Source organism: Thalassophryne amazonica, chromosome 6, assembly GCF_902500255.1.
Source record: "Thalassophryne amazonica chromosome 6, fThaAma1.1, whole genome shotgun sequence".
In the NCBI taxonomy this organism is placed as follows: Eukaryota; Metazoa; Chordata; class Actinopteri; order Batrachoidiformes; family Batrachoididae; genus Thalassophryne; species Thalassophryne amazonica.
This window is the reverse complement of record NC_047108.1, coordinates 101,313,613-101,385,701: the sequence shown is the minus strand read 5'-3', so window position 1 is coordinate 101,385,701 and position 72,089 is coordinate 101,313,613. Positions and strand designations below refer to the sequence as shown.

General features: G+C 40.2%; 2 protein-coding genes and 1 long non-coding RNA gene across 9 annotated transcripts; 2 read left to right on the top strand and 1 right to left on the bottom strand.

The window, feature by feature from the left end:
• Window positions 1–2,375: 2,375 nt before the first annotated feature.
• LOC117512763 (protein-serine O-palmitoleoyltransferase porcupine-like) lies at window positions 2,376–18,694 on the top strand. 5 transcript variants are annotated; one of them, XM_034172976.1, is made up of 15 exons: window positions 2,376–2,380; window positions 13,420–13,562; window positions 13,668–13,860; window positions 13,952–13,995; window positions 14,120–14,301; window positions 15,444–15,574; window positions 15,676–15,696; window positions 15,979–15,993; window positions 16,092–16,217; window positions 16,302–16,402; window positions 16,484–16,560; window positions 16,654–16,717; window positions 16,944–17,029; window positions 17,859–17,969; window positions 18,160–18,694. In XM_034172976.1, exons 2-15 carry the CDS (start codon window positions 13,427–13,429, stop codon window positions 18,259–18,261), a joined length of 1,389 nt encoding a protein of 462 aa, XP_034028867.1. In that variant the 5' UTR covers window positions 2,376–2,380; window positions 13,420–13,426; the 3' UTR covers window positions 18,262–18,694. The 5 variants fall into 5 exon arrangements, with proteins under 5 accessions (XP_034028867.1, XP_034028868.1, XP_034028866.1 ...); XM_034172977.1 differs by lacking the exon at window positions 2,376–2,380 and adding an exon at window positions 3,547–3,670 and having other exon boundaries at window positions 15,679–15,696; XM_034172975.1 differs by lacking the exon at window positions 2,376–2,380 and adding an exon at window positions 3,547–3,670.
• A 12,910-nt stretch (window positions 18,695–31,604) lies between these two features.
• LOC117512762 lies at window positions 31,605–34,649 on the bottom strand. The gene is made up of 4 exons (XR_004561375.1): window positions 34,511–34,649; window positions 34,345–34,376; window positions 34,187–34,253; window positions 31,605–31,703 (listed from the first exon to the last, which is right to left on the bottom strand). It is a non-coding gene; the product is annotated as an uncharacterized LOC117512762 (long non-coding RNA).
• Window positions 34,650–43,197: 8,548 nt separating this feature from the next.
• Window positions 43,198–69,042, top strand: wdr13 (WD repeat domain 13). Of its 3 annotated transcripts, none has more exons than XM_034172971.1 (10): window positions 43,198–43,305; window positions 44,704–44,775; window positions 44,889–45,120; window positions 45,326–45,435; window positions 49,797–49,927; window positions 52,180–52,487; window positions 60,452–60,632; window positions 60,738–60,879; window positions 61,016–61,134; window positions 68,221–69,042. In XM_034172971.1, exons 2-10 carry the CDS (start codon window positions 44,735–44,737, stop codon window positions 68,403–68,405), a joined length of 1,449 nt encoding a protein of 482 aa, XP_034028862.1. In that variant the 5' UTR covers window positions 43,198–43,305; window positions 44,704–44,734; the 3' UTR covers window positions 68,406–69,042. The 3 variants fall into 3 exon arrangements, with proteins under 3 accessions (XP_034028862.1, XP_034028864.1, XP_034028863.1); XM_034172973.1 differs by having other exon boundaries at window positions 43,258–43,305; window positions 44,723–44,775; XM_034172972.1 differs by having other exon boundaries at window positions 43,258–43,305; window positions 44,707–44,775.
• Window positions 69,043–72,089: the final 3,047 nt, after the last annotated feature.

Genomic DNA, 72,089 nt, shown 5'->3' with positions numbered 1-72,089 from the left:
GTAAAAAGATCGAGACTCAAGCTTTTTTCTCTCTCCTGCACGCACTGCTGCGCACACAGATTCATCAAAGTCTACTCTCTGTAAGAGCAGCGTACAAGGAGCACCGCACCCTTGTATTGTGGTTTGTCAGCCCTCTACCTCAGGAGATTTTAAGTTGTGATGAGTGATATTTTTTAAGCAAAAATGTTGATTGTGATAATAAAGTATTTTGTTGTCACGTACAGTGTTTGGCAAAATTCTATCCTAGGTGTTTTGGATCCTTTGGATCTGTGAAGCTTAAATATGAAAAAGTATCTATCGGTATTGATGTCAGCGATACTGGGCCTGTATTTGCTTAGTATCGGATCAATACCGAAATTCCCGGTATCGCCCACTTCCACTGAGTGGAGCTCCTGAGACATGCCGGAACATGCAGGAGGGATTTTCCCTCCCATCAGGTCTGGGCGAAGACGACGAAGAAGAGGAGGAAAACGTTGCCACGAACAGCGGGAGAAGAAGAAAACTAGAAGGGTGGAAATGAAAGTGGGGACTTTGAATATTGGTAGTATGACTGGTAAAGGGAGAGAGCTGGCTGATATGATGGAGAGGAGAAAGGTAGACATATTGTGTGTGCAAGAGACCAAGTGGAAGGGAAGTAAGAGCAGGAGCATTGGCGGTGGGTACAAGTTGTTGTACCATGGTGAGGACAGGAAGAGAAATGGTGTTGGGGTCATTTTAAAGGAAGAGTATGTTAAAAGTGTTGACAGGGTGATGAGTGTGAAGTTGGAAATTGAAGGGGTGATGATGAATATCATCAGTGCATATGCCCCACAGGTAGGTTGTGAGATGAAGGGGAAAGAAGATTTCTGGAGTGTGTTAGATGAGGTGGTGGTGAGTGCCCAAGCATGAAAGAGTGGTGATAGGAGCAGACTTCAATGGGCATGTTGGTGAAGGGAACAGAGGTGATGAAGTAATGGGTAGATATGGTATCAAGGATAGGAATGGGGAAGGACAGATGGTAGTTGATTTTGCAAAAAGGATGGAAATGGCTGTGGTGAATACCTACTTTAAGAAAAGGGAGGCGCACAGGGTAACAAGCGTGGAGGAAGGTGCACACAGGTGGACTACATTCTTTATAGGAGATGCAAGCTAAAAGAAATCAGACTGTAAGGTGGTAGCAGGGGAGAGTGTTACTAGACAGCATAGGATGGCTGTTTGTAGGATGACTTTAGAGGTGAAGAAGAGAGTGAGAGCTCAACAAAGGATCAGATGTGGAAGCTGAAGGAGGAAGACTGTTGTGTGAAATTTAGCGAGCAGGTGAGAGAAGCACTAGTTGGAGGGGAAGCGATTTTGGACAACTGGAAAAGTACTGCAGATGTGGTGAGGGAGACAGGGCAGTACTGGGTATGACATCTGGACAGTGGAAGGAAGACAAGGAGACTTGGTGGAATGAAGAGGTCCAGGAAAGCATAAGGAGAAAGGTTGGCGAAAAGGTTTTGGGATAGTCGGAGAGATGAAGAAAGTAGGAGTACAAGGAGATGCGGCGTAAAGCGAGAAGTGGCAAAGGAAAAGGCATATTGCGAGCTGTACAAGAAGTTGAATAGTAAGGAAGGAGTAAAGGACTTGTACCGATTGGCCAGACAAAGGGACAGCTGGAAAGGATGTGCAGCAGGTTAGGGTGGTAAAAGATGCACATGGTAATGTGCTGACAAGTGAGGAGTGTGTGCTGAGAAGGTGGAGGGAATATTTTGAAGAGTTGATGAATAAAGAAAATGAGTGAGAGAAAAGGCTGGATTATGTGAGAGTAAATCAGGAAGTAAAAGAGATTAGCAAGGACGAAGTGAGGGCTGCTATGAAGAGGATGAAGGGTGGAAAGGCAGTTGGTCCAGATGACATTCCAATGGAGGCATGGAAATGTCTAGGAGAGATGGCAGTAGAGTTTCTAACCAGATTGTTTAATAAAATCTTGGAAAGTGAGAGAATGCCTGAGGAGTGGAGACGTGTGCTGGTTCCTATTTTCAAGAACAAGGGTGATGTGCAAAGCTGCAGTAACTACAGAGGCATAAAGCTGATCAGCCACAGCATGAAGTTATGGGAAAGAGTAGTAGAAGCTAGGCTTAGAATACAGGTGAAGATCTGTGAGCAGCAATATGGTTTCATGCCAAGAAAGAGCACTACGATGCAATATTTGCTCTGAGAAAAGTACAGAGGAGGACAGAAAGCGTTACATTGTGTGTTTGTGGACTTAGAAAAAGCTTATGATAGGGTGCCAAGAGAAGAGTTGTGGCATTGTATGAGGAAGCCTGGAGTGGCAGAGAAGTACGTTAGGGTAGTACAGGACATGTACAAGAATAGTGTGACAGCGGTGAGATGTGCAGTTGGAATGACAGACTCATTCAAGGTGGAGGTGGGATTACACCAAGGATCAGCTCTGAGTCCTTTCTTGTTTGCAGTGGTGATGGACAGGTTGACAGATGAGATCAGACAGGAGTCCCCATGGACTGTGATGTTTGCAGATGACATTGTGATCTGTAGTGAGAGTAGAGAGCAAGTTGAGTCTAGTCTGGAGAAGTGGAGATATGCTTTGGAGAGAAGGGGAATGAAAGTAGAAGCAAGACAGTACGTGTGTGAATGAGAGGGAGCCCAGCGGAATAGTGCAGTTACAAGGAGTAGAAGTGGTGAAAGTAGATGAGTTTAAATATTTGGGGTCAACTGTTCAAAGTAATGGAGAGTGTGGTAAAGAGGTGAAGAAGAGAGTGCAGGCAGGGTGGAGTGGGTGGAGAAAGGTGGCAGGAGTGATTTGTGACCGAAGAATATCAGCAAGAGTGAAGGGGAAAGCTGGAGGTGGCAGAGCTGAAGATGTTGACATTCTCTTTGGGAGTGACAAGATTAGGAATGAACATATCAGAGGGACAGCTCAGGTGGGACGGTTTGGAGACAAAGTCAGAGAGACGAGATTGAGATGGTTTGGACATGTGCAGAGGAGGGACCCAGGGTATATAGGGAGAAGGATGCTGAGGATGGAGCCACCAGGCAGGAGGAGAAGAGGGAGACCAAAGAGGAGGTTCATGGATGTGCTGAGAGAGGACATGCAGGTGGTTGGTGTGACAGAGGTAGATACAGAGGACAGGGTGAGATGGAAACGATTGATCTGCTGTGGCGACCCCTAACGGGAACAGCCGAAAGACAAAGAAGATCAGGTCTGGGAACACTTTGGGATTCTAAAGATTTGGCCTAGAACTAGATAAGATGTGCAAAGTAAAGCCAGTGTTAGTGTTGCGAGGATTGAGGAGTATTTTGTTGTTTTAAATTACTTCCTCAGCTCCCGATCTTAAGTGCAGCAAAACGGTTGAAAACCATCAAAATAATTTTCCTTTCCCAAGTGAAGATACCACTGATTTGTTTGCACGCTGTCCGCGTTCTATTGGTGCGAGGGCGGCTGGAGGAGCTTACGATTGGCTGCTTCGACTGTCACTTCAGTCTTGCGACGTCAGTGATTGGCTGAGGTCTCCGGGCCCACGCAGCGGATTGGTTGATGGGTTTTCGCGTGGCTGTGCAGATGGACTGATAAGCGGTGCTGATGCTGTGCCAATGGGGGATATCCAGATAAGCATCATCTGTACGGAGTGAGGGGGGACAACACGCTGGAAAGAGACGGCAGAGCTAGAAGAAGCTGCTGGCGTGATTAAGGGTGAGTTTTAACCTTCAGAAGAGCAAACAGGCGCGCGTGAAGCGAACACTCTGCTGTTTGTGACGTAAGGGCGGGAAACGGCAAGGAGGACGGAAAATCCCAGCTGGCGAGATTTAGCAAGATTTGTATCGCCTTTTCCTTGTCATGTTTATTTGAGGCGCTTTGTTTTCTGTCAGTTCCACTGTTCGTGTTCAGGCTGTTACAGCTGTGTCCGGTATCTGCTCGACTGCGCTTCAGGCTCATATATATATATGTGTCAAATACTCTTCATAAATGTATCAACAAAGGCCCTAAATTAGCATGTAACCACCGTCAAGCTTGACATCATTAAGAGATGGAAATATAACTAGGTGTAAAAATGCATAATACTCTCGGTATTTTTATTTGTCGTCAGCTGCTTTGCATGTGGGATTTGAAGTTTTACGCAATCATCCAACCGATGATTGCGTGGCGGGAATGAATGAAGAAGTGAGCGTGTAGCAGCCGAGAATCAAGTGTAAATGTACAGTGTGGAAAGAAGTGGCTGTTCCCACCAGCCCTAGAGGCAGCAGCACCAAAGGCTATTGCAATTCTTGGATTTAGTGAAAATGAAGTCTGTATGCTGATGAACGTAGCAAATTTCTGATACTCTTGAGGAAGAGTTACTTTGGCTGGCTGCTGCTGTTGCAGCGATCCTGCTGCAGAAGGGAAGGAAAAAAGCGGAAGAAAGGAAGAAGAAAAGGTACTCTGTTTGGGTCAGAGAGTGTTTGCAAACCAAAAATAACTTTAGCAGCACATATTACAACTATTTACAAGTGCTCAAAACTGTTTTACCAACATTTGGCACAATATTGTGTATACGAGGGCTATTAGACAATAAACCGACCCTTTTATTTTTTTTTAAAACTACATGGATTTGAATGACATGCGATTCCACCAATCATGCTTGAACCCTCGTGCATGCGTGAGTGTTTTCACGCGTGTCGGTGACGTCATTTCCCTGTGGGCAGGCCTTGCATGAGATGTGGTCCCGCCCTCTCGACTGAATTCCTTTGTTTCACACCGTGCTGGAGACGGCGCGCGTTGCTTTATCAAAATTTTTTCTGGACCTGTGAGGAATATCCGAGTGGACACTATTCGAGAAATTAAGCTGGTTTTCAGGGAAAAGTTTAACGGCTGATGAGAAATTATGGGGTGTTTCTGTCGGTGTAAGGACTTTCCACAGAGCAGGACGTCCTGCAGCGCTTCCAGGCGCCGTCGTCAGCCTGTTTCGACATGAAAACATACTAATTTAAGGCTTAATTCACCCAGGACGTCGTGAGAGAACAGAGAAGATTCAGAAGAGGCCGGCATGAGGACTTTATGCGGACATTCCACTGTTTAAGGACATTTTGTAATGAAAGACGTGCGCGCAAATTCGCCGAGTCGTTTCCGTGACGACTTGGCGAATCTGTATGCGCCGCGACAGGAAAAACACCTCCGTGTTGAAAACCATTTGTAAAATTCAGGCGGCTTTTGATGGCTTTCAACAAGTGAGTAACTGAGAAATTGTTTAACAGCTTGGGCATGTTCCAACTTGCCCGTTAAGGTTTCCAACGGAGGTGTTTTTCCTGTCGCGACCCCCTGCGGTTGGGTCCCGTCCGACATGCGACTCTGCCCGCACGTTCTTTCATTACAAAATGTCCGTTAACAATGGAATGTCCGAATAAACTCCTCATGCCGACTTCTTCTGAAAGTTCTCTGTTCTCTGACGACTTCCTGGGTCAACAGAGCCTGAAATGTGGAAGTTTTCAACTTGACACGGCGAGACGCTGCCGCCTCGAAGCGCAGATCGCCGTCAGACGCCGTGGGCCGTCCTTACAGCAACACTACCAGACCAAAATCTCTCATCAGCCGTTAAAATTTTTACCGAAAACCAGCTGAATTTATCGAATGGTGTCCACTCAGTTGTGCCTTACAGTTTTGAAAAAATTTTTATCAAACAAAGCAGCAGTCTCTGAGGCATTCCTAAACAATGAAAAAAATCAACGAGAGGGTGGGCGACTCCTCACTCAAAGACTGCCCACAGACGAATGACGTAACCGACAGGTGTGAAAAAACTCTCGCATGCCCACGAGGGTTCAAGCATGTCTGATGTAATCACACGTGATTCGAATCATATGGTTTTTGAAAAAAATAATAAGGTCGGATACTTTTCTAATAGACCTCGTATGTTGTTATGTATATGAGTGAAATTTTGTTGCATGGGTGTCTAAAAAATTCAATTTGCAACTGTTTACTATGACGGCGTTTTAGGGCCACATTGAGTTTTGTTGTTTTGGGTTTTTTTAGAGTTTGAGAATGAAGTCGTAATATTACAAGAATAAAGTTGTAAATTACGAGAAAAACCTTTGTAATTGGATAGAAAATTTCTTAAGTGACGGAACAGAGAGTTTGTATGAATGGTGTGATGTCCTCTTGGATGAAGGTCACCTGTGGTGTCCCTCAGCGATCGGTCATAGGGCCAATATTGTTCTTGCTTTTTATTAATAAGCAATAATAATTAATAAGCACATTTGCCATGTGCAATAAAGTCAAATTGTAAAATCTTCACCAATGACATGAAGGTGTATCACCCCATCCTTTCTTTAGCTGATGGGGAAGACCTCCAGTCAGACATAGACAGTCTCATGGCTTGGTCTGAAGAATGGTTACTTGGGTTTAATGAAGGAAAATGTAAAGTTCTCCATATTGGTAGAAAAAAATCCATGTTACGATTATTTTATGAATGAAAAACAATTAGAAGCAGTTTCAGAAGAAAGAGACCTAGGAGTGTTGATTTCTAAGGACTTATCCTTTTCCCGCCACATTGCTCTTTCGGCAGCTAAGGCCAGTAGAATTCTTGGGATGATAAAAAGGGCCTTTTTGTTTATTGACAAAGACTCCTTTCTTCTTTTATACAAAACGTTTGTTCGTCCTCACCTTGAATATTGTGTGCAGGCATGGTCACCATATTTGCAGAAAGACAAAAATATTTCAGAGAAAGTACAGAGAAGGGCCACTAAGTTGGTTCCAGAATTTAAAAATTTGTCTTATGAGGATAGGCTCTTGCAACTGGGTCTCACAAGTCTTGAAGACAGACGAACCAGAGGTGATTTGATTAATATTACAAGTTTTTTCTCATATTACAAGTTTTTTTTTTTCTCATAATATTACGACTAGGGATGGGTATTGATAAGGTTTTATCTATCGATGCCATTATCGATTCTGCTTATCGATCCGATCCCTTATCGATACCTCGTGAATTTTGTACTAAAAGTAGGCTTTACAGGTTTTCTGTGTATTTCCTTGAGTCTTAAAGTAAATAAATATCAAATTAGTCACTGTATCCTTGATCTCTGCACATAAATAAACAAAACTGTGTTTCGCTTTGAAGTTATTAATTCAGACTGGACTCTATCGTTCTATCTTGACTTGTCAGAGAGCCGCGCAACGTTTGGAGCTGTGTGAACAGAACGGAGGATGATTCTCGTTTCTTTCTCGCAACAAGACAGGAGTCCCAGTTAGTAACTTTAATCCGCACAAAAGTGAATCACAACTCATATTCAGGGATGAAAGTGGTGAAAAACAAAAAAAGCTGAAACCCAAAATTACCCCCCAACACCACCTGCACGAAAATGTTTGAATTCTAGAAGCTCTGAAATGCAATCTGGGACTATTCCAGACAATAAACTGGAGTGAGTGCTGAATCCATTTAGGTGAGAAAAAAAAATACAGCTTTCCTTATTCAAATTCATTCCAGTAGTATTCTGCTCTTACTAGGATGCAGCAGTTTTCTAGCTTGGCAGATAGTTCTGGAGGAAATCACTGAAGAAATTAACAAACTGAAAATATGATTTGACCGAAACAAACTGTCATTAAACTTAAATAAGACAGGGATGAAATGGAGGTGTGAGAGTCACTAGGTGTTCACAGGAAACATTTATTTCTGTATGTATTTATTTATTTAGTTAGTTGCTATTATATATTTTCTGTTGTTTCTATTCAGGTTCTTTTTGTCTCTTTCTCTAAAATTGTATATAATAATCATTAGATTATTAATATATAAGCAAAAATAAATTTAAGGAATATTACAATTTGAAAACAAATGCACCCGAACGTGATGACGGCTGCAATTGCTAAATGCTAACTTTTAACATTGAAAATGCCGTAGACGTGCTAACGCGTTAGCATCGCTCCCATTTTTAAGTTAGAAAATACATCTATCAACTGTTTCAGAAGACCATAACAGGTCGGTTTAACACAGAAAAGGTAAATAATACTCAGACATATGCTCTTTAGGGTTTTAGCGGGGGAAAATTAAGCGAAAGAAAGAAATAAACGAAGCAATCGATCGAAGCATTGCTTCAATCTGCGAACCACGCTTCGATTGGTTCAAGGTTCAAAGCAAAGCCGCGCTGCAGAAAAGTTGATTAAGGACCTGCTGCAGGGTCTGTAATCAATGTAGAGAAATTATCATTTTCCTGACAAACACCCACCAATACAACGGCCACTCTGAAGGACCGATAACAGAATCGTTAAGCACAAAGCTTATTGATGTCGGTGGATCGAATCATTTCTTAACGATACCCGAAAGGAACCGGTTCTTAGTGACGTTAAGCTTGAGTCAGGCTGCTTGACACAGCATCGAGCTTTGTGAACTAGAAGTGTCGGTGAACAGCGTTTCGAGCACGCCCCCATCACATGACCACTGCGAGCGAGGCCTCGTTACGTCACACCACGTGTCGAGCTTCGCGGGAAAGTCGAATAATCTGGGCGTGTCAATACGACCCGCCAAGTATTTAAATGAGATCTGAATCGCGGCACAAACTGGGGGTTTGTGAGAGGAGGAGACTGCTAGCGACAGTGTTATTGCCAATTACTACGTGACAGGGACAGCATTAGTTTATATTTAGGTCTAGTTTAGAGTTCATTTAGTATAGTTGGCTACATACACATAGGACCTAACCACACACAACAGGCATCCATTCATATACAACATTTATCCACACAGTACATCAACACAAGTTATAGGTTAGACTATATATTCATAGGTAGATCAGAGACTGAGCTGAGTGACTGAAGAGCTGTGATTTTGGCGAGCGGGTCTTCTCCAAAGCTGGAGAGGTGGTGAGGCAGAAGAGGAGCCGATTAAAGCCCAGCACTGTTGAAATGATTCTTTTTTTGAATAAAAATTGTTGATAGTTGCACAATCACCGTCTCCTATCCCCTCTATTCTAATTTACAAATTACAGTATCATAAGCACAAGTTGCAGAAACACATGCCTTTCTCACTTTTCCCGTCACATTCCATCCTAATATTGTTTGAGGACTGATGAATCTACATATAGTCTACAATAAAGACTTTCATAACCAGTATGTGTGCATCTGTAGGGACTATTTATTACATTAAGAAAGACACAATAATGAAGATGACATTTTTTATTAGTATTTTTAAAGGACAAACCACATCAGTCATGAATTACTGCAAACATTTGTCACAGCACTCGCTCAGGGTAATTCTCAAAACAATCCAGCAGATGTCACCCTTCAAACTGTATCAAACGCCTCGAAGCAGTGTGTCGATTTTCAGCCAGTTGTGTTGAAGTGGCTCATTGGTTCATGAGACCTCGAAATTGCCATCACTACCGGTTCTCGATACCCATCCCTAATTACGACTTTATTCTCATATTATGACTTTATACTTGAAATAAATAAATGCAGCAACGCTGTGATGAAGCCTCACAGGACATGTTGGGGCATGTCCAGCTCATGCACAATTTCTCAGATAGTCACACGACTGAAAAGCCGTCTGAAAGCCGTCCTGAGACCAACACGGAGGTGGTTTTGTGCCGCGCCATGAGCGGCATGGTGGCACATCCCTTCGCTACTCTTTCCATGAAAAAAATTCCTGTAACAGTGGAATGTGCCGAAAAAGTACTGATGTCCACGTCTTCTGCCATTGTTGTGTAAGTCAGACGACGTCCCGGATCAACAAAGCCTTCACGTTGGAAATGATCTGGTTGTTTCAGCCTGTCGATCGGCGCTAGGAGTGCACCACGCTCTCAGATGCTGTGGGCAGTCTTTAAACCGGCCGGAGCACTCCTTAATCTGTGTAATCCCCATAAAATTGTCCCTGAAAGCCATATGAATTTTCCGAATGGTGTCCACCTGGAGGTCTCTCACAGTTTCTGGAAAAATTTGTTGCAGCAAAGCTCCAAATCGTTCAGACATTTATTCGCAATAAAAATGAGACGAGAGGGGTGGCCCACACCTCACACAAAGCCTGCTCACAGGCGAATGACGCAACCGACAGGCGTGAAAAAACTCACGCATGCGCACGAAGGTTCAAGCTTGGCTGATGCAATCACATGTGATTCAAATCCATATGGTTTTTGAAAAAAATTAAAAGGTTGGATACTTTTCTAACAGACCTCGTATATAAACCCCAATTCCACTGAGGTTGGTATGTTGTGTGAAATGTAAATAAAAACAGAATACAGTGATTTGCAAATCCTCTTCAACCTATATTCAATTGAATACACCACAAAGACAAGATATTTAATGTTCAAATTGATAGTTTTTTGTTTTTGTGCAACTATTTGCTCATTTTGAACTGGATGCCTGCAACACGTTTCAAAAAAGCTGGGACAGTGGTATTTTTACCACTGTGTTACATCACCTTTCCTTCTAACAACACTCAGTAAGCATTTGGGAACTGAGGACACTAATTGTAAGTGTAAGATTGGGTATGTTCACAAGCAAAGATGGGGTGAGGATCACCACTTTGTGAACAACTGTGTGAAAAAATTGTCCATTGTTTAAGAACAATGTTTCCCAATGTTCAGTTGCAAGGAATTTAGGGATTCCATCATCTACAGTCCATAATATAATCAAAAGATTCAGAGACTCTGGAGAACTTTATGCACATAAGCGGCAAGGCTGAAAGCCAACATTGAATGCCCGTGACGTTCGATCCCTCAAGCAGCACTGTATTAAAAACTGACATCACTGTGTAAAGGACCGCGTGGGCTCAGGAACACTTCAGAAAACCATTGTCAGTTAACACAGTTCGTTGCTACATCTACAAGTGCAAGTTAAAACTCTACCATGCAAAGCGAAAGCCATATTACAACAACATCCAGAAACGCCACCTTCTCTGAGCCCGAGCTCATTTGAAATGGACAGACGCAAAGTGGAAAAGTGTGCTGTGGTCTGAGTCCACATTTCAAATTGTTTTTGGAAATCATGGACGTCGTGTCCTCCGGACAAAAGAGGAAAAAGACCATCCAGATTGTTACCTTCGCAAAGTTCAAAAGCCAGCATCTGTGATGGTGTGGGGGTGTGTTAGTGCAGTGACGAAATGAGTCAAATTTTCGTGACAGGGCTTTTTTTAAACTCACTATAACTAACCCTACTCCCACCCCTAACCTTAACCATAGCCTACCCTAACCACAACACCCACCCCCCCAGCTTCACTTTTAATTTCGTGCAGCCATCACAGAATGAATGAGAATGAATTTGTGCTACCGTGATGAAAATGAGGCGCTTATCGTCACAATATCACGAACCAACAGATTAATGTATATTTTGTGCTGCTGAATCACGACTTGCCGTGAGACTGGGTTGGTTAGTGCCCATGGCATGGGCAACTTACACATCTGTGATGGCACCATCAATGCTGAAAGGTACATCCAGGTTTTGGAGCAACACATGCTGCCGTCCAAGCAATGTCTTTTTCAGGGACGTCCCTGCATTATTTCAGCAACAATGCCAAGTCACATTCTGCACGTGTTACAACAGCGTGGCTTCGTAGTAAAAGAGTCCGGGTACTAGACTGTCCTGCCTGCAGTCCAGACCTGTCGCCCATTGAAAATGTGTGGTGCATTATGAAGCACAAAATATGACAACGAAGACCCCGAACTGTTGAACAACTGAAGTCGTACATCAAGCAAGAATGAAAAAGAATTCCATCTACAAAGCTTCAACAATTAGTGTCCTCAGTTCCCAAAGCTTATTGAGTGTTGTTAGAAGGAAAGGTGATGTAACACAGTGGTAAACATAGCACTGTCCCAGCTTTTTTGAAACGTGTTGCAGGCATCCATTTCAAAATGAGCAAATATTTGCACAAAACAATAAAGTTTAACAGTTTGAACATTAAATATCTTGTATTTGTGGTGTAGTCAATTGAATATACGTCTCGTAGGTTAAAGAGAATTTGAAAATCATTGTATTCTGTTTTATATATATATATATATATATATATATATATATATATATACGAGGGCTGTCCGTAAAGTATAGGTCCTTTTTATTTTTTTCAAAAACTATATGGATTTCATTCATATGTTTTTACGTCAGACATGCTTGAACCCTCGTGCGCATGCGTGAGTTTTTCCACGCCTGTCGGTGACGTCATTCGCCTGTGAGCACTCCTTGTGGGAGGAGTCGTCCAGCCCCTCGTCGGAATTCCTTTGTCTGAGAAGTTGCTGAGAGACTGGCGCGTTGTTTGATCAAAATTTTTTCTAAACCTGTGAGACACATCGAAGTGGACATGGTTCGAAAAATTAAGCTGGTTTTCAGTGAAAATTTTAACAGCTGGTGAGAGATTTTGAGGTGATTCTGTCACTTTAAGGACTTTTCACGGTGCGAGACGTCGCGCAGCGCTCTCAGGCAGCATCATCAGCCTGTTTCAAGCTTAAAACCTCCACATTTCAGGCTCTATTGATCCAGGACGTCGTGAGAGAACAGAGACGTTTCAGAAGAAGTCGGTTTCAGCATTTTATCCGGATATTCCACTGTTAAAGGAGATTTTTTTTAATGAAAGACGTGCGGACGGGTCCGCGCGTCGGGACGCAGCCGACGCGGCGCGGCGGCACAGGAAAAACACCTCCATGTTGATAACCATTTGTAAAATCCAGTTGGCTTTTGATGGCTTTCAGTGGAGTGAGTATATGAGAAATTGTTTATCAGCTGGAGATGTTCCAACTTGTCCTCAAGGCTTCCAACAGAGGTGTTTTTCCTGTGGCGGAGCGTCGCGGCGGCTGCGAGCCGACGCGCGGACCCGTCCGCACGTCTTTCATTAAAAAAATCTCCTTTAACAGTGGAATATCCGGATAAAATGCTGAAACCGACTTCTTCTGAAACTTCTCTGTTCTCTCACGACGTCCTTGATCAATAGAGCCTGAAATGTGGAGGTTTTAAGCTTGAAACAGGCTGATGACGCCGCCTGAGAGCGCTGCGCGACGTCTCGCACTGTGAAAAGTCCTTAAAGCGACAGAATCACCTCAAAATCTCTCACCAGCTGTTAAAATTTTCACTGAAAACCAGCTTAATTTTTCGAACCATGTCCACTTCGATGTGTCTCACAGGTTTAGAAAAAATTTTGATCAAACAAAGCGCCAGTCTCTCAGCAACTTCTCAGACAAAGGAATTCCGACGAGGGGCTGGACGACTCCTCCCACAAGGAGTGCTCACAGGCGAAATGACGTCACCGACAGGCATGGAAAAACTCACGCATGCGCACGAGGGTTCAAGCATGTCTGACGTAAAAACATATGAATGAAATCCATATAGTTTTTGAAAAAAATAAAAAGGACCTATACTTTACGGACAGCCCTCGTGTGTGTATATATATATATAAATTATTTTTTTTTTAATGCACTCTGCCTGTGGTAATTTGTATTCCGTTCCTGTAATTGTGCTTCTGTTGGCTCCTCTGCTTTTATTTATTATTTTTGTTTTTTTTATAGTGTGGTCATGGGAGCATTCAGCCGACAGAAGTTTTTCCAGGAGCTTGCTCATGGCTGCCTGCTGCCCACAGCTCAGCAGGGTTTGGAGCAAGTGTGGCAGCTGCTGGTCATCTGCCTGCTGTGTCGTCTTTTGTGGATGTTGGGTACGAATCCACCGTCTTCCGGGTCTGTTACTTCTACAGTTTCATACCTTGTGTCTGATCACAGTGGAATTTACGATCTGTTATTTCTGCACTCTGGTGTGGCAGGACTCCCCTCTTTTGTGAAACACTTGTGCACAGTGGCAGGAGGTTTCTACACTCTCTACCTGTTTTTTGAGCTCCATATGATCTGGGTGGTGCTCCTCAGCCTTCTCTGCTACCTCTTCCTCTTCCTCTGCCGTCACTCTACCATGCGAGGCACCTTCCTTTCCATAACTGTGCTCATTTACCTGCTTTTGGGGTAAGACAGTCCTCTGTAACTCCCCACAGCTCACTTTTAAGTCCAGAACTACAGAGAAACAAGATTTTTCTTCTTTTTTTTTTTTAATTAGAGAGCTGCACATGATGGACACCACCAACTGGCACAAGATGAGAGGTAACTGGTTTGGGAATGTTCTCTGCAGCTGTGTAACTTTACTGGGTAAAAGCGTGGCTGTTATTGCTTTTGATATATATTCAGCATCGTTAGCGGCTGGTGTGAAATTGCTGCTGCTGTCCAGGTTCACAGATGGTGGTTGCCATGAAAGCCATCTCCCTGGCCTTTGATTTGGACAGAGGAGTTGTGACCAGTGTACCCTCTCCCATTGAGTTTATGGGCTATATTTACTTTGTGGGCACAGTCATCTTCGGTCCCTGGATCAGCTTCAGCAGCTACAGAGAAACTTTGCAAGGACGTAAGCTGGTGAGTTTGAATCTTCAGTGCCTGGAAACAACTGCCGGTGACCGTGTGTTACATGAACAACCCAAAAAAAAATTTAGACCATCTCAGTTTTTTAATGAAATGGTATGGAACACACTGTCTCCTTATTAACTGGAAATTCTGTGGTAATGTTCTGGCATTTCTGTCAAAGTGGCAGCTTTGGGAGTGTGAGAAGATACAAATGTTCCTTTGCAATGTCAGAATTGGTTCCATTTGGGAAGTGTGTCAATTCCGATATTGTGCAGAAGACAGAGCTATTGCTAGCCTCAATGGATTTTTCCAGCATTTTATTTATTTATTTTTTTACATGATACTGTTCTACAGTCCCCCGCAACCCTTAATTGGACTAAGCAGTTGAAGATGTGTGTGTGTGTGTGTGTGTGTTCTACAGTCTGGACTTGGAATTGTTCTCTTATTATTTATTTATTGTTTATTGTGGCTCTTTGCAACCTGTGCAGCATTGTGTTCTGATATAAACAAACAAGCCAAAAAAAAAAGCCCCTACCTGCAGTTTATTGATACATGCGTGCTCTCCACGACAATTTGTGGTTTGTTCTGTTTGTCTTTGTTGCAGCACAAACTTCATGATGTGCGTTATTTAATCAGTTGGTTCGGTTTAGATTTTCAGTCAAATTGAAGAGTTCGGATGCAAAACCCAGTAAGTCCTTTTTATTTTTTATTTTTTATTTTTTTTCCTCAAATGGACAAAAAAGCAGTTGGAAATGGAGATTTAAAGGAAACCTTGTTCGGAAATGCACAGACTTTCATCAGTAACATGAAAACAGTTTGTTCAAATTCTTTCATATTTTGCACACTGATGGTCCCCTTGACAGCCAAGTACATGTTGGCCTCAACTAAACATTTATGGTTTTGGAGATACTGGGTTTTGCATCTGAACTCTTCAATTGAACCGAGGAACAGGCTGCACCAGAGTTTAAATTCACTTTGTTTTACTGGATTTTTGGATCAGCTACCCTGTTGACTACATTCATTCCTCCTAAAACTAATTTTTCTGAAAGGTCAAAGCTTCATCATCAGAGTAGCACACAGAGGCTTGAATGTTAAAAGTGTTTTAAATACGACTGGAGTTATAAACCTGTGAACATTTAGTTGTTCTTCCTCAGAGCTTTTCATGGCTTTTGAAAGTGTCCGTTAGCTGGGTGAAGAGTCAGATCTGCCTTGTTATTTCCAACTGTGTTGCACCGTACCTATTCCCCTATTTTGTACCCATCTATGGAGACAAGCTACTGCGAAGGTGAGCATAACACGGACATAGACGCAACTCAGAATGACAGTTATAAATCCTCATGCCTTCCCTATGGTTTTCTTTCTTTCTTTCCAATGCTTTGTTGACAGCAAAAAGCGGAGGAAGATCAGGTATTGAATTGTCTTCCTCTTTCAGTCGATAAGAACACTGTGTGCTGTCCACGTGTACTTACAGCATGCTTATTTTCTGTTGCATCCTGCACCTGTGAGTCCACATCACTGCCCCTCTCTGTGCACACACGTGCACTGGGACACACATGTCACGCCCGCATTCACCGCAACCACCTTGAAAACTGTGAAACATAGATCATCACATGGCAAGTCATAAATCATTTCTGTGAAGTATTGCTGTATTAACAGCTCCATCTTTTCTCTTTATCCTTTGCGTCTCAGAGACACGGCAGCAAAGTATGTCTCAAAATGTTGTGTAATAAAAATTAAGTTGTATTTTACCAAAAAAAATGAAATGCAGGTTTTTTTTTTCTTCCTGAATCATTTTGTTTTAGGTGGTTGCTGGCTTACGAGAACACAATGTCTTTCCACTTCAGCAATTATTTTGTGTGTTATTTGAGTGAGACGACTGCCACTCTAGCTGGAGCCGGTTTCACCGAGGAGAAAGAAAACCTCAAATGGTCAGAATTGTACCTCACATCATTAACATTTCTTTTTATTCACAAAGCTTAACAGCTGCCTTACTGTCTGCCTTCATTTTGCAGGGACATGACGGCCGTAAAACCACTGAATATAGAATTTCCGAGATCTATGGTGGAGGTGGTCACATCATGGAATCTGCCGATGTCTCGCTTTCTGAGCACCTGTGAGCAAAAAGTGTCAGCACTCACTGCCTCGATGAGTGGCATAATAATGCCTCAATTAATCAAACGCTCTCATTTCACAGATGTTTTCAAGAGCTCTCTCAAATTTGGAACGTTTTCTGCAATCATGGTGACATATACAGCCAGTACCCTACTGCACGTGAGTACTACGTAGACGCCGTTCATACAGCAGTTATGCCGTCTGCTTTGTGTCGTTGTGGATTGTTTTGATCGACACGCTTCCTGTTGCCAGGGTTTAAGTTTTCACCTGGGTGCAGTGCTAATGTCGCTCGGATTCATCACGTACATTGAACACGGTAAGAGTCTGCTTAATGTTGTCTCTTTTCCTATTGTCAGCCTTTCCATTTGTAGAAGGTGCTTAGCTTTGCAGTTTTGGTTAATTGCAGTGTGTGTGTGTGTGTGTGTGTGTGTGTGTGTGTGTGTGTGTGTGTGTTGACTGTGGAGCTTGTCATTTACCTCTTCCACATTTGAAGGGATTGTTCTTTTGCCTTAATGCTTTGGTTGTGTTTTTTTGTCTATCAGTGTTGCGGAAAAGGCTTGCAGACATTTGTAATGCCTGTATACTGTCAAGAAAATGTCAGCCACAATGCAGTCACAAGAACAAAAAGGTAATCTTAAGGAGAAAAAAAAAAAATCGTAAGGGAAAAAAAAAAGTCAACTTTCACTGTTCTTATACTAAAACCAGCTAATAATATTTACCTTTTAATATAAAATAAATATAAGCCCGGAAGTGCATCCGGCGTAAAACCTGTGCCAATTCAACATGCAGATCCACCTTGGATTTGCTGTGGCGACCACGAGTGCAAACAAGGGAGCAGCCGAAGGGACTTACTATTGATTTAACTGCGTCCGAGTGGTTAGTGCACTTGGCTTAGGTGCGTAAGGTTCCCGATTCAAACTTCTCCCGCCACATTTCTCCATGTAATGTGGCGTTATCAGGAAGGGCATCTGGCATAAAACTTGGGCCAAATCAACATGCAGATCCTCCTCGGGTTTGCTGTGGCGACCCCGAGTGCAAAACAAGGGAGCAGTCGAAGGGACTTTACTTTATTGATTTAACTGCGTAGCAAAGCCTGTTAAATAGTAATCGTGTGGTGAACTGCGTGGAAGAATAAAGACCAAACTAGAGCTTTTGTCTTGTCTGCACTCTGCCACAAGGAGGTGCTATTAGTTATACAAACAACAACACAGAGGCAACGGAAGTCATCAAACACACTACACATTATGCTTATGGTGCTGAACTCCCATAATGCACATCTTCCATTTCTTGGCACAAGAAAGTGGAAGATATTTCTTGCATGGATTCTGCAGCAGAAAACAGGTTTTTCTGCCTATGGACAAAAAAAAAAAAAACTATACAATGATTAACATTATGGATGGCGATATCTTATGTAAGAGATGAGAAAGCTGATTAACAAATTGTCTTCACCTCTGCAGGAATTGTGGGTGTATACGATTAACATAGCGTTCAGTGCTTTGGCTGTCCTCCACCTGACATACCTCGGCTCCGTCTTCAGCTCCAGTGTGGACGACATGGAGGAGGACGAGGTGGGTCAGAACTCATCTGGAATATAATAGGCTATTTTATTTATGCGGCATTTACTCAAATTCTCTTCCTGACATCCATATTATGATGTTAGTGGTTCAAATTAAGGTACGGATGAAAGCTAATTACTGGAGATATATGCTTTATGAGCACAGGTTAGTCACCTTACCTAGTATGTACTGCCCCCTACAGGATGATGTGACCCATCATACCATTCAGAAATGGTCAGAGTTGAGCTGGACAAGCCACTGGGTCACATTTGGATGCTGGATATTATACCGCCTCATCCTCTAATAGAGAGACACAGACAACGAGAGAGCAAAGGAAGCAATAATGAGAAATGTAAGACTGCTTCTTGCACTTCTGCACTGTCACGTTACCACAGACTGATGAGAACAGAATTAACCTGCTTACAGTAAACCAACAGGCAGCACTGCCAGATCAGGGCGTGCTGGATCCATTATTGGAACCTGCCGAGGACTTGTTTTGATATCGGCGATTGCCCGCTCCCTCCCCTCCTTTTCTCCACACCACATCCTTTTAATCTGAGCCGCAGTTGTCGAGCCTTCAAGTTGTGACGGCAGTTACCAACGTCTCACTGAGACTCACAGTCGATACCTATCAGCGCGGCAGAGATCCGCTCCGCTGTCTCAGCAGGAGAGTCGACTGCAGCAGATGTCTTTCAGTCATGTTTCCCCTGAAGTGTTTGAATTGAATATTTATTTTTCAAAAGATTATATGGTCTTGAGCATGTGTAAAGAAATACTTCTGAATGAAAAGAGCACAGGCAAAAATTATGGAATCACCGGCCTCGGAGGATGTTCATTCAGTTGTTTAATTTTGTAGAAAAAAAGCAGATCACAGACATGACACAAAACTAAAGTCATTTCAAATGGCAACTTTCTGGCTTTAATAAACACTATAAGAAATCAGGAAAAAAATTGTGGCAGTCAGTAATGGTTACTTTTTAGACCAAGCAGAGGGGAAAAAAATATGGACTCACTCAATTCTGAGGAAAAAATTATGGAATCATGAAAAACAAAAGAACGCTCCAACACATCACTAGTATTTTGTTGCACCACCTCTGGCTTTTATTGCTTGCTTGCCTCTACTGGTGGTTGGCTCTCACTGCGGTATTGTATCACTTCCTGTTCCGGAGCACAGCGGTGTTTTGCTGTATCTGTTAGCTGTTTAATCTGCGCAGTTAGATTGATCTAGTTACCTGGATAACAATTTGTTTCACAGTGTAATCTTCACATGCTTAACTAAAGCACTCTCTCTGCTGAATCACCTCTAAATTATTTACACATTATTCACTTTGTGTGTTTTTAGGAATCCGCTAGCTTAGCGCAGCTACTAGCTCTTAGCCGGTTTAGCATGGCGGCTTCTCCTGTCTCTCCCGCACTTTTCTGCTCTGGGTGTGAAATGTTTAGTTATTCCTCAGCCTCCTTTAGCAGTAATGGTACTTGTAATAAGTGTAGCTTATTCGTAGCTTTGGAGGCCAGGCTGGGCGAATTGGAGACTCGGCTCCGCACCGTGGAAAATTCTACAGCTAGCCAGGCCCCTGTAGTCAGTGCAGACCAAGGTAGCTTAGCCGCCGTTAGTTTCCCTCTGGCAGATCCCGAGCAGCCGGGAAAGCAGGCCGACTGGGTGACTGTGAGGAGGAAGCGTAGCCCTAAACAGAAGCCCCGTGTACACCGCCAACCCGTTCACATTTCTAACCGTTTTTCCCCACCCGGCGACACACCCGCCGAGGATCAAATTCTGGTTATTGGCGACTCTGTTTTGAGAAATGTGAAGTTAGCGACACCAGCAACCATAGTCAGTTGTCTTCCGGGGGCCAGAGCAGGCGACATTGAAGGAAATTTGAAACTGCTGGCTAAGGCTAAGCGTAAATTTGGTAAGATTGTAATTCACGTCGGCAGTAATGACACCCGGTTACGCCAATCGGAGGTCACTAAAATTAACATTGAATCGGTGTGTAACTTTGCACAAACAATGTCGGACTCTGTAGTTTTCTCTGGGCCCCTCCCCAATCGGACCGGGAGTGACATGTTTAGCCGCATGTTCTCCTTGAATTGCTGTCTGTCTGAGTGGTGTCCAAAAAATGAGGTGGGCTTCATAGATAATTGGCAAAGCTTCTGGGGAAAACCTGGTCTTGTTAGGAGAGATGGCATCCATCCCACTTTGGAGCAGTCTTAGACACCTCTCTGCAGCTTCTCTCCCCCTGCCATCCCCTCATTACCCCATCCCCGTAGAGACGGTGCCTGCTCCCAGACCACCAATAATCAGCAAAAATCTATTTAAGCATAAAAATTCAAAAAGAAAAAATAATATAGCACCTTCAACTGCACCACAGACTAAAACAGTTAAACGTGGTCTATTAAACATTAGGTCTCTCTCTTCTAAGTCCCTGTTAGTAAATGATATAATAATTGATCAACATATTGATTTATTCTGCCTTACAGAAACCTGGTTACAGCAGGATGAATATGTTAGTTTCAATGAGTCAACACCCCCGAGTCACACTAACTGCCAGAATTACTGTGAGTTTCTCTGTGAATTTTCAGAACTTTTGTCTGACTTAGTGCTTAGCTCAGATAAGATAATTATAGTGGGCGATTTTAACATCCACACAGATGCTGAGAATGACAGCCTCAACACTGCATTTAATCTATTATTAGACTCAATTGGCTTTGCTCAAAATGTAAATGAGTCCACCCACCACTTTAATCATATCTTAGATCTTGTTCTGACTTATGGTATGGAAATTGAAGACTTAACAGTATTCCCTGAAAACTCCCTTCTGTCTGATCATTTCTTAATAACATTTACTCTGATGGACTACCCAGCAGTGGGGAATAAGTTTCATTACACTAGAAGTCTTTCAGAAAGCGCTGTAACTAGGTTTAAGGATATGATTCCTTCTTTATGTTCTCTAATGCCATATACCAACACAGTGCAGAGTAGCTACCTAAACTCTGTAAGTGAGTTAGAGTATCTCGTCAATAGTTTTACATCCTCATTGAAGACAACTTTGGATGCTGTAGCTCCTCTGAAAAAGAGAGCTTTAAATCAGAAGTGCCTGACTCCGTGGTATAACTCACACACTCGCAGCTTAAAGCAGATAACCCGTAAGTTGGAGAAGAAATGGCGTCTCACTAATTTAGAAGATCTTCACTTAGCTTGGAAAAAGAGTCTGTTGCTCTATAAAAAAGCCCTCTGTAAAGCTAGGACATCTTACTACTCATCACTAATTGAAGAAAATAAGAACAACCCCAGGTTTCTTTTCAGCACTGTAGCCAGGCTGACAAAGAGTCAGAGCTCTATTGAGCCGAGTATTCCTTTAACTTTAACTAGTAATGACTTCATGACTTTCTTTGCTAATAAAATTTTAACTATTAGAGAAAAAATTACTCATAACCATCCCAATGACGTATCGTTATCTTTGGCTGCTTTCAGTGATGCCGGTATTTGGTTAGACTCTTTCTCTGATTGTTCTGAGTTATTTTCATTAGTTACTTCATCCAATCCATCAACATGTCTATTAGACCCCATTCCTACCAGGCTGCTCAAGGAAGCCCTACCATTATTTAATGCTTCGATCTTAAATATGATCAATCTATCTTTATTAGTTGGCTATGTACCACAGGCTTTTAAGGTGGCAGTAATTAAACCATTACTTAAAAAGCCATCACTTGACCCAGCTAGCTTAGCTAATTATAGGCCAATCTCCAACCTTCCTTTTCTCTCAGAAATTCTTGAAAGGGTAGTTGTAAAACAGCTAACTGATCATCTGCAGAGGAATGGTCTATTTGAAGAGTTTCAGTCAGGTTTTAAAATTCATATAGTACAGAAACAGCATTAGTGAAGGTTACAAATGATCTTCTTATGGCCTCTGACAATGGACTCATCTCTGTGCTTGTTCTGTTAGACCTCAGTGCTGCTTTTGATACTGTTGACCATAAAATTTTATTACAGAGATTAGAGCATGCCATAGGTATTAAAGGCACTGCTCTACGGTGGTTTGAATCATATTTATCTAATAGATTACAATTTGTTCATGTAAATGGGGACTCTTCTTCACAGACTAAGGTTAATTATGGAGTTCCACAAGGTTCTGTGCTAGGACCAATTTTATTCACTTTATACATGCTTCCCTTAGACGGCATTACTTAAATTTTCATTGTTACGCAGATGATACCCAGCTTTATCTATCCATGAAGCCAGAGGACACACACCAATTACCTAAACTGCAGGATTGTCTTACAGACATAAAGACATGGATGACCTCTAATTTCCTGCTTTTAAACTCAGATAAAACTGAAGTTATTGTACTTGGCCCCACAAATCTTAGAAACATGGTGTCTAACCAGATCCTTACTGTGGATGGCATTACCCTGACCTCTAGTAATACTGTGAGAAATCTTGGAGTCATTTTTGATCAGGATATGTCATTCAAAGCGCATATTAAACAGATATGTAAGACTGCTTTTTTGCATTTACGCAATATCTCTAAAATTAGAAAGGTCTTGTCTCAGAGTGATGCTGAAAAACTAATTCATGCATTTATTTCCTCTAGGCTGGACTATTGTAATTCATTATTATCAGGTTGTCCTAAAAGTTCCCTGAAAAGCCTTCAGTTAATTCAAAATGCTGTAGCTAGAGTACTGACGGGGACTAGAAGGAGAGAGCATATCTCACCCATATTGGCCTCTCTTCATTGGCTTCCTGTTAATTCTAGAATAGAATTTAAAATTCTTCTTCTTACTTATAAAGTTTTGAATAATCAGGTCCCATCTTATCTTAGGGACCTCATAGTACCATATCACCCCAATAGAGCACTTCGCTCTCAGACTGCAGGCTTACTTGTAGTTCCTAGGGTTTGTAAGAGTAGAATGGGAGGCAGAGCCTTCAGCTTTCAGGCTCCTCTCCTGTGGAACCATCTCCCAATTCGGATCAGGGAGACAGACACCCTCTCTACTTTTAAGATTAGGCTTAAAACTTTCCTTTTTGCTAAAGCTTATAGTTAGGGCTGGATCAGGTGACCCTGAACCATCCCTTAGTTATGCTGCTATAGACTTAGACTGCTGGGGGGTTCCCATGATGCACTGAGTGTTTCTTTCTCTTTTTGCTCTGTATGCACCACTCTGCCTTTAATCATTAGTGATTGATCTCTGCTCCCCTCCACAGCATGTCTTTTTCCTGGTTCTCTCCCTCAGCCCCAACCAGTCCCAGCAGAAGACTGCCCCTCCCTGAGCCTGGTTCTGCTGGAGGTTTCTTCCTGTTAAAAGGGAGTTTTTCCTTCCCACTGTCGCCAAGTGCTTGCTCACAGGGGGTCATTTTGACCGTTGGGGGTTTTTCCGTAATTACTGTATGGCCTTGCCTTACAATATAAAGTGCCTTGGGGCAACTGTTTGTTGTGATTTGGCGCTATATAAATAAAATTGATTGATTTTATTCAGCTTGCAGTCTCTGAGGCATGGACTTAATGAGTGACAAACAGTACTCTTCATCAATCTGGCTCCAGCTTTCTCTGATTGCTGTTGCCAGATCAGCTTTGCAGGTTGGAGCCTTGTCATGGACCATTTTTTTCAACTTCCACCAAAGATTTCAAATTGTATTAAGATCTGGACTATTTGCAGGCCATGACATTGACCCTATGTGTCGTTTTGCAAGGAATGTTTTCACAGTTTTTTCTCTATGGCAAGATGCATTATCATCTTGAAAATGATTTCATCATCCCCAAACATCCTTTCAATTGATGGGATAAGAAAAGTGTCCAAAATATCAATGTAAACTTGTGCATTTATTGATTATGTAATGACAGCCATCTCCCCAGTGCCTTTACCTGACGTGCAGCCCCATATCATCAATGACTGTGGAAATTTACATGTTCTCTTCAGGCAGTCATCTTTATAAATCTCATTGGAACGGCACCAAACAAAGGTTCCAGCATCATCACCTTGCCCAATGCAGATTCGAGATTCATAACTGAATATGACTTTCATCCAGTCATCCTCAGTCCACGATTGCTTTTCCTTGGCCCATTGTAACCTTGTTTTTAACTGTTTAGGTGTAATGATGGCTTTCGTTTAGCTTTTCTGTATGTAAATCCCATTTCCTTTAGGCGGTTTCTTACAGTTCAGTCACAGACGTTGACTCCAGTTTCCTCCCATTCGTTCCTCATTTGTTTTGTTTAGACTTAGACAACTTTATTCATCCCACCAGGGGCAATTAATTTCAGAAGCCTGCATACCGGCACATCACAAAAAAAAAAAAACATACTACATCCACATACCCATACATCCACACCTTACAAGGAATTTAAAAGACGGATAGCAGAAGGAATAAAAGATTTTAACAACCGATTTGTCCTGCAGACAGGTGAAACATAACGACGGCCCGAAGGCAACAAAGTTGTGCATTTTCGATTTTTGAGACATATTGCTTTAAGTTTTCTGTCTTGACGCTTTGATGTCTTCCTTGGTCTACCAGTATGTTTGCCTTTAACAACCTTCCCATGTTGTTTGTATTTGGTCCAGAGTTTAGACACAGCTGACTGAACAACCAACATCTTTTGCAACATTGCGTGATGATTTACCCTCTTTTAAGCGTTTGATAATCCTCTCTTTTGTTTCAGTTGACATCTCTCGTGTTGGAGCCATGATTCATGTCAGTCCACTTGGTGCCAAAGCTCTCCAAGGTGTGATCACTCCTTTTTAGATGCAGACTAATGAGCAGATCTGATTTGATGCAGGTGTTAGTTTTGGGGATGAAAATTTACAGGGTGATTCCATAATTTTTTCCTCAGAATTGAGTGATTCCATATTTTTTTCCCTCTGCTTGGTCTAAAAAAGTAACCGTTACTGACTGCCACAATTTTTTTTTCCTGATTTCTTATAGTGTTTCTTAAATCCAGAAAGTTGCCATTTGAAATGACTTTAGTTTTGTGTCATGTCTGTGATCTGCTTTTTTTCTACAAAATTAAACAACTGAATGAACATCCTCAGAGGCTGGTGATTCCATAATTTTTGCCAGGGGTTGTAGTTTTAAAACAGTTGTTTTATTATTGCAAATCACTTTCCCTTTTATGAATTTTAGATTGAAATAAATTACTGTAGATCTATTAATTTATTAATGGATTACATGCTAGTGTTTGCTTTGTGATTGTTTTGTTGTTTTTAAATTTGCTTAGAGAAGGTTTTATTAGTATTTGTGAGAATTAATCTAATTATAAAATCTATAATATCCTTAAATGTATTTATCCTCAAATATGGACTCTGGTTTGTAATTTGATTATTTTATTACTTGGCTGCTTTTAATGATGTACAGTAGTGTTCAGAATAATAGTAGCTATGTGACTAAAGATTAATCCAGGTTTTGAGTATATTTCTTATTGTTACATGGGAAACAAGGTACCAGTAGATTCTCACAAATCCAACAAGACCAAGCATTCATGATATGCACTCTCTGAAGGCTATGAAATTGGGCTATTAGTAAAAAAAAAAAAAAGTAGAAAAGGGGGTGTTCACAATAATAGTAGTGTGGCATTCAGTCAGTGAGTTCGTCAATTTTGTGGAACAAACGGGTGTGAATCAGGTGTCCCCTTTTAAGGATGAAGCCAGCACCCGTTGAACATGCTTTTCTTTGAAAGCCTGAGGAAAATGGGACGTTCAAGACATTGTTCAGAAGAACAGTGTAGTTTGATTAAAAAGTTGAATGGAGAAGGGAAAACATCTAAAATGATCTCCAATCAAATCAGTTTTATTTATATAGCGCCAAATCACAACAAACAGTTGCCCCAAGGCGCTTTATATTGTAAGGCAAGGCCATACAGTAATTACGGAAAAATCCCAACGGTCAAAATGACCCCCTGTGAGCAAGCACTTGGCGACAGTGGGAAGGAAAAACTCCCTTTTAACAGGAAGAAACCTCCAGCAGAACCAGGCTCAGGGAGGGGCAGTCTTCTGCTGGGACTGGTTGGGGCCGAGGGAGAGAACCAAGAAAAAGACATGCTGTGGAGGGGAGCAGAGATCAATCACTAATGATTAAATGCAGAGTGGTGCATACAGAGCAAAAAGAGAAAGAAACACTCAGTGCATCATGGGAACCCCCCAGCAGTCTAAGTCTGTAGCAGCATAACTAAGGATGGTTCAGGGTCACCTGATCCAGCCCTAACTATAAGCTTTAGCAAAAAGGAAAGTTTTAAGCCTAATCTTAAAAATAGAGAGGGTGTCTGTCTCCCTGATCCGAATTTGGAGCTGGTTCCACAGGAGAGGAGCCTGAAAGCTGAAGGCTCTGCCTCCCATTCTACTCTTACAAACCCTAGGAACTACAAGTAAGCCTGCAGTCTGAGAGCGAAGTGCTCTATTTATTGTGGACAGTCTAAGGCACACCTGTGCACTAATCATGGTGTCTAATCAGCATCTTGATATGGCACATCTGTAAGGTGGGATGGATTATCTCAGCAAAGGAGAAGTACTCACTATCACAGATTTAGACTGGTTTGTGAACAATATTTGAGGGAAATGGTGATATTGTGTATGTGGAAAAAGTTTTAGATCTTTGAGTTCATCTCATACAAAATGGGAGCAAAACCAAAAGTGTTGCATTTATATTTTTGTTGAGTGTAGTTCTGAGTTTGTAGTGTCAACAGCAGATGCTACTATTATTGTGAACACCCCCTTTTCTACTTTTTTGTTTTTTTTTTTACTAATAGCCCAATTTCATAGCCTTAAGAGTGTGCATATCATGAATGCTTGGTCTTGTTGGATTTGTGAGAATCTACTGAATCTACTGGTACCTTGTTTCCCATGTAACAATAAGAAATATACTCAAAACCTGGATTAATCTTTTTAGTCACATAGCACTACTATTATTATGAACACTACTGTATTTCTGTCATGGATGACTACTTGATGCAAGAATCAATATGACCATCTGTGGATGAGTGTTGCCTTCCTGTCTGTATCTTTGCTAAAGCCCAGCCATCTTCAGAGGTACGAAGGATGTGTTTTTTGGCTACACACAGAAGGATGTTATGTTTTAGATTAGAGCATGAGTGTTTGTTCATGAAGTGGAACAAATGCTCAGTTTTTTGCACATCTAATACCACAGAATCAGAATCACCTACAATATTACTTTAAATACTGTACTGATGTCACCTGTTTTCCCTTGAAATGTGAAGGTACTGATGCATTGATTTATATATATAAAATGATGATTTTACAAGAAATCAACAATGCTGTCTTTGTTTAAATAAAAGTTTTAAAATATTGCAATGTGTGAAATGTTATAGAAAGGTACCAAAACCCCAAATCAGGAAAAGGTGGTATAGTTTTGAAAATGTAAATTATAATAGTAAAAACAGTGATTCTTACATTTACTTTAACCTTTATTTTGTTGCAGACAGCTTGAACCCAAGATATTTCATGTTTTGTGTGGCCAAATAACTGTTCTTGCATTGAAGGTGAGAAAATGTTGGGATGCTAAAGCACTTACCATTTTCCAATGAGGCCATTCCTTCTCACAACACTTAAAAGATGGTTTAGCATTGAGGATATAAGCGATAGAGTATTTCAGGTGTTATTTTGTCTCATTCCATCTGTAAGCACATCTTAAGGTGTGCGGCAGTATGGGGGTCATTGTTGTTCCATATTATGTTTCAAAATTCTCCACACATTCTATGTTGGAGGCAGTTCAGGACTGCAGGCAGGTCAGGCTACTATCTGTACGCCCTTCTTTTTGCATTGTCTTGTTGAAAAATGCATGGACTTTCCTGGAAAAGATGTCCTCTTGAAGCTAGAATATGTTGCTCTGAAATCTAAGTGTACATTTCTGCATTAATGCTCATATCACAGAAGTGTAAATTACCTTTGCCAAGAGCACTGCCACAACCCCAAACCTGGCTTTTGGACTTGTTGCTGATAACAGTCTGGATGGTCTATTTCATCTTTTGTCCAGTGCACATGGCATCTATGTATTTCTTCTAAAAAGATCTGGAATGCTGATTTGTCTAACCAAAATACATCTTTTCACTGTGTGATTGTCCACCCAGATGCCTCCAAGCCCAGAGATGTCAATACCGTTTCTGGACAAGATTAACAAGAGGCTTCTTTTTTTGCACAGTAACGTTTTTTAAGTGGCATTTGTTAATGTAACTCCATATTGTAGTGTTTGAAAAAGGTTGGCCATGTGGTTATATCAGCTGTTGATGAATGACTGTTTGTTTTGATGCAGTGCCATCCAAGGGGATGGGATACTACAGGTGATCTGCTTAGGCTTCCAACACTGCTCTTTTACACACTGAAAATCCTCACAATTGTTTAATGATATTATGCACTGTAGAGGGAGATATATCCAAATGCCTGTCAGTCTTTCTTAGAGGAACATTGTTTTTTTTTTTTTAAACATGTCAGTTTTTTTCAATGAATTTGTTGACAAATTTGAGATCCTCTATCGTTTTTTTTTTGTTTTTTTTTTGCTCCTCAAAGACTCAGCTTTTAATGGATACTGGTTTTGTACCAAATCATGATTATAGTCACCTGTTGACATCACCTTTTTGAAATAAACTTATTATTACTAGCCCTAAATTACCACAGTTCAAGCTTTTGTGGAATTTGTTGCAGGCCTTTTAATTCAGGGATGAATGTTTTATATTAACAAATGAAATGACGTTGACCACACAAAACATGAAATATATTGGTTTATACGGCCCCCAATAAAATATAAGTTACAGTTAAACACTGCAGTTTTTCTTTTTTGTTTTTTTTTTTTTTGTTTTTTTTCTTGCAGTAGATATGTCCCTTGACAACTTAGGGAGGGAGTGCCCTATGTGCCTGTACCCTTGTAACACATCAAATTCCCCAAGGGTGGTGTAGGGTGTGCTGAAGTTAGTGGGTGAGGTAAGATTATAATTCTCTAGATCCCAGTACACTGCAAGGTGTATTTGAAGTTTATGTCATAATATAACATAGCATTGTCATGAGGTTTTTTTTACCTCTGCCAAAGAGGTTATGTTTTCACTGATGTTTGTCTGTCTGTCTGTTAACAGGATAACTCAGTTTTGAACGCATTTGAACCACATTTGGTGGCATGATCTGAAATATGTCTAGGATCAATCGATTAAAATTTGGTGATGATCCAGATTAAACTCTGGAAAATATAGCATAATGTATTAGTTTGCCCCTTTTGTGAATCCACATCCTTCAATATTGATATGTGGTGTGGCAGAGGTATGCGCTCTACCGCGTGCCCTTCTAGTATAACTTGCCAAGACTATAGAACCCCTTCCCATAGTGGGATATTCTGGTTTATGGCAGCGTAATTGTGCGATTACGCTCAGCACTTCCAAAATGTCCCAAGTACTGAGACGAGAGGTACTTTGATACTCAAGCCCACCTGTCCTGCAGGTTTTCCAAATCCCCTTACACCACCCACTGCTAATTAACTGTCAGGTGTACTCAGCCAATCAAGCACTAAGACATTCCAGACTTATCTATTCATCTGTGGATGCACCAGGGAGACTTGGAAAACATGCAGAGCAGGTGTCCTCCAGGACCAAAGATAGTGAGCCTGACCCCGACCTTCAGCAGGTCTAGCTACAGAAAAAAAATTGGCCATTATAGTTGCCAAACTGAGGAAAGAGATATGGAACAAGAGAAGAGCTGTCGATATATAGATACATATACAACCCCTGGAAAAAATGATGGAATCACCGGCCTCGGAGGATGTTCATTCAGTTGTTTAATTTTGTAGAAAAAAAAAGCAGATCACAGACATGACACAAAACTAAAGTCATTTCAAATGGCAACTTTCTGGCTTTAAGAAACACTATAAGAAATCAGGAAAAAAAATTGTGGCAGTCAGTAACGGTTACTTTTTTAGACCAAGCAGAGGGAAAAAAATATGGAATCAATTCTGAGGAAAAAATTATGGAATCATGAAAAACAAAAGAACGCTCCAACACATCACTAGTATTTTGTTGCACCACCTCTGGCTTTTATAACAGCTTGCAGTCTCTGAGGCATGGACTTAATGAGTGACAAACAGTACTCTTCATCAGTCTGGCTCCAACTTTCTCTGATTGCTGTTGCCAGATCAGCTTTGCAGGTTGGAGCCTTGTCATGGACCATTTTCTTCAACTTCCACCAAAGATGTTCAATTGGATTAAGATCCAGACTATTTGCAGGCCATGACATTGACCCTATGTGTCTTTTTGCAAGGAATGTTTTCACAGTTTTTACTCTATGGCAAGATGCATTATCATCTTGAAAAATGATTTCATCGTCCCCAAACATCCTTTCAATTGATGGGATAAGAAAAGTGTCCAAAATATCAATGTAAACTTGTGCATTTATTGATGATGTAATGACAGCCATCTCCCCTGTGCCTTTACCTGACATGCAGCCCCATATCATCAATGACTGTGGAAATTTTCATGTTCTCTTCAGGCAGTCATCTTTATAAATCTCATTGGAACGGCACCAAACAAAAGTTCCAGCATCATCACCTTGCCCAATGCAGATTCGAGATTCATCACTGAATATGACTTTCATCCAGTCATCCACAGTCCACGATTGCTTTTCCTTAGCCCATTGTAACCTTGTTTTTTTCTGTTTAGGTGTTAATGATGGCTTTCGTTTAGCTTTTCTGTATGTAAATCCCATTTCCTTTAGGCGGTTTCTTAGAGTTCGGTCACAGACGTTGACTCCAGTTTCCTCCCATTCGTTCATTTGTTTTGTTGTGCATTTTCGATTTTTGAGACACATTGCTTTAAGTTTTCTGTCTTGACGCTTTGATGTCTTCCTTGGTCTACCAGTATGTTTGCCTTTAACAACCTTCCCATGTTGTTTGTATTTGTTCCAGAGTTTAGACACAGCTGACTGAACAACCAACATCTTTTGCAACATTGCGTGATGATTTACTCTCTTTTAAGAGTTTGATAATCCTCTCCTTTGTTTCAGTTGACATCTCTCGTGTTGGAGCCATGATTCATGTCAGTCCTCTTGGTGCAACAGCTCTCCAAGGTGTGATCACTCCTTTTTCTATGCAGACTAACGAGCAGATCTGATTTGATGCAGGTGTTAGTTTGGGGGATGAAAATTTACAGGGTGATTCCATAATTGATTCCTCAGAATTGAGTGAGTCCATATTTTTTTCCCCTCTGCTTGGTCTAAAAAAGTAACCGTTACTGACTGCCACAATTTTTTTTCTTGATTTTTTTTTTTTTCCTGATTTATTATAGTGTTTCTTAAAGCCAGAAAGTTGCCATTTGAAATGACTTTAGTTTTGTGTCGTGTCTGTGATCTGCTTTTTTTTCTACAAAATTAAACAACTGAATGAACATCCTCAGAGGCCGGTGATTCCATAATTTTTGCCAGGGGTTGTAGATATAGTCAGACTGCTGTAAGAAATGGAGTTTTTTATTTGAATAATTATTTACAAGAAAAATATATGAACTGTTACACAGCATTCAGTAAGCGGATGAAGACAGAATGGATTGGGGTGGGGGGCTGTTGAAAAACATGGTAATGGATGGAGAGCTGCTTCACTTTCTGAGACGCTGAATTCGAAGGCCACAGAGCAGCCCCATCTGCTGAGTCAGGAGAGAGACGTGCTCAGATCTTCCTTCCCCGAGCTCCCCCGTGCTTCCGGTGGCACGACCCCAACAGTGTCTCCAGAGCCATCTTCACAAAAGCCTGGAAATTACTGCTTCTCTCCCTTCGGCTGTCCTGCGAGGGGATGGGACACAGACAGATAGCTTCACTGGAGAAAGAGCAATCACAGCGCCACATCTCTGCACAGTATGCCAAATATTTATGGAAAAAAGCCCCAAATCACTAAAGAGGATGGTCAGAACTCACAGCCTGTCATCTGTCCAAAGGTTATACTATCCACAGCGTTCCAATAAGAGTCTTATTTAAAATTACTGGCATCCATGAATTTCTCCATACATATTTCAGAATATCTTCAGGAGTAAATGCAAAAGAACCCCTACCACCCGCCTCATTTTGGCTTGTCAGTATCTCACAAAGAAAAAGTGAAATTTCCCATCGATGGGCTATACAGACTAGGGATTAATGTTGTACAATCATAATTTTTTTAATACATTGCCTGCAGTTATTCAACAACATCATAAATGCTTTCATGCAGTGAAATTTAAAAAAGTTAAAGAGCTAAAATATATGTTGGCTACAGTTGCTGACACATTTTTGATTAATTGAAAGAAACAATGTGCAGGATTTATTGTCATCTAGTGGTGAGGCTGCAGACTGCATTATGATGTCGCTGGTCATAATTTTGTTTTACTTCACAGTTCTCCTTCATTGGCAGTGGGGATTCATGCTCCCTCCCCTTCTCTAGTCTTCTTCTTTGAGCTGATTCTGGTAGAAGTCACCACAGCAGATCATCTGTCTCCACCTCACCCTGTCCTCTGCATCTTCCTCTGTCATATCAGCCACCTGGATGTCCTTCTCCTTTTGGACCTCCTTCATCTCCTCGTGCCTGGTGTCTCCATCCTCAGTATCATTCCCCCTATATACCCTGGGTCCCTCCTCTGCGCATGTCCAAAATATCTCAGTCACTTCTCTGACCAGTGCTCTCTCTTCTTCACCACTCCACCACAGTTTCCATTACTTTGTACATGTCCCTCATCTTGCTTTGATTGACTTTTATTCCCTTTCTCTCCAGAGCGTATCTCTACCTCTCCAGGCTAGTCTCAACTTGTTCTTTGCTGTCACTACAGATCACATTGTCATTTGCAAACATTATAGTCCATGGAGACTCCAGTCTGATCTCGTTCGACTGTAATTCTGACTGCACATCATCACTGTTAAGGCACTTCCATGAATTTGAGCCCCGCACTGCTGCACAATTTGTCATGCCAATGCATCCCACTTTGTCATGCTTGGTGCCACGCTAAATAAAATAATCATTGCCACATCGTAGGCAATAATGCATTTGATCTCAGAACATGGCTGATGAAACTATTCTCTCATTGCTCCCAGAATCACAGAGAAATTATCTGCAGCTGCAGGTTGTTGTGTGAGTGTTGTGCAGTGGAAAGCGCATTTGGAATCTTGTCTCAATGGTAATTATTTATAATATATATTGTAATGGATTGGTAAAACAGCTGCATTTTCATTCCTTCCTACTACTGTAGATGTAGCTTCTTGTCATAATCGTTCAGATACCCTGCACGCAATGACACGCAGTGTTTTCGAATAGGTTGTGCAATGTTCACAACTCGTAGTTCACAAAATTAATGTGTGCCAGAACTTTCGAACATTTCAAAATTTTCAGGCTTGATTGTTGTGCTGACATGCTCTCCTCAGTAATGCCACCTGGAGACTTGCACAAACTTGATCCCCGCAGCCGTGCACAGTTTACGATGCACTTACTCATTGGCACACCAGATTGTGTGCCAGTGCGCAGATCGAATTTGTGCAGTTGTCAAGTTACACTGTCCTTACTGTGCATATCCTGTACCACACTCACATACTAAATGGTAAATGGACTGCATTTATATAGTGCTTTTCCATCTGCATCAGACACTCAAAGCGCTTTACAACAATGCCTCACATTCACCCCGATGTGAGGGTGCTGCCATACAAGGTACTCACTACACACCGGGAGCAACTAGAGGACTAGGGGACCTTGCCCAAGGGCCCTTAGTGATTTTCCGGTCAGGCTGAGGATTTGAACCGAGGATCCTCTGGTCTCAACCCCAACGCTTTAACCATTAGATCATCACCTCCCCTGAATGCTACTCTACTACTCCAGAGTTCCTCAAACAATACCACAACTCTTCTCTTGGCCACCCTGTCATAAGCTTTCTTTAAATCCACAAACACAGAGTGCAGCTCCGTCTGCGCTTCTCTTTACTCTCTGCCCAGAATCACTTCACCTCCATCCTGTTTCATCTCCTCCTTCTATTACAGTGGAAGACGCAAGAAGCTTCTTGGCGGCTTCAAGAAACATTTAGAGGTTGCCCATGTTGCCAAAGGTTCTACAACCAACTATTCATTTAGGGTGCCAATAATTGTGTGCAGGAAACATTTTAAGTTTGCATTGTTTCATTATTATACGTATAAAGGTTTTTCCTTAAATATTCTTATACATTTTTTTCTTTTGCATTTATTTTTTCAGATGTTTTTTTAATTTTGTTCCTGAAAATCAGGGGTGCCAATAATTTTGAGTTCATATAAATGCTTACCTCCTTGCTTCTTGTCATCTCCTTTCTGATCACCTTTCTTTGGCTGCTCTTTGGGACTCTCAGGTTGCTGTGAAAACAACACACATATGAATCATATGAAAAAATGATACTACACTGTGATCAGTAAATGATTTGTTCAACTATAATAATATTTATACCTTGGTGATAGACTTCTTGTCTGACTTATTACCTGAGAATGATGAAAAGTCTGTCAAAATATCCATGTCACTAGTCAATTTAAATATGCACAGATAGCTTATCTGGTATCTGGATTGATTACACAAACCTTTTTGCAGAAATAAATATTTATTCCACATTGCTTACCTTTTGTTCCTGGCATTTTGGCTCGGTTGGCTGTTTTGTTAAAATGTACAGCTTAATGTGGTGTTCACCTCGGTCATTTATGTCCTGTGCTTCTGAATTGTTCTGTCACTGGGGCCCCGTCGAGAAAGAGCATCACGAACAAACAAAGAGCCCTGTCAGCTGAGCAGCATGCCCCGCTGCCCTGCAGGTCTTTGCTGAGCCAGACAAAACCTTAGAGCTGACCTTGTTACACTGCCACTGTGAACTCACTGGAAACGTGTGTCCACCTATTGTCTATTGTCAAGGACAAGAAAGTATTTTCCAGGATCATATAATGGAATAATAATTATAACAACACTAAAAAAATCTTTTGCCTCCTCCTGTTTTTTTTTTTTTTTTGGGGGGGGGTGGTCACCACAGTGGATCCAAGTGTGGAGCAACACATTCATTCGGCACAAATTATACACTGGATGCCCTTCCAGATGCAACTCCAGATTTCCAAGGAGAATGAGATTCAGGTGGCTGGGAACTGATGGATCCCTGAGTTTGGAGGCAAGTATGCTACACGATTGTGCCCAGGAGTGAAAGTAGATTTAATTTCTTTCTGGTAAGTATCACAATCTATATTATTTTTACTCATGGCCAAAATATGGCCATTAGGTAGTGAGAAGACTTTGCATCTGTCCGTCCGTCTACCTGTCCGTCTGTCTATGCTCAGCATAAGTCCAGTCCGATTACTGCCAGGGTCCTCAAATTCACAGGCAACATTCTTGGGACACAGACCTTGGACAAGTTCAAACAAGGCTAACCTTGACCTATTTTCAGAGGTCAAAGGGTCACATTCTGTTTCATATTTTTATGCTCATACGGCTGAGGGTATTCTAGCATTGTGTTAGTTTATATTGTTCATTGCTCCTTGGGGATCCTTGAACGTATGGACAAAAAAGAAATTAAACACTTCACATATGACTTGAAATATATTCCTGAGAGCCAACCTTTAATAGGCTTACGTTCAAATAGTCAAAAAAAATCAAAATCCTCACAACTTATTTTGTCTTAATTTCAAGAACTGCTTAATTTAACACATGAACAGTTAACAGTTCTCTTTCTTTTCAGAACATCACTTTGAACAGTTAGAGATTATTATAAACAGATTCCATTTGACTCTCAGGAGTCACTGACAACGGTGAAGAAATCTAGAGCAGCTACTCTGCTGTGAAAGACTACTACGTTTTTCAAATTCATCATGTTAATCTGAACCAAATATGAGTTGCTAGTTGTAGTGCAAAGTTGAGTCAACTTAACCTCCTCTTCTGTCTGAACTCAAAGGCCTAAGCAACCTTGACACTTGCACAAATTTGATCCCCGCCCTGGCACGCAATCTTGCGTGCCAATGAGTAAGCTCGTTATAAAGGGGATGTGATGGTCTAGTGGTTAAGGCACTGGGTTTGAGACCAGAAGATCCTCGGTTCAAATCCTAGCCTGACTGGAAATCACTAAGGGCCCTTGGGCAAGGTCTTTAATCCCCTGTTGCTCCCGGTGTGTAGTGAGCACCTTGTATGGCAGCAGCCTCACATCAGGGTGAATGTGAGGCATTATTTGTAAAGCGGTTTGTAATGCGCTTTTACCATAAACTGTTGTAAACTATGCGTAAACTGTGAGGCTGTTCAAAATTTCTGCCACACCTAAATTTCATGGTACTTGCATGAACTAGTTGTGAACATTGCTCAACCTAGTGCCAATGAGTAAACTCATCATAAACTGTCATAAACTGTTCGAGGCTGTGTGCCAGTGCGCAAAGAAAATTTTGAAATGTTCAAAATTTCTGGCACACCTAAATTTTGTGCCACTTGCATGCACTAGTTGTGGGAGTTTTACAGTGTAAGTATACTGGTTAACTATTTTCTTCAGTATCACCCTACACAGATTAAGAAAATGTAAAAAAAAAAAATACTCTGAGTTCATCTGTAACTGCCTTGTTTCTACTTACAATCAACTTTAGAATGATTAAGAGGTTTTACATTGTCATCTGACAGTTAATAATCACATTATTAGTGTGAAGTTCGCTGATCCACAGCAGGATTGTTTTCCACCGGCGCGGCTCCACCGAGGCCCGAGGAGCCAGTGCGGAGTTATCTGACCATGGGTCCGAAGAAGGCACTGACGGCGGAGGAGGGAGACGATATCAAGAAGTCCCTGGACTTTTTGTCTGAGGAAATCTCTGTTAAAATGCAGCAGAAATCCATTATGGAGCTGGTGGAAGAAGTGAAGGCTCTCCGGATCCAGAATGCTGAGAAAGACCGGCGTCTGGTGTACCTGGAGAACCGTGTTGCGGAGTTGGAACAGTACACAAGGATGAACAACGTTATTATTACAGGAATTCATATTAAACCTCGATCCTACGCACGGGCGGTGTCAGAAGACAGCGGAGGGGAGGCCAGTGAGCAGGAGGCCAGCTCAGTGGAACAACAGGTGGCTGACTTCCTGCAATCTAAAGGTATTCAAATGGACTGTAATAACATTGAAGCGTGCCACCCCCTGCCCAGGAGAGAGGATGGAGACAAGCAAGCAGTTATAATGAGGTTTGTCAACAGAAAACATAAAATGGCATTGTTAAAACAGGGACGGAAACTCAAAGGAACAAACGTATTCATCAATGAACATCTGACCAAAAGAAACGCAGACATCGCCAGGAAAGCTCGTCTCTTAAAAAAGCAGGGAAAAATTCAACAGACATGGACATCCAACTGCAAAACATTTATCAAACTGAACGGAACACCAGAACAAGCAAAGGTTATGGTAATCAGGAACATCGAGGAACTGGACAAATACGACCACTAAGGTATGAGGACACAAACACATCACAACACCATGACACAGACCAGAGGAACCTATTCATCTACTATATCATCTACATCTGGAGACGAGAAGGATATAACTCAAAGGATTGCTGATCATGGAGAAGTAGAACTGAGAACATTTAAATACACAGACCACAATGTACTGGACTTGGAGCACGATATAGACCCGGACAATAATTTCTTCTCAAATATCAATGACAGTTGTTGCTATTATACAGATGAACAGTTTAATCGGATCATTAAAACGGATAACAAATTATCAATAATCCATTTCAACAGCAGAAGTCTATATGCAAACTTTAACAACATTAAAGAATATTTAAGTCAATTTAAAAAAAATATTTAACATAATTGCTATATCAGAAACATGGATCAATGAAGATAAAGGAATGGATTTTGAACTGGATGGATATGAATTTAATTGTGTAAACAGAATAAGAGTGGAGGAGGAGTGGCTGTGTATGTGGATAAGAACATGGATTATAAAATAGTAGACAATATGACAACTGTGATCGATAACTTATTAGAATGTATAACTATTGAAATATGTGAAGAAAAACACAAAAATGTATTAGCTGTATATATAGAGCACCAGGATCTAATATTGAAACATTCACTGACTGTATGGGAAAAATGTTCTCAAAAACTAATCAAAAAACTGTGTTCATTTGTGGTGACTTAAATATTGATCTGCTCAATCCAAATAAGCATAAAATAACAGATGAATTTATCAATATAATGTACAGTATGAGTTTATATCCAAAAATCACCAGGCCAAACAGAATTACATCCCATAGTGCTACCTTAATTGATAATATATTCAGCAATGATATTGAGAATAACACTGTGAGTGGATTATTAATCAATGACATTAGTGATCATCTACCAGTTTTCATCGTTTATAATAGAAACCATCGGCGGAATCAGCCAGAGGAGAAAATAAAATACAGGCGAGTGCGGACAGAGGAAAACATGAACACACTAAAGAAGGATTTACAGGAGCAAAACTGGGAAAAGGTATACAGTGAAAGTGATGTTGATAGTGCATATGAAACTTTTTTACAAATATTTACATCATTATATGATAAAAATTGTCCAGTTAAACAAGACTACAGAAAACAAAAAATCCAAGCTCGACCATGGATGACGAAAGGGTTACGAAATGCATGTAATAAGAAAAATACACTGTATAGAGAATTCATAAAACTAAAGACTAAAGAGGCAGAAAATAGATATAAGAAATACAAAAATAGATTAACTAATATTATACGGGTATGTAGGAAGGAATATTATAGTAACATATTATATAATAACAAAAACAATATTAAAGGAATATGGGATATATTAAATAGCATTATCAAAAATGGTAATAAAAAACAGAGTTACCCTCAGTATTTCATTGATAATAATGTCAAGAAGGAAAATAAGGATGAGGTAGTCAACGGTTTTAATAATTTTTTTGTAAATATTGGACCAAGCTTGGCAGAAAAAATTCCCGATTCCCAACCTGAGGATTGGGATAATAATCTCATAGAAAGAAATCCCTGTTCAATGTTCCTCACAGCAGTGGATGGAAAAGAAATTATAGACATTGTGAATAATTGAAAATATAAAACATCTCCGATTTAAATGATATGGTGGTGGTAAAACAGGTCATTGAATGGATTGTAGAACCATTAACATACATCTGTAACTTATCATTTCAAACCGGTAAATTTCCCAATCAAATGAAAATAGCTAAGGTTGTGCCGCTGTATAAGACTGGGGATAGACACCACTTCACAAATTATATACCTGTTTGCTTCCACAATTTTCCAAATTATTAGAAAAGTTATTCAATAATAGATTAGACAAATTCATAAATAAACATAAATTACTTAGATAGTCAATATGGATTCAGAGCACATAGTTCAACATCACTTGCATTAATAGAATCAGTTGAGGAGATTACAAACGCCATAGACCACAAATTACATTCAGTTGGAATATTTATAGACCTTAAAAAGGTTTTTGATACAATCAATCATGACATATTAATCAATAAACCTGAACAGTATGGGATTAGGGGGTTGGTGTTGCACTGGGTGAGAAGCTACTTAAGTAACAGAAAACAGTTTGTGAAGTTGGGGGAATATACATCATCATGCTTGGACAATGTTTGTGGCGTCCCACAGGGGTCAGTATTGGGTCCAAAACTGTTTCTAATTTATATAAATGATATTGTCAATGTTTCCAAAATATTAAAATTAGTATTATTTGCAGATGGCACAAACATTTTTTGTTCGGGGGGGATTTGCAGGAGTTACTGAGGAGGATCAGTATAGAAATGGGAAAATTGAAAATATGGTTTGACAGAAACAAATTATCATTAAACTTAAGTAAAACAAAATACATGTTATTTGGCTATTGTAATACAGACATACAGGTTCAGTTACAAGTCGAGGGGGTAGATATTGAAAGGGTACATGAAAATAAGTTTCTGGGGGTGATAATAGATGATAAGATAAACTGGAAGACTCATATAAAACATATACAAAGTAAACTGTCAAGAAGCATTTCAGTTCTAAACAAAGCGAAACATATTCTGGACCACAACTCACTCCGCATTCTTTACTGCTCACTGGTTTTACCATATTTACAGTACTGTGCAGAGGTATGGGGTAATACTTATAAAGGTACAACACAATCACTATCAGTAATGCAGAAAAGAGCTATAAGAATTATTCATAATACTGGCTATAGAGATCATACAAATCCACTATTTTTACAATCCAAATTCTTAAAATTCACAGACTTGGTTCATTTTCAAACAGTACAAATCGTGTATAAAGCAATAAACAATTTACTTCCAGCAAATATTAAAAATATGTTTTTTAACAGATCAGGGGATTGCAGTCTGAGGGGGAAATTTAATTTAAAGCATCAGTGGGCACGAACAACATTAAAAGGTTTCTGTATTTCTGTCTGTGGGGTGAGGATGTGGAACAGATTGGGAGTGGGGCTCAAGCAACGTCCAAGCATGAACCAGTTCAAACAGCGGTACAAAAATATGTTTTTTCTAGGTATAGGGAGGAGGAAGGGTAATGAGGGTTAGGGTGGTTTTGTTTTTTGCTTCGGCTTGTAAATATATAGTATTTTGTATGTAAGTAGGTATGTGTAGGTGTATATTTATGTTTGTGTATATATATATATATATATATATATATATATATATATATATATATATATATATATATATATATATATATATATATATATATATATATATATATATATATATATATATATTGATATCGGTTTAGGTGTGTAGGAATCTATGTGTATATGTGGCAAAGGGTATCACTGGTTGTGGGGAAGAAGGGGTAGGGAAAAATAAGATGATGCTTCACCCTACCCCTTTTCGGACATGTTGGGTACACAGTAGGAACTTTTTTGTTGTTGTCTTCACTGATCTATCTTGTAATTGTTGTTGTATCAAATGTTCGAAATAAACAGTTTTCATTCATTCATTCAACATTGTGCATCCTATTCGCAAACACTGCATGCCAATGTGCGTCACTGCATGCAGGGCTTTACACAGATTGCGTGCCAATGAGTAAATGCGTTGTAAACTGTTGTAAACTATGCATAAACTGTGTGAGGCTGTGTGCCAGTGCACAAAGAAAATTTTGAAATGTTCAAATTTTGTGCCGCTTGCATGAACTAGTTGTGAACATTGCACGACCTATTCGCAAACACTGCGTACCAATGCGTGTCATTGGCCTTACACAGTTTACAACAGTTTATGACAAGTTTACTCACTGGCACACAATCTTGCGTGCCAGTGCGTGGATCAGATTTGTGCAAGTGTTAACGTAGCTTTACTGAGGAGAGCCAGTCAGGACAATAATCAAGCCTGAACTTGAGAAAACTTAAAAACCTTTCACAGCTCGTTAAGCTACATTTTTAAGTTGACCCAACTATTTATTTTTTTACAGTGTTTTTTCCCCCCCTGAAACAACGTTTGAAAAGAGTCACAGTTAACAGGTGACAGCATGTAAACCAACAGCAGTCCTCTACTCTTACCACAACTACATACCGCCTCTCAATCGTTTACTGGCACGTAGTTCCGGACCACACCGGCTGACTTTCACCCCTGCTTGTGCCACTAATCATCATCATCTTCATCATCTTGTGCAGAAAGCAGGGATTTTTTTTCCCCTCAGTTGATCAGCTGCATCAACCATTGGGAAGACTTTAGCAAATATGAGACCCTAAAGCCCATAAAATGCAATGAAACTATTGAAACACAAGAACACACACTAACTGCACAGGCTTCAATGAGAATAGTGATGACAAACACCCAAGAGATCTTCCAAAATGACCATCCTGAAAGTGTACACATACAAAGTAAGGTAAATAAGACCAAACTCGAAAAAAGAAAATACTCAACCACCTTCCTCATGGAGCCATCTGTGATCGACATCCACACATCATAGTAGAGGTAGGAAAGGGTTCTTGTTGATGAAACTGGGTTCAATTTAAAACAAAAATAGAACTGAAATTAGAATTCATACAAATGCATACATATTTGGAACTGATACTTTGAGCCTCCACCCTCCAGTTCCATCAAAGTACATCACATCCAAGTCTGATCATCGCCAGCTTTCCCACTATAAAGAATCTTGCTGAATAAACTGGAAGCTTCAGAATCGGTGACTCATGATTTGAAGAGGTCAAGCAACCCAACGTTAACTAGGAAATATGTTAAACTTGTCCTATGCATATTCACATTTCCTTACAGATTTATTAATACAAATTCATCTTAAGTGATTTTGTTGTATGTGTGAAAAAGTATGAAATTTACTGCAATAGCTTTGCTCCCTAATAATATTGGAATTTACCAGAATCAAGTTTATTGCCAACTAAGTTTTCACATACAGGGAATTTTGTGTTTGGTGCACAAGAATAAACATAAACATAACAAGTAAACATAAACAAGTATGCAAAATGTGCTGTTAAAAATAGGTCATGTGGTAGTGCATGAGTGTGCAAAGTGATTCACCAGAGAAGTAGGACGTAGGAAACAAGAGTTGGGACTTGGAAACCTGAAATTTCTACTAGAATGATTACATGCCCTTGGTGAATAACAGCATTGAGTATAAAATGATACATTAGTCATGCTATGCATTCTTTATTGCGTGGATTTAGTAAGCAAATATGTCAATAAATAACTTTCTTTCCTTTTTTTTTTTTACCTCTCTGGGACTCCTCGTGTTGCAATAATGGAAGGCAAACCTGGCACAATGAAAAAATAAACGAATAAATGCAGTAATTAAAAATAAATAGATAAGTGTGAAAATAGAGAAAGCAATGTTGGAATTAAAACTTCAATTATGTGTGTATTTGCTTGAAATTACATAAATATGTACAGAAATTTTGGAAAAATGCATAAACTTAATTTACTTGATGTATGACTCATTTTTCTGAAATTATTATTTTCTGTTTACGGTAATTCATATATTTCCACCAAACTATTTGAATGTAAGTAGAAAAGAATTTCAGATAAATAAATAATGTGTCAAATAATAAATAGGCTTAATAAATTAATAAATGTTATTAATGTTTAAATTGCTATGCATATTTATTTATTTTATTTTAAAATGAACGTTTGAACTTATTTGATAATTGAGAATTTAATTTCTACATTTATTTGTTTATTTGGTCCTTGCTCCACGATGGAAATTGCGCTGTAGTAATTACGAGAAGAAAAGTGTGAAAATGAATTCAAAATCTTACCAAATGTAACATTTTAGGGATTAGTTAATGACGTACTATGTAAACGCTAAAGCGGCCAAATGGAGAAAAGGTCGCATGCAGTTTGTGATCACCATGGAAACGTCACACATCAGACCGAGGTCACGCTGTGTCACGTGACTGGACGGGAAACGCAGCGATGGGGACAAGCTAAGGAAGGTGAGCCCATTGCTAATTAACTCTGCCTGTTTTCTTGTGTTGTGACAACGAATGCCGAAGAGTGTATGTCTAGTTGCCGAACGATTGGTTTTGGATGCAAAAAATGTTTGGGAAAGGGCATTTAAGGTCACTACAGAAGATAAAGCTAGTGGTTAGCATGCTAATTGGTAGCTGGTTAGTGGCGTAGTGCTTTCCTCACAAAAGAAAAAAGAACCCCACCGACGTTTCACTTTATCTCAACAAGTATGTTCAAGCTTGAATATCAGACCATGGCTAAGAAATATGATGTCTACGGTTTTATTTGTGGAACATTGTTAGCACAATCGCAGCCTTGGGTTTCATTGTGAGGGCATCAGATCTGCAAATACATCAGTCACTTATTAAACAGCACTATAGCTTTACATTGATAGGAAAAATCTGTATAACACTCAAAATTATATCACACTTTACATGTAACTGGCTTACATCACGTGTTGACAAATCAATGGACAGCTAAAGCCAGGCTTCCTTAAATTAGCTGTTTCCAAAATCATTCTCAATTTTTTTACAAAGTTTTCTTAATAATAATATGTCAAACCCACTCAGTTACATTTTTGTTGTCCAAGCCATATGCTGTTACCAGTACAGGGAAATACTTTACGATAGGTAACAACATAGGCTGACTGGAGAAAATACAGAATACATAAACAAAAAAAAAAGGAGGTGCAGAAAACTAAGTTTGATGATTGATTTGGAAAGCAATCGTCACATCCTTTAAAGATCGCATTTTACAATGATCTGGAGGCTGAACCAACCATTCTGAAATGAGATGGTCCTGGTCCTATACCCTAGCAACTTTGACAGCTGCAGGTGACAAACTAGCAATGGCTTAACCTGTAGTTTAGTAATCATTTTATAATGCTTATTTATACTTATAAACATTAATTATTTATAATTAGAGCTTCAAATTATGATTTTATTTTTTTAAATTCAACTGTTATGTCTTGGGGAAGAAAATAATTGCACAATGACTCTTTGAATTGTTTGAGTCATGAAGGATACATCCTTCATTTTTGGGAGAAAGAAGACTGCAGCCTTTGAAGGATGTAACCCCTGATTTGAGACATAGCCAATCTGCTTCTCAAGGCTAGGTGGGATCACATTGCCCTCATAGTAAAGCAATAGCAGTGGTATGCTAATACCTGAGTATTGTTAAGTGTAGGACAAAACACGTTGCCAACAGGTTCAAACCAGGAGCAAGGGGTCCTGAATGACAGCCCCATTTAGGATTTGGATGTCATAAGAAAGATTGTTACCCATGATTTATGCACCCACACAAATTATGAATGAAAAGTTTATTAGTTAAATTAGCTAAGACTATGAAATGTTGTTTACCTGGACATAAATCTGCCCTGGCAGTAGTCTCCTCTCTACCCAGAGTGCTTGTGGAATGGCAGCAGTTTGGCAGCAGGTTTTGGCAGTGGACGCAAGGTGAGGGAAAAAAAAAATCTTGCAGCAGGTTCAGTAATTTCAGTTAACACTTTTTGGATGTGCAATGCTGATTTGAATTATTGTGCATGCTCGCCATATCTTTTATTTCCCAGGTACAATGCTTACCGCACGCCTACGTTCCCACAGTTCCGAACTCAATACATCCGTCGACGCAGCCAGCTACTTAGGGAGAACGCCAAGTGTGGCTTTGAGCCAGGGCTGCGCAGGCAATACCTGAGGTTGCGCAGTCAGCTGCTAGCCCTGCGTTACGGGCCCCTGTCTGAGCAGAGCAGCTTCAGGGCCAGCAGTGTGCGCAGCTCCCGCACCACACTGGACCGCATGGAGGTCAGACTCAAAGAAAAAGAAAGTAGAGGGACACAGAGACTCTAGAATTCAGATCTTTGTGCTAACTTGCAACTCCAGATATAAAATTTAAAATTATAATACATAAACCGCAGATCATAGCCATATGGATGGATTGATTCTTTGTTCTGTTGCACTCACACCCATCAGGTTCAGTCTCCCTTCACTTTCCTCTGTTATGTGGCAGGATTTTGAGGAGGATCCTCGCACCCAAGGAGCTCGTGGTCACCGCCGGTCTGTCAGTAGAGGATCTTATCAGCTACAGGCCCAGATGAATAGAGCCGTGTATGACGAGAGGTACCTAAAAGAATAACCCCACAAAAATCACCAACTTGCACCAAGCAGATTTTCACTTGATTGTCAGCAACTGCATTCCCTGTTGATAAATTCTGAGCAGTTGCATTTTGTTACATTTACTGGCTGCACTTCTGGTGTGATTTCATTAAGTAATAATAGCATGTCTTTATTTGTAAAGCACTTTCAAGTGAGATATTTCAAAGTGCTTTCCAATATAAAACACAAGAAGTTAAAAAGGCACAAATTACACACAGACATAAAAGATATGTGATCTGTTGTTTTGTAATCACTGTGTGTGTATAAAAAGTAAATGAGTTTCTGAGCCCCTGACAGACCCTTGCATCTTTCATCCAGTGCTGCACTGACATTTCTGGTTTCTGAGTCATAGAGAAAGCAAAAGTATTGTCAAGGGATCTGTGGGAAAAGGTAATTGAACTGTGTAAGACAGGAACATGATATAAAAAGATATCCAAGGTACTGAGAATGCCAATCAGCAGTGTTCAAACTCTAATTATGAAGTGGAAAAATAAAGGATTCTGTTGGAACCAAACCATGATCAGGTAGACCACAAAAATTTCAGCAACAACTGCCAGGAAAGTTATTTGGGATGCAAAACAAAACCCACAAATAACTTCAGCTGAAATACAGGACTCTCTGGAAAAAAAAGTGGTGTGGCTGTTTCAAGATGCACAATAAGGAGGCACTTGAAGAAACATGTGCTGCATTGTCAGGTCACGAGCAGAAAGGTATTACTATACAAATGGCACAAAGTATCCCGTTTACAATATACCAAACAGCACAGAGAACAATCTCATTTGGCGTAATGAGACCAAAATTGATCTTTTTGGCCACACCCATAAACGTTACATTTGGAGAGGAGTCAACAAGGCCCGTGATGAAAGGTACACCCTTCCTATTGTGAAGCACGGAGGTGGACTGCTGATGTTTTGGGGATGTGTGAGCTACAAAGGCACAGGAAACCTGGTCAAAATTGATGGCAGGATGAATGCAGCATGTTATCAGAAAATACTGGAGGAAAATTTGCACTCATCAGCCCGGAAGCCACGCATGGGACGTACTTGGATGTTTCAACATGACAACGATCCAAAACACAAGGCCAAGTTGACTTGTCATTGGCTACAGCAGAAAAAAAGCGAAGGTTCTGGAGTGGCCATCTCAGTCTCCTGGCTGCAGTGTCATTGAGCCACTCTGGGGAGATCACAAATGTGCAGTTTATGCAAGACAGCCCAGGAATTTACAGGAACTGGGTGGTTTTTGCCAAGAAAAATGGGCAGCTTTACCATCAGAAAATTTAAAGACCATCATCACAGTTATCACAAAAGACTCCAGGCTGTCATTGATGTTAAAGGGGGCAATACACAGTATTAAAAACTGGGGTATGTAACTTTTGATCAGTCATTTGGGTAGTTTCTGTTGTCATGATTTAAAAAGAGTAAACACGGTTGACAATAAATTGTTACACCCAACCACTAACCATGAATGGGAAAAAAAGTTTTTGTGTTATCATTCATATTCTCTGAAAAAATGGCCAAAAAAAAAAAAAATTCTGCCAAGGTATGTAAACGTTTGAGCATTACTGTAGCAACTCAGTCATTTATACCAAGCTCTTTTATTCCATGTTATTCAGAAAGTCCCTTTGGCTTCTCCCTTGTTTCACTGAGGGTCACCAGTGCAGATCTGAGGTAGATCTACATGTTGAAGTTTTATCTTGGATGCCCTTCCTGATGCAGTTCCACATTACTTGGAGAATTGGCAGGGGTGTTCTTAAACTGGGAACCTTCTGCACTGGACATAAGTGCACTTAACTGCTTGGCCACCACCCCTATACAGTGCTATTCAGTCATAATAAATATTACATTAGTCCACCTCCTTATGCAGTATGAATTTATTCTTATCTCAGTAGGGCAAAACTCACTAATCTTTCACTGATATACTCCATTATTGTGGTGTGTGGGACAGTACTCTTTCTCAAACAAAAACCGTGTGCTGTAGATGTGCTCAGCCCCAAACACGGAGTGCAGTGTGAGTGTAGGGGAATTGGGAGGGGGGAAATCATGCTTGGGCACGGTCCAAAACACCATGGCCTAGTATGAGTATGCCCAAAAACAAACAGAGAGGCCTTGTATCATTTTATGCCATGTCTCACACAACCATGACATATCACGCCCATAGTCTACCACCATGCCCTTAATCAGAAATGGCTTGGTCAAAAATGACCTGATATTAATACAAGTATCCCACCTCATGCCCTGTGTCTGTTGGGTTAGGCTCAAGCTCTTCAGTGACCTTAACTGGAGTAAGATCGTATAGAATAATAAATTTAATTTATAATGCACTGTACATTTACAGTAAATCTGAAAGTGCTACAGCAATTAAAAGGAAAGATTGATAAAAACAGAAACAAAAAGTAGGCAGATTATTAAAACAGGGAGGATGGCAGTGATGTGCCAATGCTTATGCACGCTCATCAGGACCCTGGCGGTGCTGTTCTGGACATACTGAAGTCTTTGTATATTTTTGCCAGGAGTCCCAATGAGAAGTGCATTGCAATAGTCCAGTCTGGAGGAGACAAAGGTGTGGACGAGCTTTTCAGAATCAGGGAGCGTGTGGGCCTAAGTTTACGAAGGTGAAAAAAATGGAGGGTTTACAGATGTGTTTTATATGAAAATTCAGTAAGGTATATCTTCTATTATACATTCCATATCTAAGGTGGAACTCTACTAGTGTATACTAAGGTACATCTAAATATCTTAACTTTGGTGCCTGGTCTTGAGAACCAGGGATGGTAGGTTTAAATGGGATTCAAAGGTGAGTTGTGGATCAAAATTGACACCAAGGTTGGTGACTGTGGTGGAAAGAGGGATATTTTGACCAGAAAAGCTATGCTGAGGATTTTGTGTTGTTGAATTTGATGAACAGTGCCAATTTGAATTACTTCGGTTTTTGAACTGTTAAGATAGAGAAAATTTTGCTGCATCCAAGCCTTAATCTCCTCCAGACAGGCTGTGAGAGTAGAAAGATGGGTAGCTAGGGAAGGAAAGGAAGCAGAGAGTGATGGAGATGGAGCAAAAGCAGCTTGGGTCTCAGACACACTGTCATCCAGCCTCAGATACAACTGAGTATCATCAGTGTAGCAGTGGAATGAGACCCAATAATTGCTGATGATGCATTCAAGTGGCACCATATACAGATTAAATAGAAGGGGTCCCAGGACTGATCCCTGAGGCACCCCACAAGAGACAGGATGGCTCAATGCTCTGGTACGCCCAGTGGAGACTAATTCCGACCTATCCAGCCATAGAAAATGGATGGATGGGTAATACTCGTCTTATGATGTGGAAACTGTGTGTCTTGGAGGCCTATGGCCCCAGACAGATAAAACTATTACTATTATCCCAATTAGCATGTGAATATTGAAGAATATGGGCAACCACAACTTTAATCGCATTGTCCAAAATTCAACACTCTGTATTGCAGCCATTGTTCTAGGTCAGAATAGATAGTATTCACCTAGGAACAGTGATGACTGAATGGATATTTACTGTTAAGGCGTATGAGCTGCATGCTGTACCCTTGAATTTATGTTTTAATTTATGTTTAAAAAATACAATATTTCAGAAATAATGCAAATCAGTTTTTTTTTTTTTTTTTTACATTTAGAATATTTAAGAAAGTGTCTAAAGTTATTGAACACAACGACACAATTCTTTCATGTACTGAAATAAAAAACACACACACAGATGGGTCAGAATGATAGTTATCAGCAGCCGCCCGTGGCAAGCAGCACACCATATTTGGCCTGGCAGAGCTCGGAGGTGTAGTCTTGCAGCTATTGACAGAGACTGACAGTTAGTTGTTGATGCATGTTAACACAGTTAGCCAATTGGATACCTGTAGACTGTGAGGAGGGGCAGTGCTGTCTGGCTCCACGATGTCACTCTAGGCCTCAGTCCACAGGCCCTGCTGACATGGAGTAGAGCTTTTCACCAGCATCCTCAGCCTCACACTCAGATGCAGCTAGGTCTTCAGAGAGTCCAGCACTGTATCCTTCTGTTTGTTCCCAGCCACCATGGACTCAGTCCACTTCTCTCCTTCCGTAATTTGGTGTAGCACAGCAATTCATTCCTCTAGCTGAGTTAATTTTCAGCCAAGATGCTGAAACTCTTCACAGTGGTGTCGGCGAGGAAGGAAACGGCATCGTGAATATCCAAAACATAAAACATGGAAGCTTGAGCTATTTATTTCCTGGCTGTGTGAGTGATGATCCAGTGAGGGCATGTGTTGGAAGTCTGACTGTATAAATTAGAGGTTTATACTGTGCGTTCTGTTTCTGGCTGCAGGCCTCCCGGCAGTTTGGTGCCCACTTCAGTGGCAGAGGCCAGTCGTGCCATGGCTGGAGACACAACTTTGAGTGAAAATTATGCTTTTGCTGGCATGCACCACATATTCGATCAACATGTAGACTGTGCTGGTAAGTGAAGGCCACCTAAATGATCAGCTCCCAAAAATGAAGTCAGCATTTACTTTGTGCACTACCACCGTATATGAAGTAAAATAGTTAATATGGTTTAACTGGAGACTTTCTCCTTTTATTTGATGGCATTACATCCAAATTGATTCACAGGTCTTTTATTTGCTCACATTTTTATACATAGAGCCATGGTTTGGGGCCCAAAAAGTATTTGGACAATCTGTTGGTTTGCTGTGCTATGGCCAGGCGTGCATTGTTATGGCATGTTATTTGTAATTAACAGTTGTGGAATTTATTTGAATGTTTTCCATCAAACAAATTGCAAATTCTTAGCTAGTTCAAGTGTTTGACATTTTCCAAAAAATAACAAATGCAAAGGCAAGACAGGAAAAACAACACCTCTTACTCATTCATTGAAATTCATGCAATAGTAACACACCATATGAAGTTGTGCATGAAGGAAAATCATTCTGATCAGGCACCTTCAAGAGGCGGCAGTTGGACTTCAGTGTTTTTAATTATGCAGCATATGATATTGACGTCGTAAGTGCATCTCCTAAAGCAATTTATGGATTTCCTTGAAATGTCATCCAGTGGCAGCACAACATATGAAAATGTGCATGAAGGAAAATAATTCTAATCTAACTTGTTCCATTGGAACTAATTCAACATTTCTTTGTTGTTTTTTGTCCATATATATATATATATATATATATATATATATAAAATCTCCACCACCGGGTTGGTGGATATACACACCTCATATATACACCTCTTATATATACAAGTGTGTGTGTATATATATATATATATATATATATATATATATATATATATATATATATATATATATATATATATATATATATATATATATGTATATATATATATATATGTATATATATATATATATGTATATATATATATATATATATATGTATATATATATATATATGTGTGTGTGTGTATGTATGTATGTGTACACAGGTTTGTTGACCTCTTTGATACAGAGGTTGACTGTTTAATTCAGGTATTTCACCTCAAAAGCTTTGCTACCACTGATATATAATACATGCAAGCAACTTGTATGACAGAGTGTGGGATATATAATTTTGTGAACTTGCTGACAAATCTATAGTTCTTACACAGATTACTCAATTTGGATATGAATAACCTTAAATTGAAGCTGAAAGTCTCCACATAACGTATGTGTATGTATCTGGCCCACTGTGGTGTTTACACAGTCAAAATTAAGTACCTTTCATCACATACATGGTTGTTCAACAATATGTTTATCCACTCATTTGCAAGAAAAAAAATCTACCAATTCAGTTTAAAAAGTGATTATTTTTAACTCATTTATCTATAAAGCAAGAAATGTGGGTATGTGGCTCGCATATCTCTCTGACTGTTTTCAGATCGACCTCAGCTTTCAGATGTGGCTTGCGCCTGGCACAATGATGAAAATTTTGGGGCTTCATTTTCAAAACCTTCATTTTGAAACCTTTTATTTTGATTAACATTGTAACATTTGTACTTCCAAGATGGCATGGCTCGCCAATGTTACTGAAGTCCAACATTGCTACCAAAGTTAAACATCATCATATGGTTTATGTTGCTCGCTCCATTTCACTATAAAACATTTAATGCCAGCATCCCAGCAAATACTTCTATTGTGAAAGGCATGCTGTCAGTGTTCCTTGTGACTGAGTTTAACTTGACAAAACTGAGGAGACATTAGCTAAAATCCGTTTTTTGATAACACCAACAAATTTCCCACAATTTGTACAATGTTTCATTAAGTACATAAGCTGAATAAAATCTTATATTTGCCGTGAGTTCAAGTTTAAATAAACTGTGTTCAGGAGGTGGGATACTGATTTGCTGTTTCAAATAGTCTAAATGTTCTGTTTACTTTTGACTGACTGTCTTCCAATAACCTGTTTAATAGGAATCCTTGTATTTTCATATAATTGATAATAAAACTGTTTTTTAAACAATATGCAATACTATATTCAAATAATAATATAAGTACACCTCTTTCTACATCCCACCTTCAAACACAGCCTCATACTACCATCCATGAGAAATCTACTTAAGCTCCCAATTTTCTATAGCAGTACAAACTTCCTACAGACACAAGATAAAATGTCATAGATGTAGTCGTAAAAATAATAATAAAAGAAATGTTTCCATATTGTCAGACCCCACTCTGTCCTGATTTTTTTTTTTTCTCCCCTTTGTCTGTTCAGTTCCACGTCTGCAGTTTGCCAATGATGACAAACATCTTCTCGCTTGCTGTTCATTGGATGGCACGCTGTCCATCATGACGCTGTCTCCATCTCCTGCCAGTGTGAAGGTGACCCTGAAAGGTCATGGAGGCCCTGTCACAGACTTTGCTTGGTCCCTCAGTAATGACATCATTGTGTCGACATCACTTGATGGGACTCTGAGGATCTGGAACACAGAGGATGGGCGGTGCATCCGAGAAATCAGAGACCCAGAGTCCAGCGAGTTGCTCTGCTGCACCTTCCAGCCCATGAATAATAACCTGACTGTGGTGAGTCCCATTTGAGAAATGCAGTGACCTCCTTAATCCTAAACACCTTGAGCATCAAGCTGTATTCAGTTACAGTGGGCCAAAATCAGAAAACTCTCACAGAATGGCTTTTTTTTTTTCCTTTTTTACTTTTACAAAATATTTTAGTTCAGAACCTTCTGAATGAATCAGTAGGAAAATAAATAACTTACATGGTCTTTAAAATTTTCAAAGAGTAAAATTAAAAAAAAAAATAGCATTTTTATGATCATCTTTATGTAGACTGGTGGCCAAGCATTTAGTGTGCTTGTTTCCAGAGCAGAAGGTTACCTGTTCAAGGCCACCCCTGCCTGCCCTCCATGTAATGTGGAGTTGTATCAGTATAGGCATCCCATGTAAAATGTGTGCCAATTCAACATGTAGATCCATATCTGATCTGCTTTGGTGACTCCAAGTGAAAAAGGGATAAGCCGAAAGGAATTACTTTACTATGATAATCTCTGTCTGCATGTGTTCGTGCTGAAGCCTTCTGTGCTCATTTCCTATAAAATAAGCAGAACGTTTGTTTAAGTATTGTTTTGACTTTACTCTGAATATCTGACTCAAAACTACAAAGTGCAGGTTGGAATTGTACAGAATTTGTTGATGATGGTTGATCATGGAGGATGATCTCGGTTAAATTCTGTAGTACCTACATTTATGGTAAATGTACGCCAGGTGGAGATATTCCATTTCAAGAACCTTGGGACACAACAATGATGACTGTTCTGTTGCTTATAGTAATGGATAAGCAATGGTTAATGATCATTATGTTGCAAAAAGAAATCGAGCGCTGAAATTCCACTGCTTTGTGCACATTCACTGCAGATAGCTCTGCTGCTTGTCCTTACCACTCTGATATGAGTATTTTGGAAAAAGTAAATAATCTGCATTGTATTTTAATTTTAGGTTAAACTGTAGCTGCATTAAAATATGTGTACAGCTGTGGGCTCATTTCCTCGGAATCTGCGTAGGACACAGTCAGATGTGAAATGATGTGTAGACATTTGACATCAGAAGGGTGGAAGAAGTCAAATACATGGAAAATAGGAAAAACAATTATTCAAAAGCATTTCAGTAAGTAAGTAAGTCCCTTCGGCTGCTCCCTTGTTTGCACTCGGGGTCGCCACAGCAAATCCAAGGTGGATCTGCATGTTGATTTGGCACAGGTTTTACGCCGGATGCCCTTCCTGACGCAACTCCACATTACATGGAGAAATGTGGCAGGGGTGGGATTTGAACCCAGAACCTTCTGAACTGAAACCAAGCGCATTAACCACTTGGCCACCACCCCTGCTCAAAAAGCATTTCAGTGATTTGGGAAAAAAAAAATCACCTAACTGTTAGGTTCCAAGAAGCCATTCTGCTCTGCAGTTTTATCAAACTCAGTCACTTTGGATTATACCAAAGGAGAAGATGGTGGTTAGGGTTAGTGAGCACTCAAGCGAGAATGACCGTTTTATTCCCAAAACGTATGTACTAGCATTTGCACAAATTAAATTGAATGTTTTTCATCTCTTACTGGAACACTTAACTATTGTCTTGATCTGTAAAAGCACAGTGATACATATGATGAATCGCCTTCAAATGGTTTTGAAGGAAATGCTCCATTAAACCCATTTTCTGTGGTGCTTATTTTAATAAACTCAAGATATGAATTGAAAAGCTTGTTTGGTTACTTAGCTTTTATCTCCTTCTTAATAGCCATGTGCATATAGTATGTAAAATTTGCAGTCATTGATTAAAACGTTTTTATCAATCTTTATAAATACAGTAAGTGGCTTTTTGAGGTTGTTTATGATTGTGTTATTTTAATAACAAATAATGAAATAATTTAAAGAAACCAGATGCGCACAGCAGTGTCTGTGTGTCTCATTAAATAGAATTATACTGAGAATTTTTTTTTTTGGGGGGGGGGGTATTATTTATTTTATTCTGTCTTTTACCAACATCTGCTGACATTTTGAAAGGAAAACATGTTTATGCATTATCTCTTAAAATCTATTTTAGGAAGGTAATAGGTTTATCTGAGTTGATTGGGCACAGATTTACAGTATATTTTTCTGTTGGCTTATCTACATTTTAGACTTACAGTTGTGGTCAGAAGTGTTATGTACATTTATATTGAATATCATGGCAATATTGAGTTTTCAATTATTTCTTTGGTATTTGCCTTTTCTGGTCCATTATATTTGTACAACATAGAAAAATGGATTTTACAGATGTGACTAAGATGGCAACGTGTGACAGTGCAGCAGCTTCTCTAGCTATCTACATTGGGGTGCTGGTGATTTTAGCAGGACTTTTGTTTATCATATTTATTAAATTTATATTGTTTGGGGATTGCTGCTGTACTCTCGGCCCTGATACAGACATTGTTCACTTTATTTTATTACGGAATTGTTCATATTATGTTTGTGTTCTTTCTATTAGGTATTTTATTTATTAATTATGATCATTATGACCGCAGAGACTTGAGTACTTAAATTAGTTCTTTAATGAAAACTCAGTAAGGTATATCTTATTATATTCCGATTCTAAGGTGGGACTATGCTAGTATACTAAAGTATATCAAAAAGGAAGAGTAAAATAGAAGAGTTGAGTAGAGTAGAGCCACTTAGGTGCCTGGTCTTGAGAACCAGGGATGGTAGGTTTGTTTTACATGGATAGAATGACAATAAACAATCCTTTTAAAAAAAATTGTTGGACAGGTTTTAATGTATAGTGTAATTTCTGAAATCAACACAGTGTCAAAATTATACATGCATATATACATGCAACTAACAATTTGTTGAATCTCCCTTAGTAAGTTTGACCTTGCCCAGATGCTTGTGATAGCCATCAGCAGACCTCTGGCAGAATTCTCATTAAGGTGTTGTCACACTGTGACTGACTGTAAACTGAGTAGTAATGGTTTGAAATAATTTGTTCGGTCACAAGTATCACTTAATCCGTTGGTCTCCAATGGATTTGGGTGGACAGATAGTCATATTTCTGCTGGCAATACAGAGAGTTGCCTTCAGCAGAATGATTTTCCCAGTTTCAAGACATGTATGCATGTTAGGGGGGAGCTGGATTTGAGTGGGATTCACTGAGGTCTAAACGGAAATGTGGATAGAATCTGGCTCACACGGGGATCATTATGTCATACTTCCTCATTATGTTTGTGTGCTGGTGGTATCTTCTTAACTATGGCTGCAAGAGCAAGGAAAGCAAACAACCTTCTTTCTCTGTGGTGTGTTCTTACCAAGAAAATCTGCCAGGTGCACTCTGACCTGCAGATAAGAAAGTACAGAGCCACGCTGTCTTTTTCTTCGGTTAAGTCTGGCCTTGAACAGCCACAATGCATGTTGCTGGGTCGGGAACTGTCCTTTGTCCCGTCATTCTGAATTCACACCCAGCACTGGAGCTTTGTCCAATCAGACGCTCCATCTGAAGCATCTGAACAGCACAGGATATGAAAGCATGAATATCGTAGAAGTAACAAAGTATAGAACAAAATGGTAACAACAATGGGAACAAAATGGCGGTACAACCACCAGGAAAGCTCTCCGTCTGTTGAACACTCAGTTTTGATCATACAGAAAATTTTCTGACTGACTCGCCCTACATAAACTGACAAGGAACGCATTTAGCAAATGAGAAAAGACATTGTACAGAACAAAAATGGACAAAAAAGGATATCAAAACTTTGTATGCATTACTCATATGTTTCCTCAATCCCTCATAGTGTGGCAGGGACTTTAGGTACAGTAGTGTTCAGAATAATAGTAGTGCTATGTGACTAAAAAGATTAATCCAGGTTTTGACTATATTTCTTATTGTTACATGGGACACAAGGTACCAGTAGATTCAGTAGAGTCTCACAAATCCAGCAAGACAAGCATTCATGATATGCACACTCTTAAGGCTATGAAATTGGGCTATTAGTAAAAAAAAAAAAGTAGAAAAGGGGGTGTTCACAATAATAGTAGCATCTGCTGTTGACGCTACAAACTCAAAACTATTATGTTCAAACTGCTTTTTTAGCAATCCTGTGAATCACTAAACTAGTATTTAGTTGTATAACCACAGTTTTTCATGATTTCTCCACATCTGCGAGGCATTAATTTTGTTGGTTGGGAACCAAGCTTTTGCTTGTTTACTAGTGTGCTTGGGGTCATTGTCTTGTTGAAACACCCATTTCAAGGGCATGTCCTCTTCAGCATAAGGCAACATGACCTCTTCAAGTATTTTGAAATATCCAAACTGATCCATGATACCTGGTATGCGATATATAGGAAGGATGGATGGATGGATAGCTTTTATCATCATTGTCATTACAACAACGAGATTTCCGCAGTTGCATTCCACGGACAAACAGCAATTAATCCACAATTATTTCTTGTTTACCGTAATAATGGCACACATCAGAATTAGGACAACACATATACATTTGACATTGTTTATGTGCACTAAACTTGAAACAGTCCGTTTTCCAAATTGAGGCGATGTGAGTGTGTGGTAGCCGCTGCAACTGGAGTCGCGCCGCATGCCAGCTTGGGAAGAACGGGGGCCTGCCGCAGGGGGGCAGGAAGGGAGGTAAAAGGAGAAGCTGGAGCATGCTTCAGTCCATGTGTAAGTCAGTTATTGTCTTTGTGGGTTGAGATAAGAATGGAGCCGAATAATCTCACCAAGGCCTGAATAAATTCCTCTGGAGGTAAACAGTGGGCAATTTGACCTTGAGGTTAGATAAGCCTGGAGTGTTGTAGCTGAGCAGTGAAAAACACTTTTAACAGTTCCACTTGAACAACCAAATCCCAATTTTGAATTAAGAATATTCCCAATTATGAATTAAGAATATTCACCGGCTTCCGAAACCTTCAGCTTCAACTGCAAGGCATGCATCAGCTCCAAGGTGTCATCCAATTTGCGTCTGAGTTCAAGAGTCAACGCAGTCTGAGAATGCACTGCCTTGCCAACCTCGTTAATCATGACGGACAAGCGAGGGCCCGTGGTTCTTGATGCCGCCGTCTTGCCAATTTTCCTGTACATCAGGGCAGCACATAAGCCAAAAAGTACCAGCCCTGCTGCCATGAGACCAAAAATGAATAAATCCTCGACATCCTCAACGGAGAAAGGCGCCAAGCATGCTACACGCCAAGACCCCCAGGAGTCGAGGACATAGCCTGCAGGATACGTTCTATCTGGGCATGTAGGATCCCCTGGTCCTGACCTTCTTGTAGGAAAAAATGGTGTCAATAGCATTCAGAGACCAGCTGATCAATTCCATGGTTAATCCAATAGTAGTCCAATAGATCCAGAATCCAGTATAGTTTTGAGGAATTCACAGTCTGGTGAAGTAGGTTAAAGGCAGAGAGATAAGGGAGAGTGGAGGAGATGCGACCGCCGTCCATGCTTCACTGTCTTCACTGTGAACTGTGGCTTGAATTCAGAGTTTGGGGGTCGTCTAACAAACTGTCTGCGGCCCATGGACCCAAAAAGAACAATTTTACACTCATCAGTCCACAGAATATTCCTCCATTTCTCTTTAGGCCAGTTGATGTGTTCTTTGGCAAATTGTAACCTCTTCTGCACATGTCTTTTATTTAACAGAGGGACTTTGTGGGGGATTCTTGCAAATAAATTAGCTTCACACAGGTGTCTTCTAACTGTCACAGCACTTACAGGTAACTACAGACTGTCTTTGATCATCCTGGAGCTGATCAATGGGTGAGCCTTTGCCATTCTGGTTATTCTTCTATCCATTTTGATGGTTGTTTTCTGTTTTCTTCCACGCGTCTTTTTTTTTTTTGTCCATTTTAAAGCATTGGAGATCATTGTAGATGAACAGCCTATAATTTTTTGCACCTGCGTATAAGTTTTCCCCTCTCCAATCATCTTTTTAATCAAACTACGCTGTTCTTCTGAACAATGTCTTGAACGTCCCATTTTCCTCAGGCTTTCAAGGAAAAAAGCATGTTCAACAGGTGCTGGCTTCATCCTTAAATAGGGGACACCTGATTCACACCTGTTTGTTCCACAAAATTGACGAACTCACTGACTGATTGCCACAGTACTATTATTGTGGACACCCCCTTATCTACTTTTTTTTTTATAATAGCCCAATTTCATAGCCTTAAGAGTGTGCATATCATGAATGCTTGGTCTTGTTGGATTTGTGAGAATCTACTGAATCTACTGGTACCTTGTTTCCCATGTAACAATAAGAAATATACTCAAAACCTGGATTAATCTTTTTAGTCACATAGCACTGCTATTATTCTGAACACTACTGTATGTGACTCCTCTTTTTGGTAGAATTGGTAGAGTTCAACTCAATTTGTTGCTTTTCTGACAGACCTGACTTTTAATCACAGTCCAAATATTTTTGTTGTGGATGATGTCAGTAATTTGGGGAGGCCACTGCAAAGGCCTCATGTTAACTTGCTTTTCATCCCACAGCCAACTTTAATGTGTGTTTAGGGTAATTGTCCCATTGTGCTTACCATTGGTTTTAGCTGCTTGTACCTCCAGTTGAAAAGGTTCCGACTGGTCTGCTGCATGCAGCTGCTGTGCAGATGGACAGCACTACAATGGCAGTGTGTGGGAACCCCCTGAGTATGATGTGACACAGGATGGAATGAAGGCCCACCAGCTTGTCGTAAAAATGTTGAGCTCAGAGGAAGTCCATCCAACATGAACGACAGCAGAACACGGCTTTGCTTACAAAAATATGATTTGGCCAGACACTGGCTGAATTATTGTTTATTTTGGTAACATCTGTAAATTAATATTCTCAGGTAGGTGGAGTTCTCTCTGTTCTAATGGCGTTAGTTAAGGCCTGTAATGTTGTCTAGTACGAGAGTTGGACACAGTTGTGTCCAGTGTTCAGTAGTTGATGGTTTGAGGTTTTGCTTTCTGATATAGTCATCCTCCTTCATTATTCATCCATTTTGTGCAATGCACCACTTCCCCTGCCAGTAAAATGGCTGCAAAGCGTGATGCGACCACCACTACACCTTACAGTTGCTACAGTGTTCTTAGGGTTGAATGCCTCACTTTTTCTCTTCCAAACGTACCTGTGGTGATTGTGGCCAAACAACTCCATCTTTGTCTCATCTCTGATTCTTGTCTATGCGGTCATCTGCCAAGTAGTTGAGCTTGAAGGTGCTAATTTTCAAACAGTGTCTTCTTTTTCAGTTGACTGTAGACTGTGACACTGGTGTTTCAGCAGCTTCCAATACATGTAGGTCTGTCCTGGGTTGTTCCTGATCATCCAAAACCAGTTTCGTTCAGCTGAGGGTGACACTTTGGGTCTTCTTCCAGATCTTGACAAAGAGCCTACTTTTGAACTGATGAGCTTGGAATCTGCAATTATTTACAAATGGTTCCAAGAAATGTTCTTGGCATGTATAAATCTGCAGTCCTCTTTCTCACATCTCCACTGTGCTCCTTGGGTTTTCTGGTTTTACTGTGTGTTGTTCAATCCAGTGAGTGCTGCCAATCAAACCCTTTTTTATGTTGGCATAGTGAAATCAACCATAGTCAGTCATCATCATTGACAGACAGGCCTGAGAGGCCTCGGCAAGTTTACATTGGGTAACATTTAACATGACGTTCATGTCCATGAGTGTATGTAAACGTCTGACCATAACTGTATGTACCAGTGATATAGCAGACATATTTATACAGATCTTACATACAGTACATTTATGTGTTGAAATGAGACAAAGCTCTTTGCATAGTGCAAAACAACTCGACTAAACATTTCAACAAACATTATTGTATGGCCTTGCCTTACAATATAAAGCGCCTTGGGGCAACTGTTTGTTGTGATTTGGCGCTATATAAAAAAATTGATTGAATTGATTGATTGAATATTCACTGGTTTTTGTTGCTTGTGCAAGAACTAACTCACTCTTTGCTGCTACACTAAAGTCCTGACAACCAGCTTGGTATTGCAGGTGGGAAACGGCAAGCACCACCTGCAGGTGGTGAACATCTCCACAGGGAAGAAGGTGAAGGGCGGCTCCAGTAAACTGACAGGCCGCGTGCTTTCTTTGTCGTTTGATGCTCCGGGGAGGATCCTTTGGGCTGGTGATGACAGGGGGAGCATTTTCTCCTTCCTCTTTGACATGGCCACAGGTATGTTCACGCTACAATTTTTCTTGCACTGACTAGTGTCTGCAGTTGGAAAGTCATAGCAGTTGATGTAGTTTTGCTGCCATTTCTGTCTACCCCCCTTCACAGGAAAGCTAACCAAAGCCAAGCGCCTGGTGGTGAGTGAAGGCAGCTCCATCTGCAGCATATCTGCTCGCTCCTGGATTAGCCGTGAGGCCAGGGACCCCTCCCTGTTGGTCAATGCCTGTGTTAATAAATTACTGCTGTACAGGTCAGTGTTTATTAATCTGCAGATTTGTCTCCACTCTGCAGAAACAATGCTTCAGAGGATACCTTCCTCGCTTGTGATAAGATAGTTTGAACTTATTGCTTAAATTTATTTGCATTCATTTTTAATGTTTTGGCAGGGTGGTGGACAGTGAAGGCACACTACAGCTGAAGAGAAGCTTCCCAATCCAGCACGGTTCCCAGCTCGTTCATAGTATCTTCTGCCCTCTAATGTCATTCAGGCAGGGAGCCTGTGTCGGTAAGACTGTTGCTACTGCTGATGCTTTAACGTTTGAACAGACACATTTTATTTCAGGCAAAAGCCCACATAAAGTACATATTCAAAATATTTACCAGGAAATAAAACTGACCTTACATTAAAGCAGTGTCTATAAAAGCAGTCTCAGTCTAAAAGCACAGTTTATGCACCACTTTACAATTTAATCTTTTTCTTTCTTTTTCTCCAGTCTTCCACGTCAGTTTTATTATCATATTCACAGCATTTGTTGTTTTGTTATTACACATAATGTAATCGTATCGCTGTGCAACAGTGCTTAGTTTGGTGTCATTCTCTTTTTCCTCTGACTTATTTCTTTCCTTGAGAATTCAAGGAAAATTGCCCTGAACAAAAGTTTAGTTTATTACACTTTCCCTCTGTCATGCAGTATACAATAGACATACAGTACCAGTTAAAAGTTTGGACACACTTTCCCATTCACTTGTATCTGAAAGTGTGTCCGAACCTTTGGCTGGTAGTGTTTCTGATTGTTTTGTGGCTGCTTCCTGTTTGTTCGATGCAGCAAACATCTGCATTGGAATTTGGCAAAAGTCTTACACTGGATGCCCTTCCTGACGCAACTTCAGTTTTACTTGGAGAAGCACACACCCCTGGTTTTCCATCCAAGTACTAACCAGGACCCACTCCGTTTAGCTTCTGAGGTCTGACTGGATCAGGTGTACGAGTACACAGAATAGACTGGATGGGGCTGGTAGTGTAAAAATGAATATTTTAAAGTCACTATAGAGTCAGAATCAGAAGAAGTTTATTGCCATTGCCAATGAATAGGATTCACAGACTAGGAATTTGCTTTGATATAATGGTGCAACATGAAACAGAGAGCAATATAAAATGCTAAGATAAAATATAAAATATGTGCAAAATATAAGATTAAAAAAATGACATATGAAAGGCTGTGTGCAACAGAAAAAACAGTGCAGTGGGAGGAGTGCAATTAAAACCAAAGTACATTGTTTAAAGTGACCAGTGATAAAATGATAAAGTGGCAGAGTTAAGGTTAAGGTGACTGAGTTATGAGGAGTTCATGAGTCTAACGGCAGAGGGGAAGAAACTGTTCTTATGGCGGGAGATTCTGGTCCGGATGGACCGTAGCCTCCTGCCCGAGGGGAGTGGTTTGAATAGACTGTGTGCAGGGTGAGAAGGGTCAGCTGTGATCCGACCTGCTTGGCCCAGAGTCCTGGAGACGTGCAGGTCGTGGAGAGATGGAAGGCTACAGCCGATCACCTTCTCAGCAGAGGCCACAATGCGCTGCATTCTGTGTCTGTCCCTGGCTGTGGCCCCAGCGTACCACACCGTGATGGAGGAGCAGAGGATGGACTCGATGATGGCCGTGTAGAACTGCATCATCAGCTGGACAGGTAGCTTGGCCTTCTTCAGCTGCCGCAGGAAGTACATCCTCTGCTGGGCCTTCTTGATGAGGGAGCTGATGGTTGACTCCCACTTGAGGTCCTGGGTGATGGTGGTGCTGAGGAAGCGGTGACAGTCCACAGTGGTGATGGGGCTGTTGGTGAAGGCGAGGGAGGGCGGGGGGGCTGTGGCTTTCCTGAAGTCCACGATCATCTCCACTGTTTTCTGGGCATTGAGCTCCAAGTTGTTGCTGCTGGACCAGGTCACCAGCCGATCCACCTCCCTCCTGTAGGCAGACTCATCCCCATCTGAAATGAGTCCAATGAGGGTGGTGTCGTCCGCAAACTTGATGAGCTTTACAGAGTCGTGGCTAGAGGTGCAGCAGTTAGTATACAGGGAGAAGAGCAGAGGGGAAAGGACACAGCCCTGTGGAGATCCTGTGCTGAGAGCCCGAGTGTTCGAGACATTCTTTGTCAGCCTCACATGCTGACTCCGGTCCGTCAGGAAGTCTGTGATCCACCTGCAGGTGGAGTCGGGCATGTGGAGCAGAGAAAGCTTGTCCTGGAGCAAAGCCAGAAGGATGGTGTTGAATGCAGAGCTGAAGTCCAAAAACAGGATCCTATAACAACAAGATATAACAATAGATCAAAACCATCTGCAACCGCAATTCCAGTGAAGTTGGGACATTGTGTAAAATGTAAATAAAAACAGAATACAATGATCTGCAAATCCTCTTCAACCTATATTCAATTGAATACACCACAAAGACAAGATATTTAATGTTCAAACTGGTAAACTTTATTGTTTTTGTGCAAATATTTGCTCATTTTGAAATGGATACCTGCAACACATTTCAACAAAGCCAGGACAGTGGTATGTTTACCACTGTCTTACATCACCTTTCCTTCTAACAACACTCAATAGGCGTTTGGGAACTGAGGACACTAATTGTTGAAGCTTTGTAGCTTTTGTAATTCTTTCCCATTCTTGCTTGATGTATGACTTCAGTTGTTCAACAGTCCGGGGTCTCCATTGTCGTATTTTGCGCTTCATAATGTGCCACACATTTTAAATGGGTAACAGGTCTGGACTGCAGGCAGGCCAGTCTAGTACCCGCACTCTTTTACTACAAAACCACACTGTTGTAATACGTGCAGAATGAGCTTTGCGCTGGTAACACTCTGGATGGTCTTTTTCTTCTTTTGTCCGGAGGACACGACGTCCATGATTTCCAAAAACATACCACTGTCCCAGCTTTTTTGAAACGTGCTGCAGGCATCCATTTCAAAATGAGCAAATATTTGCACAAAAACAATAAAGTTTATCAGTTTGAACATTAAATATCTCGTCTTTGTGGTGTATTCAATTGAATATAGGTTGAAGAGGATTTGCAAATCATTGTATTCTGTTTTTATTTATATTTTACACAACGTCCCAACTTCATTGGAATTTGTGTGTGTGGGTGTGGCTTCAATCACAGAGAAACTGGGGATCGCTGACATTTGCCATTTGGTAAGCTTATGTATTTTGGGTCAAGGATGAAAGCCACAAAACGGAAAATTGATAGGACAAATATTTTTGGAGAAATTGAGTATATTAGCTAACAACAGTCAACAATGGACTTTGACATCAACATTAATTAGTCCCTGGTAACCAGACAAGCTTTGACCAAAGAAAATGTCTCAGCCTTCCCTGTTGTAAAACATGACATTAAGTAAATGTGCCAAATTATAAATAAAATTATTCACAAAACTCTCATTTTAATTTCCTGCACTTTCAGTTAAAATAATTACTGAAACTTTCCATAATTTATTACCACCCTTGAAAAATGTCAGCTACAGTACCTATTCAGTGATGTGTGGTGAGGTTGATGGCTGGTGAGGCATTGACTTCATCACAGTCAGATTTACAAACATGAACCTCACAGAGTAGCTTATTCACTGTTTGATTGGCAGAAGCTAGCAGGTTATGTTTAAAATCTCATATCAGCATTCTTTACACATACAAACTGTAGCATACAAAAAAGCACATTTAATTAAAAAAAGTTATTATGGACTTACCTTTTCTTATAAATGAAGGCCATGTGCCGCTCCCTCTGAACAAAAGCATCGATGACTTGTTTGAAAAAGTTTACCTTATCTTCCTTCAGTTTTAAAGTCTCTCTGTCTCAGTGGAAATCACTGCCAGGGAAGAAAGTTGTCCTTCATCAGTCCTGCTCCAACTGTATGCTTTGAGTTTTTTCTGGCTTTAAATGCAAGTGGTTGACTGCTTGTGTTTGAGAAAATTCTTTAGGTCACAATATCCTATCTGAGTCCTGACATAGTCACAAGTGGAGAAAATGAGACAGGAAAAGCAGAAAAAGACAGTTTCTTGCTGGACACACAGCCAGACTTTAGTGTGTCCCACTGCATTTGAAAAGAGCGGGTCTTCTGTTGTAAGTCCAGTTTAGACAGTTGTTTCAGTTTGGATGTGTAATCCTCCATTCTGAAACTAAAGTCCAGGTGAGAGGAAAAAATAAATGAACGGCTGCTCTTGTAGCTTGCTGTCACTTATTCTGCAGCTGAGGAATTGCTGCAAGAAGAATCCCTGGGATCACTAGTGCCCCCTAACATGAGGCAGGAGAACTGCGTGCCTCACTTAGTGCCTTTTTGCAGCCGTTTTATGATCGCTCAGCACATGAAACACGTTACACACAAAAAACACTGTACATTATGTACATCAGCTATACTGTGGAATTTTTCATACAGAGTGTTTGACCATTTTAATGGCGACATACAGAGAGACAGTGAGACAGAGTCTCACTGCACAGCATTCCAGCAGTTAGCCCCGCAGTTATGTTTGGAGGTACCGCTCCAGAGGGGGTTACCATATACTAGGTTGCTCCTGACCAATACAGTGATTTGGAGCATCATAACCGATTACACGCTTAATCATCCCCAGTTTGCTGTTACATTTGCTGATAATTCTACGATTATGATTGTCTAAAACAAGGCTAGAGGAGATTTTCAACTCCTAAGTCCTTGATTAAACTCATAAGACCCAAGGTAGTACCATTCATCTTACACTCAAACTGGATGGGATGTCTCCCTCCCTCCCTCACTATGAATTATTTCCTCGTTTAATGGTGATCATGTCCTCTTCACTTGTAAGTAAGGTCATCCCCCAGACATAAATCTACAGTGGTGCCTAAAGTCTGAAAATATGTGAACTCTTAAAATTATCCCCAAAATATTTGTGATTGTTTTTAAACCATGGAATTTAAATTACATGTTATTCTTCATTTATCTGACCTAGTCTTACATAATACTGTAAATATATGGAAATAATCGTAGTTTCATGTGTCAATCACAATTGTGGTTAAAGGGTTTGGTTGGGCTGCAGAAGGTTTTCAGATTTCACTGTGGGCCAGAGCATTCTTAGGTTTAGCGTGTGGCTGCTCTATAATATTAGAATTTATAAAAGACAAAATATTGGATTGCAAAAGTAGGTGGTTTTGGGGGAGATCCTATACTAGTCTTGTACACAGAGTATGCCAACATTTGTCTTCTCTGTCGTATCAGACAGCTCTCTCCCATTACCAGCCATAGTGCTGATATTCAAAGTTCTGACTTTCACTTCCACATTTCTACTCTTCTTCCTCCTGCTGCTGCCTCCAGATGCCCTCCCTCTCTCCTTTTCTTCCTTTGCCTAACAGTAGGATATTTTATGCTGGTAACCTGCTGGCCAACATAGGTGGTATACCAGACCTCAACTGAGCCGTTACTGGTATTCCATTTATGATCTGAGGTCATTTCTGTGGATCATTTTACAGAAGGCAAAATGCACTGAAAATACTGGCATGGCTGCATGTAGTCTGTATGGTAGATTCAGACACAGCAAAATACTGAGGATTTCTTGTACTAATTACTTCACCTCATGTCCCCATATAACACCTGTCCCATCTGAATGAATTATGCAATAAGGGATTTATCAGTCAATCATACTGCACGCATGACAAGATTTTTATGGAGGCAGCAGATGATGAGGAAGTATTTTGTGGCTCACAGACCATGATTCATGTTCATCAGTAGGGTAAAATGCCAGACCCATTTTCAGCCAAATGGTTCTTGAATGAATTGAAGACTATATTATCTAAGTAGTAATAATAATATTAGGAGTAACTGTTAATATAATGCAATGCAAAAATACCCTCAGCCATATGAGCATTGTGTTGCAGTTATTTAATATATTATTAAGATCCTATTGTCTTATGTCCAAGTTGTACATGTTCAATAAAGCCCCTGTAAACAATATTTACATTTTAAGAGTGGAAGTTGTGCAAATCAAGTAATATTTGTAGATCACCCTCTGTGTATTTGCAGGTATTAATGACACAAATGTAACCCCATAGGAAGTTAGCTTTGAGTTAGTGGAAGTTAGCATGCACGCTAGCGTCTGCAAAATGTCTAGTAAATGACTCCAGATGTGCTATCACGTTACAAAAAGAGCGTTTTCAGTTCTCGCTAGCTTTTACATAATATATAACAAGGCGATATATTTTATATACTTACACACAAATGAAAGAGAATTTTGTAGCTAGCTATCAGCTTATGTCACCATGATAACGTCCGTGAAATGTCTTATAAATAAGTTCAGATGTGTTATTAAGTTCCAAAAACAGCACTTTGAGTTTTAGAAGTGTTTATTTCTCGCTAGCTGTTACATAATGTATGAGAAACATGTATCTAAACACACAAAATTAAGCGGTTTTGGAGACGCCAGCCACTGATGTCACAGTGCAGCTCTACTCTTATTGGCTGTTACGTCCGCCACTTAAAAACAAAACCGAACAGATTGAAAGAGAATGTGACTTTTTAATCACTTAAAATACCTTTTAAAATAGGTCAAGGTTAGTCATCTTTGAACTTGTACAAGGTCTGTGTCCCAAGAATGTTTCCTGTAAATTTGAAGACTCTGGAAGTAATAGGACAGGGCTTATGATGAGTACAGACAGATGGACGGATAGACAGACCGACACAAAACCTTCACAATACCCGGTGGCTATATTTGATGGCCTCGGGTAAAAATGAGAAGTTGCATGTGTGATCACAATAAGTCCACCACGTTGGGTCATACCCGAGTCAAGGCCATGGGCCAGCCACAACTCAGAGCAGTTACAAGAGCCAAACAAACTGGACTTTGGGGTCGTAACGTGCTCGGGCACAGTCCACAGTGCCTAATGTGAATACAACCTAAGAGGGCACTGGCTTGCCACTGGATGAGGTGATTTCTGTTTTTTTAATGAAATTAAAAATGCATAAAATCCCAAGGATTCACATACTTTCCAGCACCATTGTAGATGTTATTCTCTGAATTTGCTGTAACTGAGGAGGCATTTTTATTACAAGTTGAAGCATTTGATTTTGGATTCAGATTTTACTGTGACTTTCTAAAATCCAGATTAACTCTTACAGGTAACGTGATGGCTTATATTTGCTTAAAAGAAGATGTAAAGGGAATTATCGGTACAGGCCATGAAGTAAAGCATGTTGTTCTCAGTTCTAATTGTCTTCAGTGAGCTCTTGTTTTCAGTCCTAAATCTTCACTGACACAGCAGATGAATTGTTTTAATGAGGGTTGCTTCCATCATTTATTTCCTTGTCCTTGCAGTCATTCCTCTTCATTTAATTTCTTGTTCTTCCGATTCACCCTCTAATGTAGTAACTGGCAGCGAGGACGCCTGTGTCTACTTCTTCGATGTGGAACGCAACACCAAGGCCATCGTGAACAAATTACAGGGCCACGGGGGACCAGTGCTGGACGTGAGCTTCAACTGCGACGAGAGTTTACTGGCATCTGCCGATTCCACTGGCATGGTCATTATCTGGAGGCGGGAGCAAAAGTGACTGATCCAGGGGAGAAAAGGAAAGGACTAAAATTTCTTAACCATCTCGTGATAAGTCTGTAGGTTTTCATTTGAATGTAACAGGCTGGTGTAAAGGTTTACGTGCAATCAGGTAGAACACTGTTGTGTAAGGAGGTGGTGATTTCTTAAAACTGCCAGTTTGGGGGGTGAGTCCTCAGTACTCATACAGCTTTTCATTACACAAAGATATTGGCACTACTCCCATGCATGTGGCGTGGATGATCTGACTCGTGGAGACATCTCTGACATGTAAAGAAAGTACATTGTGACCTTCCAGAGAAAACAGTTCCAACACTTAGAACATTGACAGTCTCTCTGGCACCTACTTCACTATTTATGTAACTGTTACTCAAGATGTGTAATCAAGTGTAGTAAACCACCTTGTCCACGTTCACTTCTGCAGTTGCCTGTTTGCCTTTTAGACATTTTCTCTTCATTTTTGGTATGTTTTAATGTGCATGATGAATCAATTGTAAGACATATCACATGATCAGTAAAAAAAAAATGTTTTTAAGGACGTGTTTGTACTTATCTGTTTGTGTTTATTCAATTCATGCTGGTTGCAGATTCCTATAATTTATTTAATGCACATGATAAATAAACTGCTCAAACTGTTAGCAGTGTTTTGTTTTTCGTTAAATATATGTAAAAACTTTAAATGATGGCAGGAGAGCTTAATGTAAGAGACAGTGTGCTACTTGTAGAATGTTAGCCGTTGTGTGGTTCTGCACTGTTTATGCAGGATTTCTACAAGGTCTGAAAATGGTAATGTATTGATCTTTTGGATGTTATACAGTAGTGTTCAGAATAATAGTAGTGCTATGTGACTAAAAAGATTAATCCAGGTTCTGAGTATATTTCTTATTGTTACATGGGAAACAAGGTACCAGTAGATTCAGTAGATTCTCACAAATCCAACAAGACCAAGCATTCATAATATGCACACTCTTAAGGCTATGAAATTGGGCTATTAGTATAAAAAAAAAGTAGAAAAGCGGGTGTTCACAATAATAGTAGTGTGGCATTCAGTCAGTGAGTTCATCAATTTTGTGGAACAAACAGGTGTGAATCAGGTGTCCCCTATTTAAGGATGAAGCCAGCACCTGTTGAACATGCGTTTCTCTTTGAAAGCCTGAGGAAAATGGGACGTTCAAGACATTGTTCAGAAGAACAGTATAGTTTGATTAAAAAGATGATTGGAGAGGGAAAACTTATACGCAGGTGCAAAAGATTATAGGCTGTTCATCTACAATGATCTCCAATGCTTTAAAATGGACAAAAAAAAAAAACACGCGTGGAAGAAAACGGAAAACAACCCTCAAAATGGATAGAAGAATAACCAGAATGGCAAAGGCTCACCCATTGATCAGCTCCAGGATGATCAAAGACAGTCTGGAGTTACCTGTAAGTGCTGTGACAGAAGATGCCTGCGTGAAGCTAATTTATTTGCAAGAATAACCTGCAAAGTCCTTCTGTTAAATAAAAAATGTGCAGAAGAGGTTACAATTTGCCAAAGAACACATCAACTGGCCTAAAGAGAAATGGAGGAATATTTTGTGGACTGATGAGAGTAAAATTGTTCTTTTTGGGTCCAAGGGCTGCAGACAATTTGTGAGACGACCCCCAAACTCAAGCCACAGTTCACAGTGAAAACAGTGAAGCATGGTGGTGCAAGCATCATGATATGGACATTTCTCCTACTATGGTGTTGGGCCTATATATCGCATACCAGGTATCATGGATCAGTTTGGATATGTCAAAATACTTGAAGAGGTCATGTTGTCTTATGCTGAAGAGGACATGCCCTTGAAATGGGTGTTTCAACAAGACAATGACCCCAAGCACACTAATAAACCAGAAAAATCTTGGTTCCAAACCAACAAAATTAATGCCTCGCAGATGTGAAGAAATCATGAAAAACTGTGGTTATACAACTAAATACTAGTTTAGTGATTCACAGGATTGCTAAAAAGCAGTTTGAACATAACAGTTTTGAGTTTGTAGCGTCAACAGCAGATGCTACTATTATTGTGAACACCTCCTTTTCTACTTTTTTTTTTTTTTACTAATAGCCCAATTTCATAGCCTTAAGAGTGTGCATATCATGAATGCTTTGTCTTGTTGGATTTGTGAGAATCTACTGAATCTACTGGTACACTGTTTCCCATGTAACAATAAGAAATATACTCAAAACCTGGATTAATCTTTTTAGTCACATAGTACTATTATTCTGAACGCTACTGTACCACCATGATTCTAAAAAGGCCAAAAGGCTCAGAAAATTTGACTTACTGTGAAGAAAAAAAAATGAGTCAATTCCTCAACCTTTAGACCATTAGCCATAATAACATTACTGACTGTTACTCATAGACTTCAGATAGTCTGAAATCACATCACATTATCAGCAGTGAGCAAAGCATAATACCTGATTTTATCAGTGTAGGGCCAAAAACATGAAGATAAGACCAACATTCAATTGCTTACAGATGCTGACAGACAAATGCATCATGGAAATATGCAATTGAGGGTTGGTTTGGGACATTTATGGGAAAGCATAGGGCATAAGGAAGTTTGTCTTTCTGGGTTTGTGGGTACATGATTTGTCTGCAGACTGGTTTGGTTTTGGAGCTTGGTGAATGTCTCTGCTGTCAGGGAAAAGCAGGACAGCTTTGTTTCAAACAGATGCTCAAACAACCTTTGCTGTGTGATCGACTGCAGCTTTGCATCTCCACAACAAAGTGCACAAACAAGGACAGATCTTCAAAAATGAGTGAGACAGCCTTTGTTGTTGCAGAGACAGACTAGTAGAATCTGGACCAAAGCATGTTCACTATGGAAACATCCATCAGCTGCAGTTTGAGCACATTAATACAGACAATGAGTATAATGTCTCATTCAAATTCAAAACATAGACTAATTGTTGAGTGAGAGAATACATAACCGTGCTGTAGCTGTTTCAATCAGACTAATTAAGACTGAAACATTTTTCTCCTCCACTTTTTCTGATTCTTCCTGAAAATGATAAAAATAAATTATTTATTTTCCATCACTATAAGCTTTGGTCTTGATCAGAAACGTGATCTTGATTCATTTCAATATGCATTTTGTTGTGGTGATCTGAAATCCTGCCAGTTTAAATCTTTTCCTCAGTTTGCACAGCATTATTTCTAACTGCTACATTCAATCCGACTGCAACAGAATAATTGTTTAGTTTTTCTTCGATAATTCTACAATCACCACTGATGATTATCCGGTGTAATGCGAAATGCTCCTTCACTGGCTAAAGATTCTGCTATTAAATGTGTTGATCGTAAACGATCATTTATGTTGTTTTCTTGCTTTTATGCATCTATTTTCATTTTTGTATATTTCAAAAATTTTGTGTCAGGTGTTATGGATTTCATTGCAAGATTTATTAATCTTGTCATATACCGTAGTGTTCAGAATAATAGTAGTGCTATGTGACTAAAAAGATTAATCCAGGTTTTGAGTATATTTCTTATTGTTACATGGGAAACAAGGTACCAGTAGATTCAGTAGATTCTCACAAATCCAACAAGACCAAGCATTCATGATATGCACACTCTTAAGGCTATGAAATTGGGCCATTAGTTAAAAAAAAGTAGAAAAGGGGGTGTTCACAATAATAGTAGTGTGGCATTCA

Excerpts from the sequence above, each read along its gene's own strand:
- LOC117512763 (XM_034172976.1), top strand. The coding sequence starts at position 13,427 with ATGGGAGCATTCAGCCGACAGAAGTTTTTCCAGGAGCTTGCTCATGGC. Across the intron at positions 13,861-13,951 it reads CTCATTTACCTGCTTTTGGG|AGAGCTGCACATGATGGACA; the intron begins GTAAGACAGTCC and ends TTTTTTAATTAG. Across the intron at positions 16,718-16,943 it reads CATCACGTACATTGAACACG|TGTTGCGGAAAAGGCTTGCA; the intron begins GTAAGAGTCTGC and ends TTTGTCTATCAG.
- wdr13 (XM_034172971.1), top strand. The coding sequence starts at position 44,735 with ATGGCAGCAGTTTGGCAGCAGGTTTTGGCAGTGGACGCAAG. Across the intron at positions 45,436-49,796 it reads AGAGCCGTGTATGACGAGAG|GCCTCCCGGCAGTTTGGTGC; the intron begins GTACCTAAAAGA and ends TTCTGGCTGCAG. Across the intron at positions 60,880-61,015 it reads AATAAATTACTGCTGTACAG|GGTGGTGGACAGTGAAGGCA; the intron begins GTCAGTGTTTAT and ends ATGTTTTGGCAG.